This window comes from Lynx rufus, unplaced genomic scaffold (assembly GCF_022079265.1).
Source record: "Lynx rufus isolate CCGP_SWC_20201006 ecotype Redwood Valley unplaced genomic scaffold, mLynRuf1.p SCAF_3, whole genome shotgun sequence".
Lineage (NCBI taxonomy): Eukaryota > Metazoa > Chordata > Mammalia > Carnivora > Felidae > Lynx > Lynx rufus.
Window position 1 is genome coordinate 40,185,005 of NW_025814845.1, and position 72,089 is coordinate 40,257,093.

The window sequence follows — 72,089 nt, forward strand, 5'->3', positions numbered from 1 at the left end:
CAATCAGCCTCTGCTGTTTCAATTTACCATGGTGGGAGGAAGGGCAGTATTGCTCCCCGATTACAGAAACAAATGCACAGAATTATGACTCACAATATAAGCAATATTTAAGCTTCTCTTTTGTTACTACCTAAAAATCTCTGTAAAAGTACAGAACAAGATAAGCCTTAAAGACTAATCACCTTGAAATTTCAACTTAAATAAAAGGTATGTTCCTTAACATAACATAAAGTTGGCTATTATATCTAAAAGTATATTTAAGCACAACTATTATGGGATGATTAACAGTCTGGTTTAGGACTGGCCTTAGGGCGCCTGGGTAGCTCAGTCGGCTAAGCATCCGACTTGAGCTCAGGTCATGATCTCATCTTTCGAGAGTTCGAGCCCCGCATTGGGCTCTGTGCTAACAGCTCAGAGCCTGGAGCCTGTTTCGGATTCTAGATCTCCCTCTCTCTGCCCCTCCCCCACACCCGCTCTGTCTCTCAAAAGTAAACATTAAAAATATATATATATATTAAAAAAAAGGATTGGCCTTGAGCCTCTTCTTTCTAATACTCTATGAATAAATCAGCTTTCTTCAGGAATGGTGGTTTGAGAAGCCCCACTTGCAACCATCCTTGCAGAGTCTGGACTGATAGAGTCTGATGAAAAGGAAAATACCAATTGTACCACTGCAACAATGGGAAACTTAAGTCAGGAAATTTTTTAGATTCAAGTACCATCTTAGCAGAATTGAGAGAGTCAGCCATTAATCACTTAATGTGACTAACTCAATTGGCCTTCTAAACACCTAGCCAAGAACGCAAAAGAATTACCATTTGCACTGGGGAAGGAAGACAGAGGCACGGTGAACTCTGTCCATGGACATCTGGACATCAGAGGGCAGCAAAAGGACCCACGGTACTTCAGTAGGATAGGACAAGAGAAGGAAACAGGGTCCAGGACTAGATGCTGGAATTCAGTCAAAGACAGTTTTTTAAACAGGTTGTACTTCTGATTTAGTACTACTGACCAACAGCCGAGCCAAAGCAAATATTTACAGTGAAAATCAGGCATGCAGCTCAAGGTTGTAACTGTAAAGCAGAATACCATAAAAGTGGAAACAGTCTATGTACATAATGTTATGTAAGACTACTGTAGTTTGAACACATGCAACTGTGAATCCAGCTGTACCTGTCACTATTAATATCATTCTTTTATAACCAAAGATGGATATGGAATGTTGTCAAAGTTTTACACAGTTTGCCTGTGTCTACTAGTATAAAGAAGCAATCAGAAGTCGTCTGCAAATAACATTGAGAACACAATCATGGAGAAATTTGTAGTTCTTCCCGCTCTAAAACTGTTCAATTATAAAAGTACTTTTTCTAGTAAGAAAAGGGAATCATTGCTTACTATTAAAGGTTTGAACACTTCTTGATTTTTGGCCAAAATTGTATGTTTGAATTTCAAATGAATGGAACCTAGTCATTGAAGAGTCTTAATAAAGCATCTGATCACCATTTGCTATAGGTAAGGTGACCCTCTTGTGAGCGGGGCCAGTATCTACCTTAGAAGCTAACTGTGTCACTTGAGTTTTACTATAGTCATTAGGTTTTAGAGTATATGTTTTAACCCAGTTATATTGTAGTCATGTATTAAAATATAATAAGCTTTGCAAAGTAAATGTTTCTACACAAGAATGATGGACTACCTGTAAAATGCCAATCATACATAAACAAGGATCACAGTTATTCACTTAGCCTATGTAAAATCTACACATTAGATTTTCTGCCAATAATACCTTTTCTTGGCCAACTTAAAAAGTACCTATAGTTTATGTCTCAGGAACTTTAAGTCAGAAAATAGGAACCGAAGAACAATTACCATTTTAAATATTTCCTTTGGGCTAATGTTCACACAACATATGCATCTCTGACATTTCAGCTTCTAGTAACATGGGCCCTTAGATTCATGAATCAAGAAAAGATAAGCCAGAGGGCTCCGCGGGAGCTAATAACGAAAAGCCGAACAGGGAAATGGAACTGCTCAAGGTATAACTGGCTAATGGTGATGCCACATATTAATCATTCATCGTTCTTTTCTACACACACATTAAAAATATGAGAGTGCATATTTCCAGGGAACCTTAAAGCAACTGACATACTTCTCAAAATCAGAAAAGCTTGAAAAAATCCTATTCCTAAATATTGTCAACTATGAATATTATCTTACTGTTAAAATATTCTTATGGGAATAATTTTAAAATTATAATTTCCAGAAGACTAATAACAGGAGAAAAAAATTATGTCTAAATAGGTATAGTTCTTCCTATAAAGCTGATCAATATGGTACTCTACAAATTTACAAAATTTTTGATATGGAATACCTAAAATATGTAGACGTGTTGCAGTGTCTACATATGTATTTTTCTGTTCTTTCTGAATCCTGAGGCAGAGTCAGCCTTCTCCACTTAATACTTTTTCACACTGAAACCGTACAGGAATACTAGTTTTTGAGTAGCATTCCCTTTTAGTTCCACTACTTTAATGTGGTAGGACATGCCCTGGACATAAAGTCAATAAAGCGAGAAAGAAGTGTTTGAATCTTTGTACTCTGAACTCTTCGTAGGAAAAGTGTTTTGGGGGGCAATGGAAACACATCATTCTCAGACAAAAAACAAAACCAACACCCTAGTTTTTAAGATAGTTCCTAATGTCCAATATAGGATATAGGATATAAGATTCTAGACTCCAACTATTCAAATTTATATACAATTACAGTACTCTGGAGAAGTACAGAGAAATACTTTTAAAAAATACAGGTATATAAATTAAAGAAACTGGTATTTAAAAGATTTAATACAAGGAGAAAAGATACTGTATAGTGGTACCAATTCTTAATACAAATTAGTAAGCATAGTTTATATAATTTCAAAAGTTATTCACATTATTGCTAGATACCACAGTTGAATGGAACAAGTTCTTGACACACATTAAAACTTGTATAATTTCAGGTTTATAAAAACAAAAATTTACACATAGGCCATTCAGAAATTTAGAAAGTTTTAAAATGCATGGAGATATGTACAACCAAAAGGGGGGGATATGTATATTTGTATATATTTGGAAGAAATATGTTAATCTGATTCAAACTTACATGTCGCATTTTCAGTCAAAAAAGTATACATAACTGGACTGAAAGCAAACTAGTGGATAAAAACAGTACTAAATATGTCCTCCGTTTCTTAGCAATAGTAATCTGTTCTAAGTATCAATGGGGTATTGAAACACCAGCTTACTTTTAATTCTAGAACTTTTGCTTTCTTCCAAAAACTTTTCAGAAACATATATCCATTCTACAATTATGTTAGATTGGGAGAAGTATTTTCCTTAGAAATTTTTAAAAGGAGTATTTCCATACTTTTCTATAGAAGGTTTGATAAGCAATAAAAAATAACGCAAGTAAGGCCATTATTATCATCTTGATCAAAAATATACACAGATTGTAATGCTACTATATTTTGTGATCCTGAGCTCTAGTAACCATTAGGTGCATGCATACCATTCATTATTTGTCTATTCTATTAAAAATAATTTAATACTGCCTTACTACCTCTGAAGACAGAAACACTTTCAAAATTTGTTGATAGGTCTTCATAACGTAACAGATATTTCTGCTGTAAACAGAGCATTAGGAATTGTATGGAAAAAGATATGTTAGATTCCAAAAAGCTATTAAAGAAAACTTACTATTTTAAAATAATAACTATTTTAAATTTTAAAAGGAAGAAAAATAATACAAAGAGTGTGCTTGGAATAGATAAGTAGAGGCTTACAAAAGTGTTCTTCTATATTATGGAATTAATAAATAGAGGACTGTGTGTGTACCTTGGTGATAAAATAAAAAAGGCTGGCCACTTTTTATGCTAAGTTCAAATGTATTTTTTCGATAATACAAAAAAGTAATCCTTGAAAATCAGAATACATAACAGAAAAGAGCACAATAACTTAAGTATTAAACATCTGTATGAAATAACTGTTGCAAAGTTTGACAAAAATGCACACTTAGAACATGCGGTTATTTAAAAAAACAAAAACAGAAGAAAAAAAAAAAACACCACACGATTCTGTAGAACCAATGTTATGTCACCACCAGGAGAGCACCAAGCAAGGCACCATTGGAAAGACAACATACTTGGAAAGTCTCTATAAATAAAGTGAATGCTAATCTGGTCGAAAAATCGGTGTCTTTGGTAAAAATTCTATGAGGATGACCTGTAGAGGGAGAGAAAAAAGTTTTAAAAAGATTTAAGTACATTTTTATCTCAAAAACTTTCAATTCTAGTCCGTCGCTCACAGCAATTTTGCTGCCTCTGAAGGAGAATGCATGCATGCGTGACAAGAAAAGGGAGCCAGAGCTAGCAGTCATGGGATGAGAACTGGACTACATACCAAGTGTTTCATACTCTACCCATCTATTTAATCCCAACAACTTTTCTACGAGGCAAGTATTAGCATCCTCATTTTACAGATGAGGACAGCGATGATCCACGAAGTATAACATCATGGACTGTGGAGTCAATACTTGAACAAAGGGCTATCTTAACTCCTAAGCCTTGCCCTTTCTACTGCACCACGTGGTTGCAGCCAACCCAATATTTATTTCTTCAGGCTTCCTCTTTTGTACCTAACCCAGTTCCATGGGTCTTTAGGTTCTAGATTTGCTCTCACTTTACTGCACCAGGATATGTGGATCTCTTGATAAAGGATCTCTTAATTTTTTTAGAAGCCCTTTTCTTCCTAGGTTAGCAAAATTAAAGGTTAAATTTGTTCCAAAAGACCTTTTACTAGGAAAACCAATAAAAACAAAAACACAGTAACACAGAAAAACACAAGTTGACTAGAGCTAATTTTTATTCCAATCTTGAGCTGCTTTAAATTACAATCAATTCTTTCCCTTGTTCCAACTCTGTATGAAATAGATGCTAAACAAAACATTACTTGAACAGCTTCCAAGTTTGGTCAACTCCTCATTTTTTCTTTCACAAACTTATCCTGATGTAACCTCCAGGTTTGGACACTCTTGTACATTTAGCCAAATAGGCCAGAAACATTCATTTTCACTATTCATTTCTCTTGACTTTTGATCTGCCTCAATAAAGAAGGCTCTTCCACATACAGCTCAAAAATATTCCTCCGCTACTTTGGTTATCTCATACTAATAAGCCTTAGGTGCCACTCTCTGACCTGTTATTTGCTGACAAAATGTCCACTAGCTTCCTGTCTAGCTTTCTTATTTGAGCTACATTCCCCTGTTTCTCAGTTTCCTCATATTAAATAAAGGGACTGGACTAGATGACAAAATTCTGTGCAGCTCTAAAATCTGATGATTAAACTACCTGATTTGAGGTTTAACAACTTATGAGTCAACATTCAATAAATACTTCTATATTTCAAACATGTCCTCATCAAGCAGTTTTTATAATTTCAGGTCTTAGGTGTAGGCATTACATTACATACTACAACTACGTAATACAAAATAAAAGCTATCTTTGACTACATGTCAATTATTATTGGTTTTCAAAAAATATATCCTAGAAACTCTTTTCCTTCAGAGTCACACACAGAAACTGGCCACTTGTCTTATTTCTTCTATTGCATCTGGATAAAAGTTGGTATCAAGTTTATTTTTTTCCAGATTGTCCCCAGTATTCAAAATATAACCGAGGAGAATTCTTTTCTTTTAACTAACAAATTAAATTTCTGTAAGTTAAAGAAAAGTTAAGGTCAAAGAGAAAGCTGTGGTAAAAAGGCCCAATTCATTAGAAAAACAAAGCACTCTCTTCTTACTAATTATTGTGCTATCTTAACTTTTTAAAATTATTTCTTAGGGAGTTTTTGAAATTATGTTATTCCACCATGCGACTATCACAAATGACACGTACTCTGAGAAAATTTAGAAAAAAATACATTTTGTAGCAATTTTTCTGTATTTTTCCTTGTTTAAAAACAAAATTTGTATTTTTAAGTAATCTCTATACCCAACATGGGGCCTGAACCCACAACCCCGAGATCAAGAGTCCTATATGATCTACTGACTGAGCCAGCCAGACAGACATCCCTGTTTTTTTTTTCCTTTTTACTACTCTTCTGGGTATCTTCTATGATGGTGTAAGAATAATATGGCTTTAGAGGAAAAGTGTTTATCTAAAAATTCGTAATAAATTAAACTATTTTACAAACAAAGCACATAGTTCAGAATGTTTTGGAAGGTTAGTAAATTATTTTTAGTTAATAAAATATGTCATAAAAATAAGCATGAATATAATGAGTACATTTTATGAATGAATGACTTTCTTATAGCTCTATCTGGAAATAACAGCATTGGGAATAACTTTTATGTTTTACTTTTGAAAGTCAATTTAGAAATTCACTACTATTTGGGTTTATAAATATAGCAAGTATTTTTTCACAAAAGCCTTTAAATCTACATATTCATCCCTCCTCACAAAACACATAAACTCTCTTACCATCATGAGAGCACAAGACCAACATTTTCACAGGTCACTCTCAAAACGAGTTATTGGAATGTACTTTTTTTAATAAAAAAGTATCAAGTGACTTTCACATCATCATAAATTAACATGTCTGATATACTAAATAATGATAAAATCTACATTTTTGATTCACTGAAAAGACATTTTTAAGATGTCTTTTCTGTTCAAGGTTAGAAATGGGATTTGACTGTATGATAATGAGAGAAAGGGAAAACGCCACAGAGAAAAATGATTTTATGATAATTTGCAACTATTTAAGCACTGTTTTAATCAATCTCTTATCCATACACACACTCTCTCACACATGCACACACAAATCTATACTATCTATGATGGCTGTACTGTTTCAAAGAATAGAAAAAATTTGTCAGAAATGTGCCTGGTACTTCACAAAGACTAGGACTTTAATTTTCAACAGTTAACCCTTCACAAATCTTTTTCTTTCAGTATAATAACCTTTCCATATTTAAAATAAAGCACTCAAGCTCAAGGGAGAGTAAATAAAAATTCATGATTTTCTACAGTATTTTCAACTTTGTACAAGGAAAATCGCTCAAGTAAAATCAAGGAGTAAGTTAAATCCCATACTGAATAAATTTTCAAATTCATTGTATACATGCACCACTTAGATGTCTTTTAAAGAATACAGGATGAGCAACATCTCACCTCCTGCTTTCCCTCTAAGATAATTTTTACAAAACAATATTCTAATAACATTTTTAAAGATTCCTTAAAGGCCACTGAGGTATGGGCAGTTAAAATCTATAAAGGCTAAAGGTTTCTTAAGCTCCAACGGCTTGGTTGAAAGGTTTTCTTCCATACTTGGAAACTTGATTAGCATTATATAAAAAAGCCATATCTGACTTGCTGCGTAACCAAAGTTGTGGTTATTCTTTATACAGCATCTAAAATTTCACACTCCATCAACACATGTTCAGGCTATTTTATCTTGGCAATTAATTTATTATTTTTCAGAACACAGTGAAGCCTTGTTCTCAAGTCATTCATAACTTTATAAATCAGTCCTGCACATGAAACCACGCATCTGTGAACCGTAGAAAATCCTTGCACTCAGGAGATTAAGCTCCTGACACCTTTGCTGATTAATAATCATGGAAAGAATAAGATCAGAAGCAAAATAAATGATCATTTAATAGAGAAACTCACAAAACAGCCCTTTAACTTACATATTCCATCATGTTATTCGTTTCACATTTCCTTTTGCTCAGTCTCCAGTGCAAGCACAGCTAGACAAGTGGGAGAGTAAAAGAAGAAAAATGAGCTCTGTTTTATTGCAGCGCACAGACTAACCCATTTGTCCACCTTTCATATTTTTAGTTCAACAAAAGCATCTGTTTCCATACTGTGCAATTCAGACCCCAACAGTACGAAGCTGCTCCCTGCGGTACTCACCTTGTGGTATAACCTATTGTTTTCCCATTCTAATAACTTCTCAATCGATCTTCGTGTCTGGAAGACAAATGAGAAAAAAGTTTACTCTTGACTGGTTTTAGAAAAACTTTGTTTTGCAGCTGTTTTTTGTGTGAAAAGGAGAGAGGTAAGAAGACAGTGAATGAGTACATGGTAGTCTAGAACACTTTCAGCATTTTCGTACTGCATAGTAACATGACCAGAAGTAGTACTCTATTTTAATAAAGATATGGCTTTATTCTCTAGCACTGTATCTTTTTTTAACCGTTTCAAAATTACTAGCTTCTGGTTTAAAACTGTCAACGTCTAAAAAGCTAATGTAATCTACCAAGTGATATACATTTTAATCCCCGTTTCTTTCAAAAATATTTTTGTGGTATTTAGTGATAAAAGTTCCTTCATATCGATTTTAAAACAAGTTATCTAAATATCAGTTAACAAAATACAAAAGACTTTAGGGTAAAATCAAAAAGAAAATAATTAAAAATTAATAAAAAATCAATCAGCTATCAAAACAAACTTTTACATCACACTTAAAAATAATATCCAAATTTAAAAGCTAGTTTATTAATTATTCCACAAAGATTTTCAAGCAGAGGCAAAACTGTATATAAACCAACAAAAGTGATTATTAAAATCAAAATTTTAAATCAATACTACTAGCTGCTCAAGGAATCAACTGAAAAATTTATGTTTAAGTTCACTTGATTTTTGCAATATACACCATGCAGCATGAAACGTGTCTTGCCTGGACGTGTGAATAAAGGAGAGGATAATTCATGATGCCAGGTGTTAGGATGAGACTGACACAGCTGCAGGTGCAAAAGGGACGGTGCTGCCACCAGAAGCAACTGCAACTTGGTGCAGCTGCAGCTTCCTTGCAAGGGAAGGAAAAAAAGCATCCAGCGCTATTAATGTGCACAACTAAATGACTACTAAGAATCAAATATGAAAATCTGCATGTCAAGCAAGGATGAGCAAGGTGAAAAATTGTTAGGATCAAGCTGGTTTTCAATAGTTTGTCACAGAATAAATGGTTAATATTTAAAGTATATACAGTAACCTAAATTACCACATTACCTTTTAGCATGTTGTACATACTAACGTTACACTAGTCACATAGGTGCCAATTATAATTCATAGCTACCAATGAGTTACCCACTATTACTATTTTCTCCAAGCTTATGTCCTAAGAATCAGAAAATCACCTAACTCTGAGCAATAATACGCCAATGACTAATTTATTACATTACTTTTTTTTTTAACAGTTGTGTGGGTTTTTTTTTTTTTTTTTTTTGGCAAGAATTTTAAAGGAAAAAAAGTGCCCTTGTTAACAATGATCAGCAGACCTCACTTGTTTCTTTGTAAAGATAGCCTTTTAGAGGCAGCTCTCCTTTTAAATGAAAATAGGGCAGCAGTTATGGTCACACTTTTTGTTAATTTAGTTGCCAGTCAGCCCCAAATCAAAAGAAAATAAGGCTGCAGAGTGTAATTAACATTCAGTTCAGTCGTTTTGTCCCTTGTCTAGCCCCCAAGCTTTGTTAAAATTGCCATCTGAATGCTGAAGGCTGTAGGGAAATCGATTTGATTCTAATCGCACCATGAAAAGAACATGATCTAACTGCTTTCAGCCCTCCGTAAATCTGTACTAGGTCTTTAGCACAATGCAACTTCCAATTTAAAAAGCACTGAATGTCTCGTCAATGACTTTGTGAAGAAAAAAGAACAAGGAGCAGACATAAAAATTCCAATAGTTGTTTAAGCATTAAAGTTCATTTGCATCACAGCGAACCTGAAAAGGGCTGACCTCTCAAACCGCCTCTCAGGTCTATGAAGTTGTAGCCTTGACAAGCTCACATTGACAGAGCTCATTGACTCTGAAAGGCTACTCTATCAATGGTGAAAAATGGCAATAGGTTCTACTCTGAGCAGGCATCTGCCTGCCCACCCGCTGCTAAACCAATGGCAAAACCGATTCAAGACCTGAATCTACCTTGTAATCTTCCTTTCTAGGACTTTTTAATAATAGATTAAGATTACTATACAATTTGAGGTTTTACTTTTACTGATGTTTAAAACAGGGGGAGGAGAATGAAATAACTAGGGAGGAGAGAACAAGCTTTCCGAGTCCGTTGTTTTCTATCAATGTATAAAAAGTAAAAGCTTAACATTACATTCAGTAAATATTCATTGCGCAAAAAAAAAAAGTGTAGATACCATCAACATCATTTCATCACAAATTTAAACCTATGCTGTACTATAGCGAGAATGGATCTCATTAGGAATGAATCTCATGGTGTATATGATGCACACAAAATTAATTTAGAAACTTGAAAGTAGTTACTTTAAATAACTGACATCAACTAGCAGTTTTTGGATAAAAGGTAAATTACAAAGTATGAGCCTGAAATTCCAAAATATTTATGTAGGAATTCTGAATTGACTCTTTGCCTCTAATTAGGAGTTTAATGATAGGGTTTGGTATAATAATTGTATCTTACGACATTTAAGAATTCTAAAGCAAACAAACCCTGGTATGCCGTATTCTGAATAAGCATCTAAATATAAAATATTTCTACATACTTAGACAATCTGGAGAAAAAACTGTGAATTAGCAACATCTAATCTTGCGATAAGACTTCTTTCCTGCTTGACAGGTGAAAAAAAGCACTTGCACGTGCAGCTTAATTAATCACTGCACTTGACATCTCAATGATTTACAGTGAGGAGCAGGTGAGAACATACAAAACCAGAAAGGAACCCTTGATCTAAGTGGAACATTTCTAGGACACTAAGGTGACAAGTATATAGATTCTTAGCAGTCATTTAAAAAAGGAGAAAGAAAGAAAGAAAGAAAGAAAGAAAGAAAGAAAGAAAGAAAGAAAGAAAGGAGGGAAGGAAGGAAGGAAGGAAAAAGGGAGCAAGAAACTGTGCCACAAATGATTTGTTAGTAACAACAAAAGCTCAAATTAAATGGAAAAATAAAGCTTTAACTACCAAGAATGTTTAATATTCTGTACTTATTTTAGCTAACAAAATCAAAATATATTTTCAAGATCAAATACAACATCAATTTAGCAAATATTGAAAAAATATACATCTCAGCATTTGTAAAAGCTATTTAAAAGTCTTTAAACAGGAAGAGAAAGCACCTCATAATTGCAGTCACCTAGAAATCAAAGTTAAGAGTTTATGTCCACAGTGTTGTTAGATAGCTATTTCTAAAGAAATATAAGATTTAACACTGCCAAACTCTATAATTACTACTAGACAAGCAAACCTAGCCATATAAAAATTTGTTCTTGATTTTTTAAAAGTTTGTATCAATCACCAAATTCAATAATTAAAGCAAACTAATGTGCATCGAAAAAAATTAGTATGTACAGGATCTGTCAACACAAAATACCAAAAAAAAAAAATCCTTTTTCAGTATTCTAGCCCACTGGATTTCTAAAAATAAGTCATCTTATTAAAAGAATTTGGTGCTTATGAAAAGCACCAGATTGATATTCATGGGAACCAAAAATCTTCTTCTATTTAACTGAAAAGAACAGGGGAGAGGGCAGTGCAGGCTTCAGTGCAAGCTTCCCTACAGTGGGCCTTAATCCTTTTCAGCGTTCACACCCTGGGGGTGAGAGGACAGGTTAGTGGTTCTTTACCAATGAATCCTCAGTCCGGCAGCATAAGATGATCAACAAAAATCTAATTTTATCATGGATTCTTAACGAAAAGGACCAAGACCACCAACTCACACCATGCAAGCAAAACAAGTTTTTAAGGGAATAATGGCATGCCACTAACCTGGTCTGTAAGGGGACAGCTCCAAGAACCTGGACTCCCACCTATCTTCCTTATCACAAAGCTCACTTTAACTCTTTTTTCACACATTTCTTCAACACCTTGCTAATTCTATTTCTGTCACAGGTGAACTACGTCTAATATAGCCATATGGCAGTGTTAAAGTAAAAAATAATAGATTCAAAAACATTGCAATTCTAAATAAACTTATTTAATAAACAGACTTTTAAGTAACAAGTAGTAATAACAGAAGGATAGAAATTTTGGCTTCTATTTCTATTACCTTTGAGACCACTTTTTTGAGAATTGTGAAAATAAGTGAAAACGTGAAAATCTTAAGAGAAGCAAAATGGCCTGGACAATTCACAAAATGGCTAACTAAATAATGATTAATAAAAAAATTTACAATAGGTATGACATGTTCCTATCAATTTCCAAAGAGGCATCTAAATAAAGTAAGCTTACAATAGTAAAATACCTATGAGGCACCTAGAAATAGTAAGTTAGCACAATTGAAAATTAGGGTTTCCTGAAAATTCAAATTGGACTCATTATGAAGCATTTTTGTCATTTTTTTCTAAATATCATTACTTCCTAAGGAATAAATTACTACTCCCTATAAGCAAATTATGTGCCAGTAGATCTAAATAAGTCATTTAGGGCAGCAAGAAATCCTTTAGAAAACCTTGAGCATGTTACTCCTCTACTTTGCTACAAGTATTACTTAATAGCATACTCAATTACCAACGATTCATTGATCACAATCAATTGTTTAAAAAGTGGTTTTTCAAAAAGTGGTTTTCTAAAAGTTGCTAATACAATCAATGGAAATCTCATGAATTTTAAAGTACTTTAAAGCCAAAGAAAAAAATGCTAAATGTAGAAGCTGTAACAAAATTTCTCTGAAATTTTCCCAAAGAAATGGCATTCTTACCAGTCTTTAAAACATAAAGATGCTAAGATATGTTAATAAGATGTATAAATAAAATATCTCATGAATAACTATTTATAAAAGTTCAGCTATTGAAACTTCAAATTTATTTGAATAAGATTAATTTATAACATCACAATATCAATTCTTATTTAAATTCAATTTCTTATTTAAAACAAGTTTTAATTTTAAACTCCTAAATTTATAATGCATTAAGCTTTAACTAGAACAATGCTTGAATATATGCAAAATCTTATTTTTTTAAGTATTTTTCAAGAACTATACTTTCTTTTAACATCTGTGCAAATTCAAATTGCTAAAATAAGTGACACAAAAATGTTTTTAGCTGTAATTCATTAGAAACCATATAAAATTTTAAATGAATTATTTGAACAAGAGAAAATTACATGATACACCTCTATTCGGAATTAATATAAGTCTTATATTGTACTGGTGTGCAGAAAATTAAGTGGCATATCTTATTGTGACACACGAAAAATCTAGATTCAGCAAAAAGACAAACTAGAACACGATCAAATTCCTCAGAAGGATGTTTAAGCAAATTCCCTCCCTATACTTAAAGGCTCCTTTTGAAAATTTTATGTGGACATTAACTTTTTAATAACTTAAAAAATTTTAAAAATTTTTAAATGTTTACTTATTTTTCAGAAAGAGAGAGAGAGAGAGCGAGCGAGAGAGAGCGCATGTGTAGGGGAGGGGCAGAAAGAGAGAGGGAGACACAGAATCCAAAGCCAGCTCCAGGCTCTGAGCTGTCAGCACAGAGCCCGATGCTGGGCTCGAACTCATAAACCATGAGATCATGACCTGAAACAAAACTGAACACTTAGCTGACTGAGCCCCACCCAGGCTCCCCAGTAATGATCTTACTTTAAGTTTCTTTCAAACCTTTAAAATCCCCCTACTTCTAGGTATAAAATCAAATTATAATCAGTAATTTTTTTTATTTTTAAAAATTTTTTTTTTCAACGTTTATTTATTTTTGGGACAGAGAGAGACAGAGCATGAACGGGGGAGGGGCAGAGAGAGAGGGAGACACAGAATCGGAAACAGGCTCCAGGCTCTGAGCCATCAGCCCAGAGCCCGACGCGGGGCTCGAACTCACGGACCGCGAGATCGTGACCTGGCTGAAGTCGGACGCTTAACCAACTGTGCCACCCAGGCGCCCCATAATCAGTAATTTTTAAAAGCTTAATTTTGTATCCTTATCAGAGAATGGAAAAAAAAAAAAAAAGCCATGAGATCTGGAGCAGTAAGGCTGGGATTCTAGCCGTGGCTTAGCCTTAAGACTGTGGGGCTTCAAATAGATTACTTAACTTCTCCAAACAGATTACTCAGTTTTCTCATCATTAAAGTAGGAATAACATGAACATCTACTCATGAAATCTGGGGAAAATTACATGACACACTGCAAGTAAAATGATTAAGCCAATCCCTGGCACACAGTATGCACTCAATAACTATTAGATATTGTAATATTTACCACATAGGACTGGTATACAAATTTTATATGGGTTTCAACAATGTATGTATATATCAAATCATCATGTTGTACACCTTAAATTTACACATGTCAATTGTATCTCAAAGCTGGATAAAAAAGACAATGTATGGAATAGATCTTACAAGTTAAATACTCTATCATACACACAAATACACACAAAAGAGGGAGGGAAGGAGGAAATTATCAGAAGTGATGGTCATGGTCATGGTATTATGGTGACAGTTTCACAGGTGTATACTTAGCCACAATTCATCAAGGTGTATACATTAATATGTACAGTTTTTATGTACACCAATCATACTTTAGTAAAAAGGGAGACAGAAAATCCAAAAAGAATGCATATAAAATGCTTTGCTAATAGCAGGTGTACAAGACAGGTTTCCCCCACTATCCAAAAGAGTGTTCTTAACAAAAACTTGTCCATAAACCGGAACAGTATAAAGAAGCAATTACCATTAATTTATATGGAAATTTTTTTGAGATTTCTCAGACCCAAAAAATAACCTCTTAGGTTCTTCTGATACATCAGGACACATCTTGCTAACAAATGTACAAAATAAAAGGAGATAAGGTACCGATGCTCACAGACACAGTTCAAAGCTATGGTGGCTGGATGCTGAGATGTAGTTCCCCGGGGAGGCAGCTTGGTGGGATCCTTCCTGCTGCCCCGGGTGCCCGCTGTCTCTATGACGGCTGGCTGCAAAACAAACGCTAAGCACTATTTTCACTTTTTGTCTTTTTTCCTAAAAGCCAAAATCCTCTTCAGATTTCATTCAGTGAGTTACCAAAAACAGGTACGAATACAGAACTTTTGTAAAACTGAAGTATTCACAATGTGAACTTTCAAAAAGCAGGGGCTATCTATAATGATCTTTCTCTTCATTTGTTCCTTGGAGTCTATTATTCCATTACATATCACTACAGAGTTTATATCTTATAGCAAAATATTTTCAGTTATCAGGAATTTAGCAATTTGGAGTGACTTACGTTATAAACCAAATGTTAATATGGTAAATTACATTAAAGAAGGTATAAAGGTCAGATAGCCAATATGAAAGGTTTTCTTAAATATAACATTAATACATTTCTACGTTAATACATAATGTGAGTTATACCCAAATGTATAATTCAAGTTTGTTTCTCCTGGTTTACAGGATAGAAATTTCTATAAATCATATTTTATAATACTAAGTGTATCACTGTACATTAAAAGAGGCATTAAACCTTCCTTCGCGACAAAGATCAGATTCCTGAAAAACCTCTGTAAGAAGGACGTATAAAGTCAAGAAAAAAAAGACATTGAAGACAAAAAGCATTACTGACCACATGAAAGCCCTTATAAATATCCATTATACTTATAGAAACAAAGCAAACTGGATAGCATTCTAAAAAAGAAAAAAAGTTAGCACTGATTTTCTACATCTTCAATTAATAATAATGACTATTATAAGAACACATTTCTTTCATCATCCCTTGTTTATTAGAAACTTTTCAGGATTCCCCTTCACTAAAATTTCATTAAGATGTTTTTAAATTTGGGGGTGCCTGCCTGGCTCAGTTAGAAAAGCAGGTGACTCTTGACCCATCAGGGTCATAAGTGCAAGCCCTACACTGAATGTAGAGATTACTAAAACATAAATAGATACACTTTTAAAAGAGAGAGAGAGAGATGCTTTTAAGTTTGTTTTGCTTCATTTCATTATCTGCAATATGGTAGAGGCATTTTTGTTTATCTAATTCTTCACCCAAATGTTCAATGCCATTCTCATTTTATGATTCAGTTACTGACTACAAATTCTCACCATCTAAACACAGAGTAACTTAGAGTTCTGAAAACTCTGGTAACTTTTAATACTATAGTATAACTGAGTAAGTATATTTCAAATTTCTCCCATATACAAATATTTGTAGCTTCCTAATTATGATTCCCCCAGGTTGACTTTCCCTTGAATTTCTTCAGGTCTTACAAGACTATATTCTCACTCAAAAACTCTACTCCTGACCTCCCCCGTTTGGATTTTCAACTCCAACTACATCCCAAGGAAAGTAATTCATAATTATTAGTTAACTAAACTGGGGCTGAGAGAAAAAGATATCCAGAAGTAAATCTAAGCATACCACAATTTAAAGAGAAATTCAGTTAGACTGTATACAGGCCCTTTTCATCAGTTTCAAAACCTAAACAGCAATTACCTTTTAAAACAAACAAACAAACAAACAAACAAACAAACAAACTTGAGGAACCTGGCTGGCTCAGTCCGTGCATGGAGCCTGTGACTCAGGGTTGTGAGTTCAAGCTCCTCGTTGAGTATAGAGATGACTTGAAAATAAAATCTTAAAAAAACAAACAAACAAACTCAGAGAAGCCAAAATTAAAAAAAAAAAACCTATATGAAAAGTTTTGCTGAAATGTTCATTCTTTACATTTGAAATTAAAATCAACATTGAAAACTTCTTTACTTAAAGCTCAGAAATACAAACATTTCTGCAGACTGACACAGATCAATTTTTAAAGGATTACAGATTTTCAGAGCTGGAAAGAACCTGAGAGGTCAGTTAGGCTTCCTTTTTTTTTCAGATTAAAAGAAAAAGAGGAGTAGGGGATAGAAAAACTTCAGGCTCACAGAGGTGTTAAGTGATTCCCTCAAGGTCACCCAGTTTCAAACGGTGATTTACTATTACACTATTACACTGCAGGAAAAAATGCCTGTCACTTACTCTAAAAGACAAAATGCTTTTATTTACGTAGGAATCTTGTTTTGAATACTAAGAACTGTATCTTCTGAAATCTTATGATCTTACTACTCAAGGATTTCAAAAGCCAAAGGGTACATTCATTCAACACATATTTATTGAACACAAAGTAGATGTGAGGCACTGTGAGAGGCACTGGGACATAGCAGTTAGCAAGACAAATACCAGGAAGAACAATAATAAAATGATAATAATAGCAACTGCCATTAACTAAGCACCTACTATAGGCAAAATACTATACTAAGTATTCTACATGCACTTGCTCTAAGTCTTAAAACACTGCAAGTAAGAGATTAACACCATTCTATTTACGTAAAGACTGAAGTTTAGAGAGTGTAAACTGAGGAGTCACTCAGAGTAAGTGCCACTTTCCAAACCAGTTCTTTCTAGCACCAAACTACAGATCCCAGGTACCACATGGTGCAGCCTACTTCCCTATTCCTAAGCAAATGATTCCCTGATAGAGGACTAAGTAAAAATAAAATTAATAAATAAATAAAAATAAGTAAATAAAAGAGTATAAAGGGAATGGAAATATACACTATTTACAACAAATCCATATAGCATTTTTAGAAACCACATAATTCTGGTCATATGTAAGAGAGATAAGGCACGAAAAAGAGGAGGTAAATTTAAACTAACAAGTATAAGAAGTTGGTGTATGAACAGTCAACAACTTAGGGTTTTCAGCCAAAAAGGATAATGGCTAAGAGCATATACAGAGTCTATAAAGTTATTAAAGTTGGAATAGGATATAAATATGCACAAAGTCTCAGAAGACTGAAACTAATAGTTACTCCAATATGAAACACAATTCAAAACAAAAATACTGTAACACAACACACAGTAAAATTATGAAACCTGTTTCCTCAAAAAATCAGCCAAACCCAAATGAAAACACATACAAGTCAGAGTTCACTTACTTGGACATAAATTTTCTAAATTATAATACTACAATTAAGGCACAATCAGGGAGCAAAGTATAAACAAATGTGTAAGCAAAAATAAGCTTTTGCAAAGAAAATGCCATAAAATCTATTTAATGAAGCTAAAGCATTTTATTCACTTGGAAGCTCCTCAGGTGCTTACCAGAAAACCTAAGAGGCTGAAGTTTCCTGTTTTATTGTCTTCCAAGTTCTTATCAACTATCTGTAATCTCCTCATTGCTTTTTGTCTTTTAAGTTCACAAGAGGAAACACATAACCTCTAAATAGTACCTAAACAGCATCTAAAACAGTACACCAAGCCCTAATGAGGTTTCAGAAATATTAGCTGAATAAGTACTTTCCAGAGAATGGCACACTAGCAGCATAAAGAAATGGCAGTTGAAACCAGCATTTTCATAAGACAAATATGCTTTTTCCATACTATCAACTTAAGAATTAATTTTAGGGGTGCCTGGGTGGCTCAGTCAGTTAAGCGCCTGACTTCAGCTCAGGTCATGATCTCACGGTTCGTGGGTTTGAGCCCCGAGTCAGGCTCTGTGCTGACAGCTCGGAGCCTGGAGCCTCCTTTGGATTCTGTGTCTCCCTTTCTCTCTGCCCCTCCCCCATTCACACTCAGTATCTGTCTCTCAAAAATGAATAAACATTAAAAAAAATTTTTTTGAACAGAAGTAATTTTAAACATTTTCTATTAAAACAAATATATGTTATGCAATAGAATGAAAAATTCAAATGAGTATTTGAGATATAAGACAAGATTCAAATGCATTTTGTGATTGCAGGTGGCCACTTCATGTTCCTAGGCCCTAAGGACATATATTTATTGTCTTCTGTTATTAGAGCTACTTCATGAAAAACATTACAAGTAATTACAAACTTACACTATTTCTGCACTCACTCAGCCAACTGTCCAAAGAGACTACATACTCTCTAAGCATTAACATACATGTTTCTATCCCCAGCATCCAGTATAGTACTTATATGTCAAGGTCGGTTCTATAAAAAGAGAACGGACTTCCATTTTCAGCCAAGATACTACAAGAGGCACCATACTTACACTCTGGCCTGACACAACAAAGAAAAGTGGGGGCAAAACATATGAAATTGTTTCGAAGACAATGGACAACAGACAATGAAAAATACTGATTCCTGAGAGACCAGGAAAAAATGACACAGGTCCCATGCTTTCCCAAGCTTATTGATATAAGGCAGCTTCTGGGTCACAGCACATGGAGAGAGCCCAGACAAAGCCTGGGGCCTCCCTAAGTTAAGGCGACAAAACTGAGGGTCTGGGGAGACCAGGGCAGCTAAAAGCCACAGAACAGAACACCAAAGAGAGTGCTACACGCTGAACAAACCCCAAAGATATGCAGACAGTTCCTACTGAATTGCTAAGGTGAGTCCTGAGCAATGCTTGCAGGTAAAGAAACTACCAGAGGTGGAGCAAAGAGAACTACTAGAAAGAATTAGAGGTAACAATGTCCCTAATTCACAAAAATCTAGCAAACTGCCTCTTTCCATCAGCCATACTAGAAACTATAACAATTCACAGGCGGTTAAGAAAAGTATCCAGGATAGTCTTGCCTCACTGGTGGGAAATGACTAGCCCTAAACATAACACTGCTCTGGTTCCTCAAGAAATTAAACGTAAAATTACCTTATGATCCCACACTCTTAAGTATACACCCAAAGAACTGAAAATAAGTATCACATCCATGTACACCCATGTTCATAGCAGCACTAGCACCTTTTGGGTAAAAATAGGCTAAATGTCCACCAACGGATGAATGGATAAACAAAGTATGGTATATACACAAAATGAAATATTATTCAGCCATAAAAAAAGAATGAAGTATTGACACAGGCCATAACATAGATGAACCTCAAAAACATTATGCTAATTGAAAGAAGCCAGACACCAGAGGTCATACATTATACGATTCCATTTATACAAAACAGCCAGAATAGGTAAGTCCATAGAGACAAAACCCAGAATGATGGTTAGCAGGGCTGGGGGAAGAAGGTAATGAAGAGAAACTGCTTATTGGGTTAGGGATGTGGAGTGATGGAAAGGTTTTGGAACTAGAGAGAGGTGATAGTTGTACAACACTGTGAATGTATTAAACGCTACTGAATTGTTCACTTTATAATGGCTAATTTCTGGTATGTGAATTTCACCTCAATAAATTATATTAATCAGAGATTAATATATTATATTAATTCTCAATACATTAGAGAAATAAAAGGCCGGAAAATGAAAATGGAAACTAAACATTGATGTAGGAAAAAAGAAAACAAACAGTAAAATGAAATTTTAAATTTGGCCATGTCACTGGCCACAATAAGTGCAAATGGTCCAAAATCCCTAAAAGGCAGATTGCCAGACTGAATAAAAAAAAGCAAGATACAACACTGCCTGGAAGAAATGAACTTTATATATCTAACCACACTCTTAATTTTTAATTTACAAATTAAAAATCAGTAACAGAAAGATCTCTATGAAGTCCCCCAAATATCTGAAAGCTAAGTAAAATACTAAATAATGCACTAGTCATAGAAGAAATCAAAAGAGAAATACATGCAAAAGAATGAAACTGAACCACTTCCTTTCACCATACATAAAAATAAACTCATACTGGGGCGCCTGGGTGGCGCAGTCGGTTAAGCGTCCGACTTCAGCCAGGTCACGATCTCGCGGTCCATGAGTTCGAGCCCCGCGTCGGGCTCTGGGCTGATGGCTCAGAGCCTGGAGCCTGTTTCTGATTCTGTGTCTCCCTCTCTCTCTGCCCCTCCCCCGTTCATGCTCTGTCTCTCTCTGTCCCAAAAATAAATAAACGTTGAAAAAAAATTTTTTTAAAAAAATAAATAAATAAACTCATACTAAGGGGCACCTGGGTAGCTCAGTTGGTTAAGCATCCAACTTCAGCTCAGGTCTGATCTCACAGTCCATGAGTTCAAGTCCCGCACTGGGCTTTGTGCTGACAGCTCAGAGCCTGGAGCCCACTTTAGATTCTGTGTCTCCCGCTCTCTCTGACCATCCCCCACTCATACTCTGTCTCTCTCTCTCTCTCTCTCTTGAAAATAAATAAACACTAAAAAAAATTAAAAAAAAAAAAACCTCATAATGAATTAAACACCTAAATGTGAAACCTGAAGCCATAAACATTCTAGAAGAGAGAAAAGGCAGTAATTTTTCTGACATTGGCTGTAACATTTTTCTACATCGGTCTTCTATGGCAAGGGAAATAAAAGCAAAAATAAATTATTGAGACTACATCAACATAGAAAGCTTCTGCACAGTGAAGGAAACAATCAACAAAACTAATAGGCAACACACTGAAAGGGAGAAGATATTTGCAAAAGACATATCCAATAAAGGGTTAGTAACCAAAATATATACAAAAAGTACACAACCCAATACCCTGTAAACAAATAATCCAATTTAAAAATGGGCTTCAAGAAAAAGACTTGAACGGACATTTCTCCAAAGACATCCAGATGGTCAACAGAACATGAAAAGATGCTCAAAATCACTCATCATCAGGGAAATGCAAATCAGAACTGCAGTATCACCTCACACCTGTCAGAATGGCTAAAATCAAAAACTCAAGAAACAAGTGTTGGCAAGGATGTGGAGAAAAAGGAACCTTTGCGCACTGTTGGTGGGAATGTAAACCTGTGCAACCATGGTGGAAAAGAGTATGGGGATTCCTCAAAAAGTTAAAAATAGAACTACTCTATGATCCAGTAATCACACTACAGAGTACTTACCCACAAAAAATCCCAAAACACTAATTTGAAGGGATACACATACCCCTATGTTTATAGCAACATTATTTACAATAGCCAAATTATGGAAGCAGCCCAAATGTCATCGATAGATAAATAGATAAAGATGTGGTATAGGGACACCTGGATGGCTCAGTCAGTTGACTGTCCAACTTCGGCTCAGTTCATGATCTCATGGCTCATGGGTTGGAGTCCTGCATCGGGCTCTGTGCTGACAGCTCAGAACCTGGAGCCTACTTTCGATTCTGTCTCCCTCTCTCTCTGCCCCTACCCTGCTCACATTCTGTCTCTCTCCCTCTCTCTCTCTCAAAAATAAATAAACATTAAAAAAATAATAAAAAAAGATGTGGTATATACATACAATGGAATATTACTCAGCCATAAAAAAAGAATGAAACCTTGCCATTGGCAACAACATGGATGGAGTTTGAGAATATAATGCTAAGAGAAATAAGTCAGGTAAAGACAAATATATAATTTCATTTATACGTGGAATTTATGAAACAAAACAGAGGGGTAAAGGGGAAAAAAAGAGAAAGACAAACTAAAAAACACTCTTAACTATAAAAAAACAAACTGATGGGATGGGGCACCTGGGTGGCTCAGTCAGTTAAGTGTCCAACTTCGGCTCAGGTCATGATCTCACAGATCATGAGTTCGAGCCCCAAGTTGGGCTCTGTGCTGACAGCCCAGAGCCTGGAGCCTGCTTCTGATTCTGTGTCTCCCTCTCTCTCTCTGCCCCTATCCTGCTCCCTCTCTCTCTCTCAAAAATAAATAAACATTAAAAAAAAACAAAACAAAACCCTGATGGTTACCAGAGGGAGGTGTGTGTGTGTGTGTGTGTGTGTGTGTGTGTGTGTGAAATAGGTGATGAGGATTAAAGAGTACACTTAACAACATGAGTACTGAGTATGTACAGAATTGCTGAATCACTATACTGTATACCTGAAACTAACGTAACACTGTATGTTACACTATACACCATAGTAATGTACAGTAGTATACTATATACACTATAAAAAATCTTAATTAAAAATAAAAATATATATATATTATTCAAAATAGCATAAAAATAATACATACTTGAGAATAAACCTAAGGAAAGATATACAAGACATGTCCACTCAAAACATAAAACACTGCTCAGAAAAAATTTTAAAAGTAAATGGAGTGATATATTATTGTTCCATGGGTCAGAAGATTAAATATTTTTAAGACACCAATTTCTCCAAATTGATGCATAGATGCAACGCAATCCAAACTAAAATCCCAAAAGAATCTCCTTGGTAGAAACTGACAAGCTGATTGTAAAATCCATATGGAATACAAACAACGTAAAAAGCAAAACAACTTTGAAAAAGAAAAACAACTTGACAAAGTTGGAAAACACTACCCAATTATACGACATAATTATAAAGCTACAATACTCAGGACAATGTGGTATTGGCATCAAAATAAACAAACAGATCAAGAGAACAGAACAGAGCTAAGAAACAGATGCACATATATACTGACAACTAGTTTCCAACAAATGAATAAATGCAATTCAGTGAAGAAAGAATGGCCTTTATAACAAATATTACTGAAACACCTGGATACCTATATGCAAAGAAAAAATATTTTAACTTCAATCCATACACTACACCATATAAAAATTTTAACTCGAAATCAATCATAGACCTAAAAGTAAAACTTGAACCTATAAAAATTCTAGAAGAAACAGGAAAAAAATCTTTGCACCCAGGCTTAGGAAGAGTTATAAGATATAACACTAACAGCACAATCCATAAAAGAACAAAGGAATAAGTTAGATTTTATTAAAATTAGAAATTTCCACTTTTGAAAAGACTGTTAGGAGATGAAAAGTCAAACCACTAATTGGAAGAAATGTTTTTAAAGCATATACTTGTACCCATAATACATAAAGAATTCTCAAAACTCAACAGTAAGAAAACTCAATTTAAAAAAAAAAAAAACAGGCAAAAAGTTGGAATACTTCACCAAAGACACACAAATGTTAAATAAACATGAAAAGATGCTCAACATCATTTATTATTAAGGAAATGCAAATTAAAACTATAATGATGACATTACATACCTATTAGCATGACTAAAATTAAAAAGACTAACCATATTAAATGTGGACAAGAATAGAGCAGAAGAGACTCTCTTGCACACTGCTGGTGAAAATGTGAAAAAACAGCACCACTTGGGCACACAGTTTCTCCATTCCTTAAAAAGTTAAACACACATATACTATATGACCACACTACTCTGTTCTTAGAAATTTTTACTCAAGAGAAAAGAAAGCATATGTTTATAAAAAGACTTGAACAAAAATAGTAATAGCAGATTTATATAGACGAAAACTGGAAACACAAATGGCAATCAAATAAACAAATGTGATAGATCCACACAATAAAACATTATTCGGCATTAAAGGGAATAAACTACCTACCATCGACCCAACAACATGGATGAATCTCAAAATAATCATGAGTAAAAGAAACAAAAATGAGGGGCGCCAGGGTGGCCCAGGTGGTTAAGCATTCAGCTCTGGATTTCGGCCCAGGTTGTGATCTCACAGTTTGTGAGATCGAGGCCCATGTCAGGCTTCTGCTGCTGACAGTGTGGAGCCTGCTTAGGATTCTCTGTCTTCCTCTCTCTCTCTGCCCCTCCCCTGCTCACGTGCTATGCATGTGCATGCTTTTAAAATAAATAAACTTAAAAAAAAAATGAATACATACTGTATGGTTCCATTTATATAATACTCTAGAAAACACAAACTAATATATACTACCAAAAAGCAGATTAGCAGCTGCCTGGAAGGGGTGGAGGAGGGGATTACAAAGAGACACAAGAAAACTTTTGGGGGTGATGAATATGTTCACTATTTTAATGTATACCTGTATAAAGGTGTTAATTTTATGACAAAATTCATCAAATGATACACTTAAAATATATGCAGTTTATTATATGTGAATTACATCTCAATAAGGCTGCTAAAATAAAAACAATTTTATCATTAACAAAATACACAATACTTGAGGCCCTAAAATAAAACTTAACACATTAAGAAAATGAAATTACACAAAGTATATTCCCTGATAACAGAATTAAACTAGAAATCAGTATCAGAAAGGTGTCTGGAAAATTCCTACATATTTGTAAGTTAAATAACACATTTCTTAATAATACATAAATCAAAGAGGAAGTTTCAGGGAAAATCATATTTTGAACTGAATGAAAGTAAAATATGGAATGCAAGCAAAGCAGTGCTTTAGAGAAAAATTTCAGCTTTATATGCTTATATCAGAAAAAAGGAAGTTCTCACATCAATGTCTTCTGCATCAATCTTAAGAAACTAAAAAAATTATAAATGAAATCCAAAGCAAGGAGACAAAATAATAAAAATAAGAGCAAAGGTCAATGAAATCGAAAACAGAAAAACAACAGAGAAACCAAGACTGAAGCAGAGTCCACTCTCATCACTCCTATTCAACATTTTACTGGAAGTCTTGCCCAGTGGGAAAAAAAGAGAGAAAAATAAATAAGAAGTATGCAGATTAGAAGCCAAGAAATAAAACTGTCACTATCCTCAGACAACATGGTTATTTTCTACATAGAAAATCCCCTGGAATCTAGAAAAACATTCCTGGAATTTAATAAGTGAGTTTGGCAAGGTCACAGAACACAGTGTTAATATACAAAAATCAATTGTAGTTGTTATGTACTAGCAATGAACAACTAGAAATAAAAATTTAAAAAATGATACCATTGGGGTGGCTGGATGGCTTAGTCAGTCTGGATTTCAGCTCAGGTCATGATTTCACAGTTCATGAGTTCAAGCCCTGCAACAGACTCCATGCTGACAGTGCAGAGCCTGCTTGGGATTCTCTTTCTTTCTTTCTCTTTCTTTCTCTTTCTCTCTCTCTCTCTCTCTCTCTCTCTCTCTCTCTCTCTCTCCCCCCCCCCACCCCACCCCCGCCTCCTCCCCCCATGCAAGCTCTCACTCTCTCAAAAATAAACTTAAGGGGCGCCTGGGTGGCTCAGTCGGTTGGGCGTCCGACTTCAGCTCAGGTCACGATCTCGCGGTCCGTGAGTTCGAGCCCCGCGTCAGGCTCTGGGCTGACGGCTCAGAGCCTGGAGCCTGCTTCTGATTCTGTGTCTCCCTCTCTCTCTGCCCCTTCCCCGTTCATGCTCTGTCTCTCTCTGTCTCAAAAATAAATAAAACGTTAAAAAATAAAAATTAAAAAAATAATAAAAAATAAACTTAAAAAACTACCATTAACAATAACACTATGCACAAAGAAATACATATAAAGCTAACAAAATGTGTGTATGATCTGTATGCAATGCAAAAAACTACAAAATACTAATGAAAAAAATCAAAGAAGATCCAAATAATTGAAGAGTTATGCCATGTTCATGCTGTAGAAGACTTGTTGTCGATTTTCCCGAAAACTGATCTACAGATTTAATCCCAATCAAAACAAATTTCAGACACAGTATTGGCAAGCTGAGTTTAAATTTACATGGAAAAGTAAAGACATCAGAATAGCCAAAATAATCCTGAAAAATAAGAACAAGTTTGGAAGCCACCCTATCTAATTTCAAGACTTACTATAAAGCTATAGTAAAAATCATGTGGTATTAAAATTAAGATAGACACACGAAGATCTAAAGATCAGAGTCTAAAAATAGATCCATGTAAATAGGGTCGACTGACTTTTGTCAATGTGTAATGGCAATTTAATGAGGAAAACATAGTCTTTTCAAAAAATGGTACTGGAAAACCTGCAGTTATACACAAAAAAAAAAATGAACTCAGACCTGTACCTCACACTTACACAAACACTGACTCAAAATGGGTCATAGATCTAAAAGTAAAATACAGGGGTGCCTGGGTGGCTCAGTAGGTTAAGCGTCCGACTTCAGCTCAGGTCACGATCTCGCGGTCCGTGAGTTCGAGCCCCGCGTCGGGCTCTGTGCTGACAGCTCAGAGCCTGGAGCCTGTTTCGGATTCTGTGTCTCCCTCTCTCTGACCCTCCCCCGTTCATGCTCTGTCTCTCTGTGTCTCAAAAATAAATAAACGTTAAAAGTAAAATACAGAAGAGATCTATAGGAGAAAAAGTTTGTGACCTTGGTTTAGGCAAGGAATTCTTAGATAGAACACCAAACACACAACCCATTTTTTTTAAATATTGATAAATTAGACTTCATCAAACTCAAAAACTTTTGCTCTGCCAAAGGCATTAAGAGAATGAAAATACAAGCCACAGACTGGAAAAATATATTTGGGGGGCACCTGGGTAGCTCAGTCGATTGAGCCTCCAACTTTGGCTCCAGTCATGATCTTGCAATTTGTGAGTTTGAGCCCCACATCAGGCCCGCTGCTGTGAGCCTGACAGTGCAGAGCCTGCTTCGGACCCTCTGTCCCCCGTTCTCTCCTCCTCCCCCACTTGCGCTCTCCCAAAAAGAAAAGAAAAGAAAAAAAGAAAAACCATTTAAAAGAATTTTTTCAATGTTTATTTTTTGAGAGAAAGAGAGACAGTGTGTGTGGGCGAGGGAGGGGCAGAGAGAGGGAGACATAGAATCCGAAGCAGGCTCCAGGCTGAGCTGTCATCATAAAGCCCCACAAGGGGCTCAACTCATGGACCATGAGATCATGACCTGAGCCATGAGTTGGGACACTTAACAGACTGAGCCACAGAGACACTCCTCTTTTAACTTTTTTTTAATATTTAGAAAAAGCATTTAAAAATATGTATGGCTACATACCTAACAAGGGACTTATACTCCAAACATATAAAAAATTCTCAAAACTCAACAATAAAAAATATTTTTGAGAGAGAGAGAAAGTGAGCAAGGAACAGAGAGAGAAAAAGAATCCCATGAAAGGCATCAAGAGAGAGAAGTGGGGCTCACCCTAAGTGGGGCTCGTGCTCACCAGAAGCAGGGCACGAGGTCACCTGATGAGGGACTCGAACTAATGAACTCACGAACTGTGATCATGACCTGAGCTGAAGTCAGATGCTTAATTGACTGAGCCACCCAGGAATCCTAAAAAATAATGATTTAAAAACGGGCAAAATATTTGGGGGTGCCTGGGTGGCTCATTCGGTTAAGCATCCAACTCTTGATTTTGGCTCAGGGCATGATCTCACAGTCATGAGATCGAGCCCTGCGTTGGGCTCCACGCCACGCAGTGCAGCCTGCTTAAGATTCTCTCTCTCTAACCTTCTGCCCCTCTCCCCCACTCTTGCTCACTCGCTCTCTCTTTCAAACACAAAACCAACAACAAAATGGGAAAATATTGGAATAAACACTTTAACAAAGAGGTACAAATGGCAAATAAGCACATTAAAACATGTTTAATACCATTAGCCACAAGGGTAATAGGAAGTAAAACCAGAACGAGATGCACTACATCTATGAGAACGACTAAAATTTCTAAAACTAACAATACTAAGTCCTGGTAAAGATGCCGAGCAACCGGAACTCTCATATACCGTTGGCTGGTATGTAAGATGGTACAGCCACTTAGGAAAACAATTTGGAAGTTTCCTATACAATCAAGCATGCACTTACTGTAGGATCCAGCCACCCAACTCCTAAAAATAAAAACTTATGTTCACAGAAAAATATGCATGTGATCATTTACAGTTAAGTTTATTCAAAATCACCAAAAACTGGATTGTGGAAACCAGTTACACGATCCACACTGGATTGTGTAAACCACACAATGTCCCTTCAGCTGGTGAGTGGATAAACAAATTGTGACACATCCATACAATGGAATGCTACTCAGCAAAAATAAATAAACTATTGATACATGCAACAAAACAGATGAATCTCAAATGCACTAGCTAAAGGAAACAGCCACACTCAAAAGGCTACATATACTGCATAATTCCATTTATATAACATGCTTGAAAAGGCAAAACTGTAGGGATAGCACACAGATCAGTGGCTGTCAGGGTTGAAGAGCTGAAAAGGGTATGACTACAAAGGAACAGCGCAAGGAAGTTTTCTGGAGAACCGTAATGTATCTTGGTTGTGGTGGTAGCATACTACTCTATGCATTTGTCAAAAATCATTGATCTCCATCAAAAAAGAGTAAATTCTGCTGTATATTAAATAATTTTCAAAGATAGGTTATGGCGGTTTGTTTTTAAAAGGAAAGGCAATTTGGAAGGAATAATAATAATAATGCAGATTGAAAACAAGGTCTCCAGAGGAAGGTCAACTGATACAAAGGGATACTTAGTTGGAGATGGATTTAAAAAGCAATGCAGAAATCTTAAGGAATCTACTCCTGAAATCATTGTTGCACTATATGCTAACTAAATTGGATGTAAATTAAAAAAATAATAATAATAGAAAAAGAAAAAAATAAAATAAAAAAATACAAAGCAATGCAGATATCTAATTATCCAAATTATTGAATAATGTCATGAAGGTGGAAACACTGAGCTGCATAGAAAGTATGCCTTTGGTCCTGATTCGACTTAAGAGTCGGAGACAATTCTAATTTTTTTTTTTAATGTTTATTTATTTTTTGACAGAGAGAGACACAGAGCGTGTGCAGGGCAGGGGCAGAGAGAGAGAGGGAGACACAGAATCTGAAAGCAGGCTCCGGGCTCTGAGCTGTCAGCACAGAGCCTGACACAGGGCTTGAACTCACAGACTGTGAGATCAAGACCTGAGCCGAAGTTGGACGTTTAACCGACTGAGCCACCCAGGCGCCCCAAGACAATTCTAACCAATACCACCTCACAAATGAAGACAAAGGAAAGGTTTAGTGGCTAACAATCAGGCAGGGTTTTAGCCTTTATTTATACTAGTATTTCAATCAAGGGTTCTTAACATGAAATACCTAGATAGAATTCTAGGACTCCATGAAAAGTGGATGAAACAAAGATTCGTCTTCATTTTCACTAACCTCTAACTGAAATGTGGTATAGTTTCCTTAGGTCATGAATGTATGCAACTATCTGTGGTAGACTAAACAGGACTTGTACTTCCATCACTCACAGATATCATAGGTTTTTCCTATCACATAGTATTACCATAGATCCTCTGCTATCTTATTTTGTATTTGCATTAATAATTATTTGCATTAATATTAATATTAATAATTTGCATTAATAATTAATAATTTGCATTAATATTTATAAGTAATATATTTGAGGGATTTTAGCACTTCAATAACAAAAGTTATAAGGAAACTTTATAACTTGTGTATTTCATTTCCTACATTTAAAATACATTAAATATTTCATTTCATACATTTAAATACATTAAATCTTTTAAAATACAAATAAAACATTCTAAGAGAGGGTTCATAGGCTTCCCCGGAACACAAAAAGAATCCACGACAAATAAAAGTCAAAAATCCCTGCTCTAAATTATCCTGCTCCCATTGTACAAAGCACCTTCATACATGCATGAAGTGTCACTCTCTCCCTGGGTATGCAATACTTTACATCAGAGACAAGGAAATGCACGGCTTTTTTAAAAGCAGTAATCGTATTTGTTTGCACTCACTAGATAGTAAAGTCCATATAAAATTAAATTATATACATACAGAGACCTTGGACTGAATACATTGTTGAACAAAATGTACTTTCTGAAACTACAGATGAGAATAACCTAAAAAAATCAATCTATCTTATGTCTCAAATAAGAATTTAATGAAAGCATCTAAGAAATGATTTATGTTGGGGTGCCTGGGTGGCTCAGTCGTTGAGTGTCTGACTTCAGCTCAGGTTGTGGTCTCTCAGTTCGAGAGTTCAAGCCCCGTGTCAGGCTCTGTGCTAACAAACAGATCAGAGCCTGAAGCCTGCTTCGGATTCTGTATTTCCCTCCCTCTCTCCCCCTCCCCTGCTCATGCTCTGCCTCTCTCTGTCTCTCAAAAATAAATAAATGTTTTTAACAAAATGATTTATGTTGCTAAAAACACATGGAAAAGAGTAGGAAGTTTAGTTTTGTTTTCTAAATCCTACACTGTACACACATTGCAATGTCTTGTTTTCTCGTTTAAAAGGTAAAAAACAAAGGATCTCAAAACCTCAAAAACCAAAGAAACTAGATTTTAAATACCTAGATTTCTAAAATAAGAAAATTCTTATGATTCCCTGAGTTAAACAGCAGTAAATTGCCAACCAAATGAGATACAGCAGTCATTTAAATAATGAAAACATCCCAAACAGGAGGCAGAAGTAAGAGGATCTAAACTCCAAGGGCTGCGAATTTGATCATGGATCAAGGGACAACCAAAGATCAAAAACAAACAAAACAAAACCAAAAAAAAACAAAACCAAAAACCATTCTGTGGTCTGAAGATGATCTGGTCAGAAATACAGGAAGGAAAAGAATATTCTTGGAGAAAAAATGAGTATTACAGATATTACAGTAAATATTACAAAATTCTAACACAAAGGCATTATCTCCTTCCTATCAGTAAAATGTACTAGCTAAAATTCTTTCTCATTAGGAATATACTGCTTATTTTTATAACAGAAATCAAGGGACAAACTGAATTTGCTTTTCCATATTCCCTATCATTATTTGATGACAAAATGAAATGCAGCCACATATAACCACTCATTCAATTTCAACTTAACAGTATTTCATTTTTATACATATAGTTACCATACTTTTTAAAAACTTTAACAAAAATGTAATGCATTCCATCCTTAACAATTTGCCATATCTCTATCCATATCTTAGTCAAAATTATGACTCTTTAGATCATTTTTTCCTGATTACAGAATCACTATGTACTCATCTCAGGAAACTTGTAAAATACAAAAGAAAAAAAAAGCCACAAAATTTCTTCAAAAGAAAACAGAATTCCCCATAATCTGACCAACGAGAAACAAACATTGTAACCATGTTACTTCATCTGTTGGTACTATCTTACATTTTAGTAATCACGCCATTAGTCAATGTTTATTAGACGCTTTGAGCTACTTAGTTAATAGCTTTCCATATACTATTTCACTTTATACTTGCCACAATCCTATTCAAGTAGTTGGGTGAATACCGTCATTTTGTACATAAGATAACTAGATTTTAAAAAGGTTAGGAAATGTGCCTAGGGTCACAGAGATTAGTGGTAGACCTGCACCCAGCATTCTCAATCACTATGCTATACCACCATTAATGTATACGTAGAGAGAGAATGCTGTATTCTACTCTACTCTTAGGTAATTTCCTAGATCATAAAAATTACAGACATAACATATAACTAAATTTAGTATAACATTATGGACATACCATAATGTACTTAATCATTCTACTGGATCAGATTATTTTTGTTGTCGTATTCAACATGGTGTGATTCGTTCAATACAAAAATAAAAAGTAGGTAAATGAAAGATTTGCTTATCTACTTCTAAATTTAAATTAAAATATATTAATTCAACTTACTCTTTTACTGAGGCAAATAACTGGCCACATACTGCAACCTAATGTGCAGCAGCAACAAAGGCAGCCACAAAGTAGCCAACGTACATTAACAGGAAGGTTCTTCTTAAGACAACTGTTAACTCTGTTGATGCTGGCTTTAAATTCTTCAGGAGCTACCTAAAGAAAAATTTTAAGAAATAACAACACTGCAATATTAATGTCAAGAAACATGTCTCATTGGCATAATTATTTTTTCTAATTTGTTACGAAAAGACTCTACTTTTGAGGTATATAAATAGTACCTAAGTAAACGATAGACACTCACTTTTCCAGTTAACGAAGAAGGGAATTCTGATTCAAATTTGTTGCTCAGTCCAAATCTAGTTTTTAAAAAAAGAAGAGAAATATGTTATTATATGTCATTGTTGAAAAAAACCAGACCATTTAACTTAATCAAAGGTCAAGTAAATAGATGCAACTTGATATACAGAGTAACAGTGGAAGTTTGAGACACAAAAACATTGTAATCAGCAAAAATTTATGAAATGCAACAAGCAATTTTAGCAGCTGAATCAAAACTTTTGTATAAGAGGCTAAAAATACAGAAAGAAATGACTTCTTTGGGGCTCTCTTTGTAAGTCAAATATTAATGTAATGAGAAACAACACAACTGTCCAATTTTGCCAAAATTACTGAGATTCTCCCAACTAAGTAATAGAAAGCCACAACCTCTGCTATTAGTTATTTTTTAGGTCAAGAGCACTTGTCAGCACTCAATAAAGCAGAAACATGTCTAAGAATGCAAGTTGATCCGTTAGCATTTTCTGAGATCACATCACCACTGCCATTACAACCAGAGAATGCTAAAAACACCTGGACAATGTGACAGCTGCCCTGGCTAATTAAACTTTCAAGTACGAGGACACCTGCTATACGCATATACCCCCAAAGAAATAGAACTGAGGTAGTACATTTCAATATCTTTAAACTCTTAAATGTTTGCAAAAATCATGAGATTGGACTGGGCACTTGACTATTTCTTTGTATGAGTCATTAGGAAAGAATAAAATACTCATGGACACATTGGTAATAGGAGATTGCACCTGGAAATAAAAAGTGAGATACTTAAAAATGGTAACTTGGATCCTGAAGCCAAAATGTTTTCCACTTTTATTGATATAATTGACATATTAACACTGTTAGTTTAAGGTGTGCAACATGACTTGATACATGTATATATGGTGAAATGATTACCACAGTAAGTTTGGTTAACATCTATCACCTTACATAGTTACAATTATTTTCTTCCTGTGATGAGAACCCGTAAGATTCGCTGTCTTAACGACCCTTATAAATACACAATACTGCACTTCAGGTAGCTGGCACTAGTAAGAAGGATCCCCTAGGATAGTCTGTGTGAAACAGCTGGCCAGATGAGACTTCTAACTTAACCATCAGTAGAGCCAAACAGGAAAATCAAATAAGGTGAGCCATGCGAAAGCAGTAAGGAGTGGTGGAGACTGGCCAAGAGGAGGGTATACAGAACGTGTGTGTGTATGGTGTCATGGGACAGATCCAGCTGATTATGGTCCTACTAGAATGCAGGTCTGAAAAATTGTATGATTTGTCTTTCTTTAAGAAGAGTTGGAAAACTAGATTTCTATGTCAAATTTCCCATCTTTAAAGTACCGTGCAAGGCAAACAAAACACTTCTGTGGGTCAGGTTGTGTGGTCTGCATCATCATCTAGATTTCCCTACGTGCGAATGGTGGCCTCGGAGACCATTTTATCATTATCATAAGTAATTCATACATTATTTTATAGAAGCATTGAAATGATATCAATCTGTCTTTATAAATAACGGATACTGTTTACAAAAGAGATTACAACCCAACTACCTAAGTCCAAGCCAAAGTTCTTTTCGTACTAAACATAAACTGGCAACTATCGGTATTGTACATAATCCTGGCATTAATGCCATTCTAAGACTGAAAGACTCTGAGTTAAATCTATTTTCTGTCTATGCAGGGCCCTCAGAGCAATGTGGTTTTACTTGAAAAAGCCCCAACAGATAACTCACTTCCAACCTCAAAAGTCCTGGCATGAGGAAGAAGTCACTGTGAAGTGTTCAATGATAGCTCTCAGTGAGGCGTCTACATAATGTACTTCCTTTTCATCTATTTCCCTCAGGGAAGAGGACATTCAACAAATGTTCAGTGAGTATAAATTATAAATTTCCATCTCTTGAAGTATTATCTCCCTTGGTCTGACGGTTCTTGCTTTCAATCAGTAGCTCCCATTTCAACCATGTTTATTATTGCAATTAACCATCTCCTTCCAGTTGGTCTTTGAAAATTTTTTAGAGAAGCAACCACCAGATAACTCCAAGTCCCCTAAATAGAAAAGCCTCCCCCTTTCATCCCAATCATTGAACATTTAACACAGATTCAATTATTTTAGTGAATATCTACACTTTACTGCCAGGTAATATGCTAAATTAAAGGGAACAGTCCAGCATGAGTTTAAACCCCAGTTTCCTTTCTTTCTAGAGCCTGAGTATTTCCTTATTGGCTAAGTGGCTGAGTATTGATGCTTTGCCCAGGGAGCACAACCAGCTAATAAATTGTCCTGTTGTTCCTGCAGGTCAGGGCTCCTTTTAAGTCAGGCTTGTTATTCTTCCAGTAAGGACTGGTAGCTCCAAGGATATTCACTCAGTTCCTCTTCAGTCATACTTTCTGTTAGGTTTTATCTTAGGAACAGATCGTAAACCTGCCTCTTCCTTCATCTCACCCCCAAAAGAATGTCCCAAAAAAAGATTACCCAGTGACATGATTAACACTATAAGGGAGTGCTTAGTTTTTCTACCAGCCATTAACTTGGTGCTGATGATTTTTCCATTCCTCTTTGCTCGCATTTCCCATCCACAGAACAACAATACCTGGAAGGAAGGTAAAGAAAATCGTGTGCTTGAAGCCCCTGAAGTCTCCCCAGCCCAACAGGAATGAACCCCAACTGTGCTTTCTCTTTTAAAGTCTCTAAACAAGTCATTTAATATTCAAATCCAGTACTCATGATTACCAGGAGAATGAGCCATGATAATCAAGCACCCCTTCTTCATCTTCATTTGGAAATTAGTTCTCTGCTACAGGGGAATTCAAAGGTTTGGTCAGGACCTCTTCGCTCTCTTAAATCCTTGAGGACCTCAAAAAGCTTAAGTTTATGTGGTTTATATTTACCAGTATTTTGGATTAGGCATTAGAACTGAGCCTTCAAAACATTTTTAAAACTTATTCACAAAAGAACCTAGTATATGCTAACAAATATAACATTTTAATGAGACACAACTTTTTCAAAAAAAATTTTAGAGAGAAAAGTATTGTTTTACATTTTTACATCTCCTTAATATCTGACAACGGAAGACAGGTGGAGTCTCACATTTCTTTGTGCATTCAAACTGTTATGATATGCTCTTTTGGTTGATATTTAAAAGGAAACTTAGGCTTCACCAGATAGGCATTTGGAAATCTGTATATATCATTCTTTGATTATATACAAAAAACTCAACACGTGGTAGTTTCTTAACTGTTTTTTTGCAAGAAGGAAATTGAAACCATATCGATAAACTTTCAATACTTTGTTACATAAAATTCCGTTGATATATTTTGCCTTTTGAAGGCTTTACTTACACCTGATTTTATAACTTCATGCATTTGTCCCTTGGAAATGGAAATATTACTAAGTTGAGTTATGCAGATACTCCAAATGTTGACACACTTCATTGTATGATGTTAGAATCATCACACTCATTAATAGAACCACTGATCTCATCAGAAAGGTCTTTTAAGTATTGGGAAGCTGTCAAGTTCACAGTGACAGATACAAGTTTTCCAAAGTTCTAATTTTCATACTGAAAGCTAGAATTTTATTACTGACAACAAATGCTATCAGTTGTTTTGAAGTGACAGTCTTGCTTTATTTAAAAAAAAAATTTTTTTTAATGTTTATTTATTCTTGAGAGAGAGAGACTGAGCATGAGTGGGGCAGGGGCAGAGAGAGAGGGAGGGAGACACAGAATCTAAAGCAGGCTCCCGGCTCTGAACTGTCAGCACAGAACCCAACGTGGGGCCTGAACTCGCGAACCTCAAGATCATGACCTGAGCCACAGTTGGACACTTAACCAACTGAGCCACCTAGGCACCCCCGGTCCTGCTTTATTTTAAAAAAATATTGGGGCGCCTGGGTGGCGCAGTCGGTTAAGCGTCCGACTTCAGCCAGGTCACGATCTCACGGTCTGTGAGTTCGAGCCCCGCGTCAGGCTCTGGGCTGATGGCTCGGAGCCTGGAGCCTGTTTCCGATTCTGTGTCTCCCTCTCTCTCTGCCCCTCCCCCGTTCATGCTCTGTCTCTGTCTGTCCCAAAAATAAATAAAAACGTTGAAAAAAAAATTTTAAAAAAAAATATTAACAAGAGGGGCACTTGTGTGGCTAATTCAGCTGAGCATCCGACTCTTGATTTTGGCTCAGGTCATGATCTCACAGTTTTGTGACTCTGAGCCCCACGTTGGGCTCTGTGCTGACAGTGCAGAGCCTGCTTGGGATTCTGTCTCTCTCTCTCTCGGCCCCATTCCCCTGCTCACTTTCTCTCAAACAAAAAAATTATAAGAGGCTGAAAGTTAACTAACCAGCATTACGTAAACAAAGAAAAAAATGATTCATTTAAAAATATTTGCACTACCATCTATACCTTAAAAACTAACAGCATATTATTTTAATAGTTGTTTTTCTAGCTTTGAATGTTACTGGTAGAGATACACAATGGTTGTTAATTTTAACAGGTCTCCTGGCAATAAAAGCAGGAGAGAGGAAAATGTAAGGAAAAGTGGGGAGGGGAAAGTAGAAGGAAAGAGGAAGAGATGACATAAAAAAGAAAGTAAGCATTAACAAAGTGCTACCAACAACTGCCTCATTTACCCCTCAATACTTATTGTCAGTCCACCAGATGGAATTAAAGAAAATGTAGACGTGCTATATCGACATCTATCCCTATTACCTAAAAGACCTTTTCCTCAATTATGGTTAAAATACTCACGGCTTCAGAACTGATAAAATATTTAAAATTTTTTCAAAGAATGGCAAATATAACAAGATAAAATATATTAAACTTAGCCTACTTTACAAGTTTACCATTACAAGTTTACAGGTCTCCAAGTCTCCAAGTACAGTTGGAGAAAAGACAATTCACTCAAATCACAACCACCGAAAACCTTCTATGTAATACTTCAAGAAAACAAGGTCCTACAACAGAAGACACAGTTTTTTTAAAAATTTCAAAAAGCAAGCATGTACAAGGCTGATTTTTACTTTTATGTAATTTGAGGTAATTTTGAAAGTTCATGTAATATACTTAGTGAAGCTTTGGAGAGACAGCAACTTTACACCTAAATCTATTTAGTTCATTTGTTTGTTTATTTAAGCAATCTCTGCACCTCATGACCTCGACATCAAGAGTTGCACGCTCTTCCAACTAAGCCAGCCAGGTGATCCCAACACTTAAATCTAAATGAAATCTTCAAATAGGTTTGTTTTCCTCCTATCCCTTCTTCAATTTCACTGTCCCCTCATTCTTACAATTCTTTTTTTGTTCCGTTTTTCATTCTTACAATTCTATAGCCATAATTCAGAGTGTGAGCCATTCTAATCTGTTACCCTGCACTGTCATGTTTACCCAATTCAGAATCTCCCTTTCCTGATAGACCACTCCTCTTCCAAACTCCTTTTAATATTTAACTCTGGTACCCCTAACCTGGATACCTTCTTCTATCTTCTCTTTAAAAATTTTTTTTTCTTCTTGAGTATAACCAAAAATCCTGTTGCAATGACACTCTTTCCTAGAAATTCTCAATTATAGCTTATTTCCTCAAAGTCCACCTTTCAGACTCCCCATCTTCCAGGTTCCAGTAATACTTGACTACATTCTCTCCTGTACAGTCCTTACCGTACCTTATTATAATTATGTTTACAAGCCTAACTCCCTACTCTGATAAATAATGAGTTGTTTATAGGTAAGTATGGTTTCTTAATTATACCCCAATGCCTGGTGGTCAATAAATACTTGCTGAATAAATTAATTAATTTCCAAAACAAAAGCTGAATCTACATTCCACTAACTCTTTGTTGCAAATTTCCATACCATTCTTCTCTCTTCCTCTGATGCCCATGACTTCTGTTTCTGCCACACTGTTCTAAGTCTCAACCATCATTTTCAGCCTTCCAGGTCACCCCCTTTGTTGGAGGTCCACAAAACTACCCTCAGGTTTGATGATTTACTAGGATGACTCACATGACTCAGTACATAGTTGTACTCAAAGCAAAGGATAAGAAGCAAAATCAGCACAGGGAAAAGGCACATAGGGCAAAGTCCAGAGGAAACCAGTAACAAGCTTGCAAGAGTCTCTTCTCAGTGAAGACACAAGGATGTGTTTAATTCCTCCAGCAACTAGTTTTGACAACATGTATACAATACTGTCTACCAGGAAAGTGCATTACAGATTCACTGCCCAAGGCTTTTATCAGGAACTGATAGAATGTACCCTCTGCTTAGCATATACCAGAATTCCAGATTCCCAGAAGGAAAGCAGGTGTTCAGCATAAACCACACTGCTTGTTCAAATAGTTTAGGCTCAGTGAACCATGCCTATCAATTTTGGGAACACTGGGAACTTTCCAAAAGTTCAAGTTCCCAGACACCAGCCAAGAGCCGACAGGATAGGCAAGTATTTCTAAGGACAGCAATCTCAAGCCTACTATGTTAAATCTTTTCTGTAACACCTTCCTACTCTCTAAGGACACACATCCTAACTCTCTACGGATGAAGACTGTTGTCTTTATCCCAATCACATTTACCTATGTCTTCAGTATCTACCATCTGTCTCAACGCAGGCAAGCTTCCCAAAAGCTAAACCATCTGCTCCTGGTTGCATCTCCCCCAGTCTCCTCTGTAATCCGCTCTATTGTTCCCTCTCGTTTGGCTCCTTACACATATCCTACAAACCTGCCTATGTCTACCCAGCCTGAGAATCTGAATCCCTATTTTCTTCTCCCTCAGTGAATGACGGCATCCACCTCTTTTCTTTCCTCATCCAATGTCTTGAAAGAGTCCTTATATTCACTATCTTTATCTCACCTTCCATCCACTATTCAAACTACTACGATCCAGACTTTACATTTCTTTACTGATGAGACCACTCAACAGACTAGTTGAAAACAAGTCTTTTCAGCAAGTCCTCCTTCACAGAGCATGCTTTCTCCCAGCAAAAAGCTTCAGTATTACGTTGGCAAATGTCTTTTTTCCTTTAAGTTTATTTATTTTGAGAGAGCGCGAATGGGGGAGGGGCAAGGGGGTGAGAGAGAATCACAAGCAGGCTCCTCAAAGTCAGCACGGAGCCCAGGGCGGGGCTTAAACTCACAAACTGTGAGATTATGACCGGAACCAAAATCAAGAGCCAATGCTTAACCAACCGAGCCACCCTAGAGTGGGCAATGTCCTATTTGGCACAGGCTACAGCAAATAACTCCTTAGCAATGTCTTTGAGTTCTGCTTTGATTTTTGTTTGTTTGTTTCTTTAATTCTAGGCCAACCAAAGCAATACCGTCAGATAAAGTTTTAAGAAAATCATCTTATTTTATTAAGTAAGAAAAGTCACACTTCATGTGTGTTAATATAACTGCAAAGTATCTTAAATGGTTTTGATGTGACCTAGATCACTTAATTTTGATGTTACCTTAGTTCCAGTCTCAGGGGGTTTTAGGTTTGCCAGGAAGTGGGGTCTGTTAGCAATGAAAATGAGTTATATGTTTCAGCTTAACTTGACCACATTATAAATTACTGCTTTTATTATAAATTACTTACTTTTATCCATTATGTTCCTCCAAGTTTAAAGTCTTTAAATATGGCAAAATATAATTTCCTTTATTCTAAATCAAAGGACAATTGGCTCTGGACAGCACTGAAAAGGCCAAATTTCGTCTTCTACAATGCCAATTTGATATGCTTGAAAAAAGAGCAATGGGTAGGAAGCTGAACTGCCTTCAAGCCTAATAACCTAACATTGTATTGATCCAAAAAAGCTGCAAGTAACAATAATTTCAAAAGATATGATTCAGGGTGGGTGGCATCTTAATTCAGTTATCTACAAAGACTAATATATAAATACAACAAAAAAATATTTGTCAAGAGGTCTTAAGATAGAAAATACCATGTACTGCTAATGAAACTTTAAGTCATTACAACCAGGGGCACCTGCCTGGCTCCTGTAGAGCATGCAACTCCTGATCTTGGGGTTGTGAGTTTGAGCCCAACACTGGGTATAGAGATTACTTACAAATAAACTCTTTAAAAAAGTAAATAGGGGTGCCTGGGTGGCTGAGTCGGTTAAGCATCCAACTTCGGCTCAGGTTATGATCTCATGGTTCATGGGTTCGAGCCCCATGTCAGGCTCTGTGCGGACAGATCAGAGCCTGGAGCTTGCTTCGGATTCTGAGTGTGTGGGTCTCTCTCTCTCTCTCTCTCTCTGCCCCTCCCCACCCCACACGCTCTTTCTCAAAAGTAAATAAATAAATAAAATTAATTAATTAATTATAACCATTCTAGAAATCAATTTGGCATTACAAACATTTAAACCTTTGTCCCAGTAATTTCTTTTTCAGTACTCTAACCTAAAATATAATCTGAGGGGTGACTGGGTGGCTCAGTCGGTTGAGCATCTGACTCTTAATTTCGGTTCAGGTCATGATTCCAGGGTACTGGGATCAAGCTAACCTAAACGTGGAGCCTGCTTGGGATTCTCTCTCCCCCTGCACTTCTCTCCAGCTCACATGCTTGCTTGCTCTCTCTATAAAATAAAAAAATAAATAATTTAAAAAGAAAGAAAAATAATCTAATGTGGATAAAATAACAGGCATAAACAAGTTCCCTGAAACTTTATTCACAATAGAGAAAAATAAACATAATAACATTACGGGAATGTTAAGTAACTTTTAGTATCTCAATATAACAGAATATTAGACAACTATTAAAAATGAAGTTTGCAAACAACATAGGAGATACATATACAATACTATTAAGTAAAAAAATACAAAGCTGCACATACACTATGATTTTAATTGTAAAGAAAAAAAACTTACAAAATAACAGAAACCTTCAGAGTACAATTTGATTGTAAGAGTCAAAAACATACACATACCTTTTAACCCAGTAATTCTCCCTCTAGAAATGTATCAGAAGAAAATAATTACAGTTGGCACAAATATGTTAATAATCAAGTCTTCTAGAGCATTATTTTGGTATGAGTATTAAATGTTTTATTTGTTGTTTCTTAAAATAAGATCCAATTTTCAGATGTACTATAGTTGCTAAATAAATACTTTAAAAGCGTTTAATAATATACAATACCATTATAATTTTTTTCTATATGAATCTATTTGGTATTAACTAGGTAACTTATCATAAGTAAACATAAAAAAAACATAAAAAAAAGTTTGGGTTCACTAATCAACAGTTTTTCTGAATGCATTTCAACCTTTTCTATAGTTCAAGCCTATATAATATCCAGTCTTGGGACACCTGGCTGGCTCAGAGAATGCAACCCTTGATCTTAGGGTTGTTAGTTAGAGCCCCATACTGGGTGTAAAGATTACTTAAAAATAAAATCTTAAAAAATATATATCCGTGGCACCTGGATGGCTCAGTCAGTTAAGCATCCGACTCTTGATCTCAGCTGAGGTCTTGATCTCAGGGTCTTGAGTTCAAGCCCCATGATGGGCTCTGCGCTGGGCATGGAACCCACTTCAAAAAAAAAAAAAAAATCCAGTCCTTTTTGCCTCCATTTTTAATTCTTCCATGTTCCTTGTATCTTCTCACATTAATGTCTCTTATAATTCACTAATGCACTGTTATTTTGAGTTGAATCATGTTTTGATCTCATGACGAATTTTGTTTTTGAAATACAGAACTGCAAGAATCTGACTGCTTCATCTTGTTTTGTATTTATTTTCCTTGCTTCTCAGTTGCAGTGCTATTTTTGACAGTGAAAATTCTCAAATACTAGAAATGTCCTACAATTACATTAACGATAATATATCCATCTGAAAAGACACTGTGTAGCTCAAAACCACGTATACTAAAGAGAAGTCTGTTACTCTGAGTGCCTGACCAGGAGTTCCCTATGCTCTGGTGAATTAGACCACAAATGGGCATCTGATTTTAGAACCGCTAATCCCTGGGCTAGCTAGCAGCATGTGGGACGGAGGCCCAACAAACCCGCCCAACTTAGACAACATTCACTAATTCAGTCTGATCCTCTTTCTCGAGGTGTCTATCTACACAGGAGACAATAGTTGGTAACATGAAGCTTCAACTGAAGCCAAGATACAGTAAAGCCATGAATAAGTAGAAGTAAGGAATAAGCTGAGGCCAACAGTAAGCAGATACAACAAGAGAGGGGAAAAGCTCTCTGCCAGTTCACACTGCAACACCACAAGCTCCAACTGAAAGTAAGTAAGTCATTGTGATAGACCATTAGACCAGGGAGCAAAGGACACATGCTATTGAGAAAAATAACAGAATAACCTCATAGCCAGACTGCACTGTATCCAAAAATATTAATATTCCAGTCTCCTTGAAGCTTGGCTGTACAGTGACAAATGCCTCCTGTCTTCCTTAGTGTCCATGCATTCTTACAATAAGTTTCCACTGCCTACGGTCCTCTGAATGATTCTGTTCTCTGAAATCTAATAGAGTCTCATATTTTATACTTTAAGAACCCATAGTGACATTGGCATATTTTTCTAATGTCAAATGAAAAATGTAGAATACAAAAGACTTTTAAGTATGGTCTCAATTTTTTTAATAAAAATATTTACATACACAGAGAAAAATTTTAAAAGATAAGCCATCGAAATATTAATAGCGGTTAATCATAGGCAATTACCTTATAGGTGATAGTTCACTTCTAATATTTTCAAGTTTTCTAAAATTTCTATAACATATATTGCTATTTTAAACTAAAAAAGAGATTCCTAGAAAGAAAAATTTAATAAGGACTAGAAACAAATACACCAAAATATTAAATGACCTTGGTCTCTTGCTGATTATAGACAGTTTATTTTCTGCTTCACTGAGAAGTATTACTTTCCAATTTTTAACTAATCTTTGTTTTTCACTATAATTAGAAAAGAGTAAAAAAAAAAAAACAAAAAACAGAAGGGACGCCTGGATGGCTCAGTCAGTTAAGCGTCCAGCTTCAGCTCAGGACATGATCTCACGGTTCATGAGTTCCAGCCCCACATCGGGCTCTCTGCTGTTAGCACAGAACCCATTTTGGATCCTCTGTCCACCCACCCACCCCTGCTTCTCTCCTGCTCACGCTGTCTCTTTCTCAAAGATAATAAAGTAAACATAAAAAAAAATCTGTAGCATAATGCTCCATTTAAAATCAATCAATCAAAGGATCACTATGTCAGATGTACTAAGAAGACTGTATAGGTTGAGAGGAAAAGGAAGCAGGGAGGGGGAAAAATTTAAGTGTACAGCAGAAGAGAGACGATGACAACTCACACCAGTAGTGGAGATGATAAAAATGGTCCAATTTTGAATATGTTTTTTTTTTTTGTTTTTGTTTTTTTTTTAAATTTTTTTTTTTTCAACGTTTATTTATTTTTGGGACAGAGAGAGACAGAGCATGAACGGGGGAGGGGCAGAGAGAGAGGGAGACACAGAATCGGAAGGAGGCTCCAGGCTCTGAGCCATCAGCCCAGAGCCTGATGCGGGGCTCGAACTCACGGACCGCGAGATCGTGACCTGGCTGAAGTCGGACGCTTAACCGACTGCGCCACCCAGGCGCCCCTTGAATATGTTTTGAAGACAGAGCCAATGAATGATTTCTTGACAGCCTGGATGCAAGGAAAGAGAAAGAGGGACTTTAAGGATGTATCAAAGATGTTTTTAATCTAAACAAATAGGATGCCAGATCTGCCATCAACTGAGAATCAAAAGACTGCAGTTGAAATTAATTTGGGGAAAAGATTATGAAATCAGTTTTGGCTATTCTGGATCTTGAGACACTCAACCTGTACAAAACTAGACTCACAGAATTTTATTTTCCTATTGATATGACAAGCTCTATGAACATATGAACTAGAACTTTCAAACTGAACACAGGGGGAGTTATGAGGATGGCAAGTGAAGACAACATTTATTTCCTAATGTTGAACTCTGAGTTCAACGGAATCAGTTTTTTAGCTATTTTGGAAGATTAAGTCATAACTATAGAGAAAATTAACAGTTTAATGCATAAAAGCCACACTTTAAATTCATCTGGCTGTCTCGATAGACATCAGAATATCAATGTGGCTCAAGGAGGAAGGGACAGAACTGAAAGTGCAGTGTTTATTTACCCAGAAGATATAGAATCCCTGGTGTTGGGAGACATATACACATGCATCTCAGAACACATCTAAAAATTTTAACTGTGTGACCAAATTCTGAATATCTGGGGTTCATCCAACTCTGTAAAAGTACAATCTTTTTTTTTTAAATGTTTATTTATTTTGAGAGAGAGAGAGTGTGCATGCTGGGGAGGGGAAGAAAGAGGGAGAGAGAATCCCAAGCAGGCTCTATGCTGCCAGTGCAGAGCCCAATGTGGGGCTTGAACTCATGAAGTGCAAGATCATGACCTGAGCTGAAATCAAGAGTCAGATGCTTAACCGACTGAGTCACCCAGGCACCCCCGTGAAAGTACAATTTTACTAATAAACTTGTGAAATCAAAGACTTAATTAAATCATTTATTAATTCACTCATCACTATATAGTTCCATAATATTCTAGCATTAGAATTTTACTAATTTTCAATTATTAAGATTATATTTTCTAGTATTTATAGATGTTTACATATGTTGTTAAACAATGGCAGTTATGTAATATATATTGATTAAACTTAATGGTATTGACTTCTGATGATACAGGAATTCAATTAATCTAACTCAACTATCTAATTTATACATATGTTAGAATATTCTTCATGCTTACATAAATTGTATGAGCAACACAATAATGATAAATTATGGGGGCGCCTGGGTGGCTCAGTGTGTTAAGCATCTGGCTCTTGATTCCAGCTCAGGTCATGGTCTCATGGTTAGTGAGACTGAGCCCCCTGTAGGGCTCTGCACCGACAGCACAGAGCCTGCTTAGGATTCTCTCTCTCCATCTCTCTCTGCCCCTCCCCCACTCTTGCACAAGCATGCTTGCTCTCTCTCTCTCTCAAAATAAACATTTCAAAAATAATGATAAATTATGTTCATTTAAGAATATGTGGTTGAACTGGATTATAGTATAAACTACCAAAAGTATCAATTTCAAGTGACATTTACAATTGAATAGTTTAGAAAGAGCAGAAAAAGAAGGTTAGTATACAGGAATTCCTTTACTAGACTTAACCAAGGACTCCACTGTAACTACAACACAAATTCAAAGAGAAAAAAAAAAAGGAGCTCTTGCAGGAAGCATACACACACACACACACACACACACACACACACTAAAAAACAACAACAGGGGTAGCTTACCCCAAAGTCCAACCAACTCTAACCTAAATAAGTTTAGGTTTACTTAGATGGTAGGACCCTATGTAAATGAGAGGCTGGAGAAGAGCTTAAGGAGAAAACGAATCATCAGCCCAGGCCTTTGTGAGAAAATTTCATCCACTGTGTACTCAATTTCACTTTAAGTGTCAAGACTTTAAAAGCACAGTCTTTTCTTCCAGTCTAATAGACAGATCATTGTCAAACACCACACGTCTTGTCGTTGAAGGGTAAGACCTGACAAAGTTCCTCGCTTCCAAATCTATGATCTTGTGGGAAAGCCCCTCTCCACTTCCGACACAGGCTGTCCTCTTGGCACGTGAGCTGCCCTGTGGCAGCAGAACAGGAAATGCAGGTATGTCATCAAGACAGTCGCGTCTACAGTCAGGGAAGCCACAGGTCTCCGACCTCACTCTTTACAAAGCAAAACAAAAAACACAAAGCAAAATAGAAAATGAGATGGGAACGAGACAGCCAAAGCAGTTACTGCTATTTTTTCCGGCTCTCACAGGAAAGTTGCGAAATTTGATGACCTCTAGACAGAACCGTAACACCTCCTTTATCAAAAGACTATCACCACCATCATATCTCATCTACACCATTCAAAAGCCTTCTGAATGCGGTTTCAGTCTAATCCCTCTACCATCCTTTCCTGCCCCTACGGACCTCACCGACCTCATTTCAAGGCACCGTCCCCTTAAACTCCCTACATTCACCGCAGTTCACAAGTAGCTTTTCAGCATCTCAGGCCAGCCAGACTTATTTTACTGTTCTCCACACCCGGGATGCTCTTCACAGAACTCTTTTGCCCTTCCTAAATGTTACTCTTCAGGGAGCTTCTCCCTAACCACGTTATTTTCAGTCACAGCACCCTACCGGGCTGCTTCACAGCAATGTGCTCCGACATAATTTGTCTCTTAACCGTAAGCTCCAGGAGGACAGAGGAACTATGTGTTTTATTCATAACTATGTACCTAGAGTCTCGCATAACACCTTAACACAAAATCTGATAAATGTTTGTTAAACTACTTATCAGGAAACTTTAGTAAGACAGCTGAGAATGGGGGCGCCTGGGTGGCTCAGTTGACTGAGCGTTTGACTTTGGCTCAAGTGACGATCTCACTTTCCATGGGTTCGAGCCCTGCGTTGGGCTCTGTGCTGACACTCAGAGCCTGGAACCAGTGTCAGATTCTGTGTCTCCCTCTCTCTCTGCCCCTCCCTGGCTCACGCTCTGTGTCTCTCTCACACACTCTCTCAATAATAAACAAACATTAAAAAAAAAAAAAAAAAGACAGCTGAAAATGAAGGATTAAGCAAAAAATTCTCTGATTAAACAAATATCTTAAAACTCAAGGATCTAAATCCAGCACCCAGAACCAACTACTCTTACTTTATTCATAGTTCTAATAATGTTGGTTGTCTCATTCTCAATCTACAGTTCATCCATTAGATAAAGAAGGTATATAGAAAAGAAAAGCCCACACATATGGAATTTAAAATAAAGTGCCATTTAGAGAAGATCCTCAGGATGCCTCAGTGGCTCATTTGGTTAAGCATCCGACTTCGGCTCAGGTCAGATCTTGCGGTTCCTGAGTTCGAGCCCAGCCTCGGGCTCTGTGCTGACAGCTCAGAGCCTGGAGCCCCCTTCGGATTCTACCTCTCCCTCTCTCTCTGCCCCTCCCCCGCTCACACTCTGTTTCTTTCTCTCTCTCTCTCTCTCTCTCAAAAACAAACATTTGAAAACCTTTTTATAAAAGAGAAGATTCTCAAACTCCAAAATAACTCAAGAACCCCTAAGACTATGACTGTGTACCAACCTGATAATATCTGCTTTTGATTAAATGTTTCCTCCACACAATGAGATAATTCTGATTTATGGTCAGGATCTTGTTTTACTTTTATTTTTTTAATTTCTTTTATATTTATTTTTTTTTTGAGAGAGAGACAGAGTGCGAGCAGAGGAGGGGCAGAGAGAGAGGGAGACACAGAATCCAAAGCAGGCTCCAGGCTGAGCTGTCAGCACAGAGCCCGATGCAGGGCTCAAACTCATGAGCCTTCGAACCATGAGATCATGACCTGAGCCGAAGTCGGCTGCTTAACTGACTGAGCCACCAGGATCTTGTTTTAAAGTAGGAAAGCATATGTTACCTTTTATATGGATTTCCAGGAAAATGGTAAATATTAGCCAAAAATGTGCACAAAAGCATAAATATCAAAATATGTAATAAGTAATAATTTGCTGTATTTCTACTGTGGGCACATGACATTAGATAAATTATTTCTGACTCTCACACCTAATCTTTGAGGTAGACCTTACTTATCCCTTTTGCAGATGAGGAAACTAAAGTTCAAAAATGTTAACGGTTACAGTTAGGTTACAGTTAGGACGTATCTGAGAATTAAAACTAATCTGCTTAACATCAAAGACCATACTCTTTCCGCATATCATCAATTGCTTCTAAATGTGTCTGGTATGAGAATTACCTAAGCTCTTATTAAAAATAAAAATTCCCGGGGACACCTGGGTGGCTCAGTTGGTTAAGTGCCCAACTCTTGATTTCGGCTCAGGTTGTGATCTCACAGTTTGTGGGGCTGAGCCCCGAATCAGGCTCCACGCTGACAGCACAGAGCCTACTTAGAATGGATTCTCTCCCGTCTCTCTGCCCCTCCCCAGCTTGTGTGCAATCTCTCTCTCAAAATAAGTAAATAAACGTTAAAAAGAAAATAAAAATTCCTAGACTCTTCTCCTTAAAGATTCCGACTGGTGGAGAACCTAAAATGTGTATTTTTCAAAATGCTCTTGAGTGCCTGGGTGGCTCAGTCAGTTTAGCGTCCAACTCTTGGTTTCGGCTCAGGTCATGATCTCACGGTCTGTGAATTCAAATCCTCCATCAGGCTCTGTGCTGGCAGCCTACATGGAGCCCGCTTGGGATTCTCTCTCTCTCCCTCTCTCTACCCCTCCCCCCACCCCCAAATGAATTAATAAACCTTAAAATAAAAAATAAAATAAAATACTCTCAGTGATTCTGATAATCAGGCAAGTTGAAGAAATCCTGCATTGGGCAGGGGCACCTGGGTGGCTCAGTCAGTTAGGCGTTAGACTTTAGCTCAAGTCGTGATCTCCCAGTCTGTGAGTTCGAGCCCCATGTCAGCCTCTGTGCCGACAGCTCTGAGCCTGGAGCCTGCTTTGGATCTTGTGTCTCCCTCTCTCTCTCTGCCGATCCCCCACTTGAACTGTCTATGTTTCTCTCTCTCTCTCTCTCTCTCTCAAATAAAAAAAAAAACAAGAAGGAAATCTGCATTGGGACTAAGCTAGACTACATGAATGGTGAAAGTCTGGCTTAAGATTTGATTTTATAAAGGGATTCTGAAACAAATTATGAAAAGTCACAAAAAAAAATGTTAAACAGAAGATACTAAAGTAAGGATACTTAAAAGTATCTGTTGCTAAATGTTATATTCAAAGCCTAATTTTATTGAGAATAAAATCTTAAGTAGCTTTATAGTTTAGAAAGCTAAACCAGGCATAGATACTACAGGGAGTAAAAGATCCTGGGCCTTTAACCTATTCCTAATAAGGACTATAAACTCAGGCTGCCTGGATGGCTCATTCGGTTGAGCACCCAACTCCTGATTTCATCTCAGGTCATGATCCTAGGGTTGTGGGATCAAGCTTCGTATTAGGTTCCATGCTGAGCATGAAGCCTGCTTAACATTTTCTCTCCCTCTGCCCCTCTCCCCCCACTCCCACACTCTCATGATGGCACTCTCTAAAATAAATAGAAGGAATATAAACTCAATCTGGAGTTTAGGAGTAGCTCTCAAAGTAAAAATATTACTCTTTAGAGAAATATTATTATTCAAGGTAATGTTATCTAGAATAGTATTTAAGTAATTATAATTTCATAGAACTAATTTTCACCATTTAGTCCCTGTATTGCACTTAGCTAGTCACATAAAATTTTAAGCATTAGTCAATTTCACATCTGTTAATAGGCAGAAATCCGACACTAAACTGTTTACACTGAAACACCATGTAAATTTCAAATTCAAACACAGTAAAATTTTGAAACTTCAGCTTACGGCCATAATCCTCATTTCTTCAAGAAAGTTTACCCACTGAGAAGTTTTGGTAGCTGATCCAATTAAAGTGTTTAGCATTCTTTTTCTTTGTGTTAGTTACCAAAGATATGTTCAACTCTATATTCTAAATCAAACTAATTTCCTTTGAAATAATGAGTAAGAAAAATTTCTGAGGAAAAAATATCTTACCTTAATTTTACAATTTCCTTATAATTATCAATTTAAAAAAAAAAAGGAAGCCAGTTATCATTTGAATATGATTTTATAAGAGTTCTATTGTAAAACACTGTTTGCCTTCATCAGGAGGTTCAGGAAAGAAAACAGTTACTCCTTTGGCAATTCTGACAAGATCCAAAGATGTATGCAATTATCTCATTTATTTAGCAAACATTTTAGGACCCATAAATTCCAGACACTAGATTAAATAGTGGAGAAATACAAACTAATAACCACAATTCCTGCCTTCAAACAACTTCACAGCCTTATGGAGAAAGATCAATAATGTCTTAAAAAAAAAAATCTCAGAACAAAAGTTTAATCTTTAAAAATGGAATACACCTGCGGCACCTGGGTGGCTCAGTCGGTTAAGCATCCGACTTTGGCTCAGGTCATATCTCCCGGTTTGTGGGTTCAAGCCCCATGTCGGGCTCTGTGCTAACAGCTCAGAGCCTGGAGCGTTTTGGATTCTGTGTCTCCTCCTCTCTATGCCCCTCCCCTGCTCATGCTCTATCTCTCTCTGTCTCTCAATATTAAATAAACATTAAAAAATATTTTTTAATAAATAAAATAAAATAAAATAAAATAAAATAAAATAAAATAAAATAAAATAAAATAAAAATGGAATACACCTTACATATCATGCTGGGTGGGGGAGAAAAGGTGAAAGCTATGAAGTTAAAAAACTTGTTTAACTGAAGTGATTCTATTATTTGGGAAAATCACATTCAGATCTCCTGTTGCTAACTACAGCATCTGGTAGCAGTCTTGGAATACTGATACATTTCAAGATAGACCATTTTTTATTAACTCTACCATTTGAAATGTCAACGTGTTCTTGTGATGTCTCCTATGCAAAGATTTTATTGCACCCCAAAGTAGTTTCCAAGTGTTTTCATTTCAAGCCCCATTCTATATCTTTCAATTTTCCACAGCATACCTGACATGAAGACAAGCAAAGAGAGTGAGTTCCACAGCCATTGGTAAAAACTGGTACTGAAGAATGAGGAATTATTTGTGGAGATGGTAGGAAGATTATACCTCAGAGGAGAGTACATGAAGATACAATAATTTAGTGAAATTAAAAGAGAATAACATTATTAGAAACAAACCTTAGCAAAATAACTTGCCTCTTTGACAGGACTTAAGTTAGAAGTCAAAGATTATATATGCCCTAGGAAAGCCCCAAGTGTGATTCTGATATGGGAGGGCATTAAATGAGACAGAAGCAAATAATGTTGGTTATAATGATAGATCAGCTAGAAAATACTGGTCTAAAAACTATTTTTAAATTCTAAGTTTTAGATTAAATGCTTTAACACTGTCATCATTGTGAAAAATCAAAGTCTTCAACAATGATCACTATATTTTGACAAATCTACTGAAGAGTAAAAAACTTTATAATTTAAGAATATTAACCAATCTCGCCTATACCCCCTAATGAGATAATCACTTTCCCCTCATTTTCATTACATAATAAAATGAGAAAACTCTCTCTCTCTCTCTCTCACACACACACACACAGGAAATGTACTTTTAATTGAAGTGTGAACTCAAGTCTTAAATTCCATGCACATAAATGTTATGCAATAATAGGAACTTATCTCCCTCTTCCTTCAAATACCACCTTTCCTCAAAATATGCTTCTGTATAAGATTTCTCCCTGTTGGAGCTGCCACTCTGTTCCATATTGTTACATGCAAATCTAGCAATGAAGAAAATTATTAAACTTATCCAGAAGAATGTCAAAAAAGAATACTGATCATGATGGAAGTACAAAGTATAAGTCTGATTTGCAATCGATGTAAAAATATTTGTGTTAAAAAACACATTAAAACAGACTTTGTTTACACAAATTGTTTTACATCCTTATATCCCAAAAATCTGATTACACAATTATACCCCCAAAATAACCACGACCTGCCTACGTAGGAGAAAATGGAAGGTATCTTACTTTTTCACATCACTATACTGACATGCCAGATCATGTCACATGAGAATACAGTAATTTCTAAAATAAAGTAAGAGTAATACTGTAAAATGATTATTATGGTAGGGAGGAAAAAAGAGTGGAAATATTCAGGTATAAAGGTCTACTCAAAAGTGAAATCTATGAAAAACAAATATGGATGAATCGGTATGTTTTGAGATTGATCAGGATTACAGACGATTCAGGTGGCACTATCATTTACTTCCAAACCTGTAAGAGAAGACTGCTCTGAAGAGCTCCTTAGTTTAAAAAAAACAGGTAGGGTGGGAGCAGCAGCAGCTTTACTACAACTGTTTTAACAACTCTTATTTATATTTAAAGGTAAGAAAAACTGAACATGCTCAACAGTTATAGTAACCCATAAGAACCAATTTCAGGGGTGCCTGGGTAGCTCAGTCGGGTAAGCGTCCAACTTTGGTCAGGTCACGATCTCACAGCTTGTGGGTTCAAGCCCTGCATGGGGCTCTGTGCTGACAGCTCAGAGCCTGGAGCCTGCTTTGGATTCTCTTTCTCCATCTTTCTCTGCCCCCTCCCAGCTCGTGCTCGCTCTCTCTTCGCTCTCTCTCTCTCAAAAATAAATAAACTTTAAAAAAAATTTTTTTAAAAAAGAGCCAATTTCAAAAACCTTATAGGCACTAAGTGGGCTACCCACAGGCATAGTATGCCAGTGAATTATGTATGACAGAGTCATGTAAAAAGTTTTGTATTACTATTACTATACTTATCTATGTCATTACAAAACAGGTTTAGGTTTTCAATGAAGATTCTCACTAATTTTCATGCAAATACTTCACATAGTAATTTAACCTCATATACATTGTTTAGAAATGGAAAAATAGGACTAAAGTCAATCACTGTTAGGTTTGAAAATGGCAGTTTGGATTTCTTAGTACTGTGCTTTACACTTATGTTTCTTCAAAGTGGAACACTTTTAAATATAGAGGGTAACTAATGAAGGTTAGTATTTATTGGGCACAGTATCACACAATGTGATGATTTCCTGGCGTATACTGTCTCATTTAATCCTTAATAACCTTAAAAATTAAGGACTATAACGATCCCCATCGTAACTGAAGAGGCATAAATAATTTACCCAAGTGGCAGAGAGTAGATTTGAACCCAGAGCCTAGAACCAAGGTAATGGGGAAAAGAGGGAAAGTGACTGAGACAGATCACAGAAACATGAACTCCAGTGCAGAAAGGCATACTGCTTACTGGGGGCATGTAGTCCCTCCTCATACTCTAGATGAGAGGTTTTCAACTCTGCCTGTACATTAGAATCACCTGTAGGACTTTCTAAACCAACATCCAGGCCTGGGACCTCACTCAGATACTAGGCCTTCAACTGGCCTGGCCCTGGGGAAAACGCAGCTTTTCTTGTTGTTGTTCTTTTGTTTAATTTCCACAGGTAATTTTAATGGGCAGTGAGATTGAAAACCACTAATAATCATTTCCCACCCCATTAACCTCTCTGAGTAGCCAACTACAATCAAATTTACTAATCACCTATTTAGTTCTGAGCACTTTATCTATTATATTTTCTATTTACCCAACAAAGTGCTTAGTTTTTCTTTTCCTTAAACAGAGGAAACATTATAACTCTAGCAGCGCCTTTTTAAATAGCAAAAAATTGCCTGCTTTTCTTTAACAAGAGGAATTTAGGGGGGAAAGGCAGGGAGATAGCATCAAAGAGTTTGAAAAAAAAATCCCTTCTTTGTGCACACATACACTCATTAGGTTTAAAACAATGTAAAAAGAAAATAAATAAATAAATGTATGTATGTATGAATGTATGTATGTATGTAAAAAGGTCCTGAGTGTCAAACTAAAAAATTAAATGGCAGGCTATGAGACTAAAAAAGTTCTGTAATACATGTTAAAGAAAGATTTAATATCCATGAAACTTCTTAATTCTGCTGGAGATGACAGTTAAAATACTAAGGAACTGTTATTGTGGTGATAAATCCCATTGTCTTCCCATGGCACTGTGACAATGATTATGCAGTGTTTTTACCCTATTAAGTCACCTGAATACAGACTAACAGGTGCTAAAGAAATCAAAGCATTACATAAGCACACCCAAACAACAATATGGCTGGTCATATCACGTAGTGAGAAATACAAGGATTTTGCTGAAAATCTTCTATAAGGAGTCTTACCTTTTCACTAAAAGTTATTCACTGCACATCCCACTCACCCCACACCAAAAACGCAACGAAAACTGTTCCAGACGGTCTCGGATCTGCTGGCCCTTTTATTTTACTAGAAGGGTGTAGTGGGGAGATTTCTGACAAGCATACAAGTTTGATCTAGGATTTGAACAAGAGATCTAAAATGAAGAATATAAATACTTCAAGTTGTACACAACTCTGGACTTCTCAGACAAACATTACAAAACTTCCTGCTTCCGGACAGCTCATTATTTAGTTCAAGTCTTCACATTCCTTTATTAGTCATGACCTTTTTACAAAGCTCTCATTCCTTATTGTTTGAATAACATCGGACTTTTAAATGTTGCAAATCAGACTTACAGGAAGGAACCCTTATCAAATGAAGAAGCCATCCCAGAGTTCATGCCCAAAGGAGGCTCTGATTACAGAGAGAACTCAGTAACCCCAGCAGAGTGTGTCCAGCACGTAGATTTCTTTTTAAAAACTGGTAGTAAACACATATATCGTTCTGCAGATCTTAAATATAGGCTCATCCACACATTTTTATCATATACAATCACAGGAACCTGCATTTCCGCAGAAATTGACTCTGCAAGAAACTGGGAAGACCTGTGAGTATGTGTGAAAGGCACAGACACAACGGTGAACCACTCATTACCAATTGTCACTGGGGTCTCACATGGCCCAGATCTGGCCTCTGAGCCATATGTCACTAGGCTCAAAGGCACAGATGAGAGGAGAGAACCACAGGGTAACTGGAAGAGAAAACAAGGGGGAGGAACCTCATAAATACGTGTACTTCCACCCCGAAGCTGAAGAGGTGGCCCAAAGGGCAGACTCAAGAAAAACCTTCGCTCCTGGGATCCGTCACATCGCCCAGGCCTGTAGGGCCTGCTAAAGGGGGCGTGTGGGGGAGGAAGGGCAGTGTCTGTCCCCACTCCGGAGATCGAAACAAACGAAATTAAAGCAAGTTCTCACTTCCTGGTCGCCTACTCTTCCCGAAGGCCCCGACACAAGACGGACACCGGGGAAAGAGGGCTCCCGAGGAGTAAAGGGGGGGGGGCCCACCCCCAGCCCTGCACCTTCCCGTCCTCGCCCTCCCCTCCTCCGGGCCTTACACGGTGACGTGACCGGAGCCGCGGACCACCACTGGGTCCGGCGAGTATTTGAGCAGCTGCTCCTCCAGGGCCCGCTCCTCGTCCTCCTCCTCCTCATAGATCTCGTCGAAATCCGCCATCCTGAGCCTCCGAGGCCCCCTGCCCAAAGGGGCCTGACTCCAGGGGCCGGGGCCGGGAAACGGGCAGGCGAGGCGGCGGAGGCTGAGGGGAGTCGCTGCCTCGGGCTCAGAGGCCGCGGAGTTCGCTCTTGGCTGCCTCGGCTCCGGCTACAGAGGAGATGGGGTCCCGGCCGTCGCCGCCGCCGCCGCCGCCATTACCATCAGCAATAACAACAACACAATGTCAACATCCGCCCAAGGGCCGACACCTCCACCAGTACCGCCGCTGCCGCCGCCGCCGCAGCAGCAGCAACTCAGGCAACCACAGCAACAGCCAGAGCCACCCGCAGCGGGAGCAGCCGGCTACGGCATCGCGAGACTTCCCGGGAGTGCGGTCGGGCGCGTGGGCGCGCGGGCGCGCGCGAACGTGTGGCCTCGCGCGCTCCCAGGGCGCCTTCCTTCCTTCCTCCGCTCCCACCCGCCGACGACGCTTCGGCAGCGCGCCCCCGCCGGCGCGGTCCCGCCCTCCAGCAAGTGAGTCCTGCAAAGGGCGGCTCCGAGGGCCCGGGGCGTTGGTCCCGCCTGGAGGAATGGAGCCCGGAGTGTCTGTCCAATGGAGCACTTAATCACCCAAAGTAACCTCTACCCCAAACTACTAAAAACAAAAACCCTGGTTGGAATACAAAATTTATAGTGCGCGTTTGCCAGTTTATCTAATAGCTGAATCTCGCTTTTTGTCAGTGTTTTTAGTCTTGATGGAAGCCAGAGTCTGCACTTTCCCAATTTGAGGAGCCCAACAGAAACATTGCAAATGTTTTTGTCCACTTTGATAAAAGAATTTTCAAAACATGTCCAAACTGAAACATCATGTCCCATCATCCCCTTAAATACAGGCCAATGATGCTATTTTTTTCTTACAAGAGAACTCACTGTAGTCATGACATGAAGCAAAAAAATTGCCACATTCTCTGGATTCCAGTTTGAAAGATGCAGTTTCCCTGCCCCAACTCCCTCATCAACCATAACCTGTTTTCTTCCCTTAAGACCTTACGGAATCCCTTTCCCTTCCTTACAGCCCCTTCTAGAATGGAAAGGGTAGAGGAGGGAGAGGAGGGGAGGGGAGGAAGAGTTTAATGGATTCTGCTTACCTGCCTAGACCACTAATGAAGGCCTAAGGGTCACTCTGGGTGCTTAGTTTCATAGTCAAGAACCTGTCCGGCCATACAAAAAGTTCAGGGGCAGGAGTGGACTCCTGAGGGAGTCCTAGATAATGAGTATATACCACAAAGACAGGAGAGGACAGTCATACTGGATCCAGGGCTGGTGTCAGACTATTCTGCAAGTACCGTGTTCACATTCTGACATTTCCCTTTAGATGGGTCATTGTTGAACTTGAGAAAAATGCAAAGGAGGGCCATAAGGACGGCAAGAAATACCAAACATTTTCTTACTGGAAATGGTTGAAGGAAATGAGCATAGGTAGCCAAGAAAAGATAAAGGAAAACCGTAGTAGTTGTATCAGACTTGCTGTATATCTCCCCGGGGGACATTTATTCATTTACTAATTCAACAAATATATACTGAGCTCTATGTGTCAGGCACTGTGTGCGTGTGTGTGTGTGTGTGAATGAAATACAGTCCCTGCCTTCTAGTAGTTTATTTATCACTAACGTAAGCAATTATAATTGTGTCAAGTGCTCCCAGAGGAGTATACAGAGGGTACTAATGAAGCACACAGAAGGCAGCTTAGTTTGGTGGTTAGCAGTGGGCTGTGAAGCGTGACTGCCTGCCTTTGAATCTCAGCTCTGTCACTTACTATGTGACCCTGAACAGGTCACTTAACCTCTCTGTTCCTCATGTGTCAAATAAGAATAATAGTACCCACCCCCCACCCCCACAATGGCCTCCTCCGCAGATGCATGAAATGCCTAGAAGAAGGTCTGGCACACAGCAAATAAGGGCTGTCTAAGGCCCCATCCCACTAATCAGCTCTATGAGGATCAGCACAATTGCTCGCATTATGTAATGCTTTACTGTTTATAAAGCACATACATATCATTGAATATTCCCCCAAGACTCCTATGAGGTAACCAAGGAGGATGTAATTTAGTCCTTCATCTCGGAGACGCTATGTGACTTCCTCATGGCCAAATAGCTATGTAATAGTCAAACCCACGGCTTCAACCTCAGTGCACTGGGTAGGCCAAGCTCCTGAGTTTCCTTCTTAGCAGGAACCAAGAGGCCAGTGGCTGCCCTCCGTTGAAGGAGCCGCTGCAAATGGGAGGGTGAGAAAAGGGAACAAGAGAAAGGAAGGTCAGCGTGTTCTAAGGGTGGCCCACACCCAGCGTGCCGTGACTGAGAATTCACCTTTCTGTGGAAACAGTGGCCGAGATAAGGGGCTGGGGCCCCAAAGTATCTAAACCATCACATAGCTGGAAACTTCCCAAGGGCAGAGGAAGTCACCCACAGCAACTCACAGCTCAGCCACAGCTCCTGCTTCAGAAAAGGAGCTGGATAAATGTTCTCTGAATGGACACATATTGCTACTAGTGCTAGTTCCAGAACAGCACGAGTTAACTAGGCTTCTGAGGACTGTGTGAATGTCACCCTTCATCTTAACACTGGTTCTGTGTGGGAGAAATGTTCTTAGTCTAAGATCTATTCAACAGAGAGATCTTTGTATCTCCCGCTGCCTCGTTGTAAGGTGGGGGGCTGTTTTATTTTTGTTCTTCCTATTTTGCTCTTTTTCCTGCTCTGAAAAAAACCTGTCAGAGCTAGCAAAGGGGTGTGGGACCTGGGAACGAGGCGGAGAGGATGAGAGAAGACGAGTCCAAAGTTTCCCTAATGATCGATGACATCACAATCCCAAACTCCACCCCCCAACCTTCCAGGGCCCAGTTTCCTGTCAAACTTCTTCCCCAGTTTCTCCCCGGGAACAAACTCCCCTTCTCAATATCTTTTCCCTCAGTGTTCAGTGTTCTCCAGCTCTCTACTGTACAGGCTCCTCTCCATTTGGCTCCCCTTTACATTCCTACCTCACACGCTGTCACGTTTACCTTCAGACTAAATGGCTCAAAACCAAATGAGATAATGCCTCAGAGGCCTCATGAGGCAACAGACGGACATTCAGTTGCTTTTAAGGCAGATATTCCTAGATTTGAAAACTTCCCAGTTCTATCACTACCTAGCCAGTGGCTTTGGGCAGATTCAACTTCCTAAGCCTCCTTTTCTTCATTCTGAAATGGAACTCATGCCACTGAGGTTGTCAAAGATCAAATGAGGTAATGCTGTGGACTGAATTGTATCCCCCCACCTAAAATGTATATGTAGGAATCCTAACCCTCCAATGTGATGGTATTGGGGAAGTCAGGCCTCTGGAGGTAATTAGGTTTAGGTGAGGTCCCGAGAGTAGGTCCTTAGGATTTAGTGCCTTTGTAAGAAGAGACCAAAGAGCTTGCTCTCCCCACCAATCTCCCCTTGGTGTGAGGACACAGAAAAAAAAGATTGCCGCTGGCCTCACAGGAAGCTCTCTCTCACCAGGAGCCAAATAAGCCAGCCCTTTGATCTTGGACTTCCAGTCTCCAGAACTGTGAGAAATAATCTTCGGTTGTTGAAGCCACCCAGTCTGTGGTATTTTGTCATGACAGCCCGAACTGACTATGACAGCATGTCAACCCTCCCTTTTTCACTCATTTATTCATTAAATAAATATGCATTGACTTATTCCCATGTGCCATATTCTGTGTCAGGAACGAGGGCTTAGTAATAAGATATGAAAACACAATCCGTGCCTCCATGTAGCATAAAGTACATTGGGGCACGAGGGAGGGCTGACGGGTAATTTCAAAAATGATTAACTATTAGAATTGTCGTCCGTCCTGTGGAGAAGTTCAGGGACCATGAGAACAGTTAATGGTTGTAACTCAGCTCTGAGAAATCAGCAAAAGTATAAGGATGGGAAACAGAACAGAAGAGAAAGTTCCAGGTAGTGGGACAAGCATGTTTGTAGCAACAGAGGCTGCTATAATGGAGTACCATAGACATATAAAAAACAGAAATTTATTTCTCCACCCTCGTGACCTATTCTTCTACCAAAGACCCCACCTCCCAACACCATCACATTGGGGGTTAAGACTTCAACCTATGCATTGTGGGGAAACACAAACATTCAGTCTATAGCAATGGTTAAAGACCCTGAAGCAGAAAAGAGCATGGCCTAAATCAGGTACAAACCAAAGCCACTGTGGTTGGACCATAAAAAGGAAGGCAGAGCCAAACTGAGATGGGTTCAAAGAGGTTGATAGAAACTTGAAGGCCTTGCTAAGGAGTCTGAACTTCATCCTGAAAGTAAAGGTGATACACTGAGGACGTGAAGCCAGGCAATGGGTCCAAGAAAGCCAGTGCATTTAAAAATTTTCAAGTGGGAGGGGCACCTGGATGGCTCAGTTGGTTAAACATCCAACTTCGGCTCAGGTCATGATCTTGCAGTTCGTGGGTTCGAGTCCCACGTCTGGCTCTGTGCTGACAGCTCAGAGCCTGGAGCCTGCTTCAGATTCTGTGTCTCTCTCTCTCTCTCTCTCTCTGCCTGTTCCCTGCTCACACTCTGTCTCTCTCTCTCAAAAATGAGTAAACTTAAAAAAGATTTTTTTTTAATTTTCAAGTGGGAGACCAGTAGTCCAACCTACCCAGAAGACATCTCCCACTTCTTCTGAAACCAGCATATCCCCAGATGATTTGCGGTAAATCATACCTCCCCCACTCTAAATACTTGTGATTGGGTTAAGCTGACCATATCATTAATTCCAAGAGTGGGCTCATGGCCTAAAGCTGGCAAATCAGAGGCCATGGAATACCTTGGGGCACAGTGATTGCTTTGAATGGACACATGATTCAGACAACACCAATGAGATTCAATACCAGGACTTTTAATAGAACTATGGGGAAGGAGGGAAAACTCCTTTTGTATGAAACAGGAGCTATGTCGCTCTTGCCATGGTAGAAAATGCTTAGAAATGTTGCCAACCCTGAGGAAAATAGGGTCAAGGGATGAAGCAAACATGACTTTGTCTTCATGATCATGTTTGAATCTCCTGCGCTCAGCCCAGGTTTATAGGAGAGGATAGTGGATTCAGTTTGTGGAATGGGAGACACCAAATGGAGATGCCCAGTAGAACATAGATAAAGACATTAGAAAGATAGATGGATAGATGTGTGCATGGGCGAATGGATAGACAGACAATGCAGGACAAAGGGAAGAAAGGGAAGGAGGAGATGCAAAACAGAATTCTTGGCAGGGAATGCAGTCTCTCCTATGCTGTCCTGTCCTCCACTCCCTTGTGGTGTATTCAATAAACTCCTGTCGCCTTAAAAAACTATTCTTGACAGGAAATACACTGGGATCCATCAGATCCCATAGATGGTAAAAGCAGCCATAGAAATGACCAAGATGGGGGTGCCTGGATGGCTCAGTTCGTTAAGCACCAACTTCGGATCAGGTCATGATCCCAAGGCTCCGTGAGTTCAAGCCCCGTGTCAGGCTCAGTGCTGACAGCTCAGAGCCTGAAGTCAGCTTCGGATTCTGCGTCTCTGTCTCACTGCCCCTCCCCCACATGTGTGGGTGTGTGTGTGTGGGGGGGGGGGTGCGTGTGTGTGCGCGCGCATAAACATTTAAAAAATTAAAAAAAAAAAAAAAGAAAGAAATAACTGAGATGGCTCAAGAGCCAAGAGGTGAGATGGCCTAGGGAGAGTGTAAGAAGATAAGAGGATCTAAGATAAAGGAATTTCAGTGATTAGCGATAGGGAGAGGAAGAGGGACCGATGAAGGAAATTGAGAGGAAAAAGCCAAACTGGTGAAAGGCAAACTGAGACAGTGTGGTGTTACGAATGGAAAAGGAAAGGAAGGGAAGGGAAGGGAAGGGAAGGGAAGGGAAGGGAAGGGAAGGGAAGGGAAGGGAAGGGAAAGGAAAGAATATGGAGATAGTAATTGTCCACATGAGATGCGGCAGAGATGATGTAAGATAGGAATCAAAGAATATCCGCTGTATTTAGGAGAAGAGCAAATCCTAGGGAAGGACTTAATTCTGTAACCAGCAATTGACAGAGCCAACCAGAACCCCTTGACTCTGCAAACACATAGGAATCCTAAATCAATATAATCATTAAAAAACAGTAACAAAAGGGGAGCAAAACTCCCCACTCCTTAAGTGGAGACTATGCAGAGACTTCCCTCCAAAGAGTGCAGCGTGGGGGCGCCTGGGTGGCTCAGTCAGTTAGGTGGCCGACTTCGGCTCAGGTCACGATCTCGCAGTCCGTGAGCTCGAGCCCCGCGTCGGGCTCTGTGCTGACAGCTCAGAGCCTGGAGCTTGTTTCAGATTCTGTGTCTCCATCTCTCTGACCCTCCCCCGTTCATGCTCTGTCTCTCTCTGTCTCAAAAATAAATAAACGTTAAAAAAAAAAATTCAAAGAGTGCAGCGTGGAAAGTAGAGATGACTAACTACAATGGCAACACCTCACAAATGCTACTGCAGCCAGGAAATCAAGGTCAATATCAACAGCTGTAAATCATGTTGATAACATGTACCTTTGTTATGATATGGTGAAAATGGCACCTAACCTTTCTGATCTTCCTCCTAAATACCCATAGCACCACCCTAACCATGAGAAAAACATTAGACAAATTCCAATAGTGAGGCATCCTGCAAAATACCTGGTAGCTGTATTCCTCACGGCTGTCAAGGTCATCAAAAACAAGAACAGTCTGAGAAACTGTCACAGCCAAGAGGAGCCTAAGGAGACATGATGACTAAACACAATGTGATATCCTGAATGGGATTCTGGAATAGATAAAGGAAACTAGGTAAAAACTAAGGAAATCTGAATAAACTGTGGACTTTAGTTGATAATAATGTATCACCCACAACTGTATGGTCAACTAATCTTTGACAAAGCAGGATTGAATATCCAATTAAAAAAAGAGGGGCGCCTGGGTGGCGCAGTCGGTTAAGCGTCCGACTTCAGCCAGGTCACGATCTCGCGGTCCGTGAGTTCGAGCCCCGCATCGGGCTCTGGGCTGATGGCTCAGAGCCTGGAGCCTGTTTCCGATTCTGTGTCTCCCTCTCTCTCTGCCCCTCCCCCGTTCATGCTCTGTCTCTCTCTGTCCCAAAAATAAATAAACGTTGAAAAAAAAAATTTAAAAAAAAAAAAAAGAGTCTTTCCAACAAATGGTGTTGGGAAATGGACAGCAACATGCAGAAGAATGAAACGGGACCACTTTCTTACACCATACACAACAATAAGTTTAAAATAAATGAAAGACCTAAATGTGAGATAGGAAACCATCAAAAATTCTAGAGGAGAACACAGACAACAACCTCTTTAACCTTGGCTGGGGCCACTTCTTACTAGACACATCTCTAGAGGTAAGGGAAACAAAAGCAAACATGAACTATTGGGACCTCATCAAAATAAGAAGCTTCTGCACAGTGAGGGAAACAATCAACAAAACCAAAACGCTACCCATGGAATGGGAGAAGATATTTGTGGAATGCTGGGGTGGCTTAGACAGTTAAGCGACCAACTCTTGATTTTGGCTTAGGTTATGACCTCACAGTCATGGGCATGGAGCCTGCTTGGGATTCTCTCTCTCTCTCTCTCTCTCTCTCTCTCTCTCTCTCTCTCTCTCGGCAGCCCCCTCAAAATAAATAAATAAACTTAAATTAAAAAAAATAAAAAAGAAGATATTTGCAAATGACATATATGATAAAGAGTTAGTATCCCAAATCTATAAAGAACTTATCAAACCCAACACCCAAAAAACAAATAATCTAGCCAAGAAATGCGCAGAAGGTATGAACAGACATTTTCCCAAAGACATCCAGATGGCTAACAGAAACATGAAAAGATGCTCAATATCATTCATCATCAGGGAAATACTTATCAAAACTATGATGAGATATGACCTCATGCCTGTAAGAATGGCTAAAATTAACAACACATAAAGACCACAGGTGTTGGTGAGAAGGCAGTGAAAGGGGAACACTTTCACTCTGTTGGTGGGAATGCAAACAGGTGCAGCCACCCTGGAGAACAGTATAGAGGTTCCTCAAAAAGTTAGTAAAACTACCCTATGATCCAGCAATTGCACTATGAGGTACTTACCCAAAGGATGCAAAAATACTGATTTGAAGGGATACATCCACCCCAATGTTTATAGCATCATTATCGACAATAGTCAAACTATAGAAAGAGCCCAAATGTCCACCGATTGATGAATAGATAAAAAAGATGTGGTGTATATATATATGCATATAATGCAATTTTACTCAGCCATCAAAAAGAATGAAATCGTGCCATTTGCTATGCTGTGGATAGAGCAGGAGTGTATTATGCTAAGTGAAATAAGTTAGTCAAAGAAAGACAAATGCCATATGATTTCACTTACATGTGGAATTTAAGAAACAAAACAGAGGCACCTGGGTGGCTCAGTCGGTTGAGCATTCGACTCTTGGTTTTGGCTCAGGTCATGATCTCACGGTTTTGTTCAAGCCCTGCGTCGGGCTTTGTGCTGGCAGCACAGAGCCTGTTTGGGATCCTCTCTCTCTCTTCCTCTCTCTGCCCCTCCCCACTTGTGCTGTCTCTGTCTCTCTCAAAATAAATAAATAAACTTAAAAAAAAAAAGAAACAAAACAGATGAACATATGGGACGGGGGGGGGGGAAAAGAGAGGTAAGCAAACTCTAAGAGACTTGTTTAAAAATATTTTTTGGGTTTAAAAAATGTCTAAATTGGGGTGTCTGGGTGGCTCAGTCAGTTATTTGTTTTTTGGGTGTTGAGTTTGATAAGTTCTTTATAGATTTGGGATACTAACTCTTTATCATATATGTCATTTGCAAATATTTTTTTACTTTTTTATTAAAAAAATTAAGTTTATTTATTTATTTTGAGGGGGCTGCCAAGAGAGAGGGAGAGAGAGAATCCCAAGCAGGCTCCATGCCATGACTGTGAGATCATAACCTAAGCCAAAAGCATCTGGTTAAGCATCTGTGCTGATAGCTCAGAGCCTGGAGCCTGCTTCAGATTCTGTGTCTCCCTCTCTCAATCTCTGCCCCTCTCCTGCTTGCTCTCTGTCTCACTCTCTCTTGAAAATAAATAAATATTTTAAAAATTTTTTTAAAAAGAAATAAGAATTTTTTTTAAAAAGGCTCAATATACACCAAACTTGTGATATAGGAATGGCCAACCTAAGAAATTAGTTGGAGAAAGGATCATATCAAGTATATGATTCCTGAAAAGGACAAATGAGATAGAATCTAGAATAAAGTGCCTGGAACCTGGTAATCACAGAGAATATGTCAGCTATTTTTCCTCTTATTATTTTATCGCTATTAAAACATGACAAGAGGGGCGCCTGGGTGGCGCAGTCGGTTAAGCGTCCGACTTCAGCCAGGTCACGATCTCGCGGTCCGTGAGTTCAAGCCCCGCGTCGGGCTCTGGGCTGATGGCTCGGAGCCTGGAGCCTGTTTCTGATTCTGTGTCTCCCTCTCTCTCTGCCCCTCCCCCGTTCATGCTCTGTCTCTCTCTGTCCCAAAAATAAATAAACGTTGAAAAAAAAATTAAAACAAACAAACAAAAAAAAACCATGACAAGAGTGAACAAGAGTAATAGGAACGATTGTACTGAGATTAACATATGCTTTTCTTTAATGTTCCTGAACTTATTTATTTGCATGAAGTAGATATGATATTAGGATACCTGGCAACAGGAGTAGAAATGTGTAGTGCCAGCCATGAGCACTATGTTCCAGCCCTAAGCACCATCTTCCTAGGGGCGAGGAAGAATTTTAAAATACATCAAGAGGGTTTTATATTGTTTTGAGAAACTCAAACTTCTTGGTTCTCTGGGAAGACAAACAAAATGTCTTACTTAGTCTTTACTCACAGGTATGGTTCCAAAAACAGAAATTGATCATCTCAACCCTCACCGATCATTTTAAAAGATCTTTTTCAACGTAAAATTTGGGTGATGGGTGCCACCCTTAGAGTTTGTGGTCCCCAGAGCATAAGTAATGTAAAATAGCACTGCTTAACTCCAGTGGATGAAGGAAAGGTTGCTTGCCATACGACTATGTCAAAAGCTCTGAGGAAGCAACAGATACCCTCTGCTGCTTCCATAGTCATCTCAACAATTGTGCTCCTGAGGGAGAGGGAAAAAAGATGATATAAACGGACTGGGAGCCTCCTGAAAGCAGAATCTATTTTGTTTGGGAACAGAAACAAACACTTATGAAGCAGACATGCCATCAGGCACTGTTCTAAACCCTTTGCCCACAGCAACTTCACCTAGCCTCACAAACATCCTTACAATGTAAGATGTTCATCCCTACCTCACATGTGTGCAAACTGAGGCAAAAGGAAATTAGGTAACTTGGCCCAAGGTCACACACCTAGGAAGTGGTAGAACCAGGACTGGAGCCTAAACAGTGAGTTTCCTCTTCCCATGATCTTTCCGCTTTGTTTTTAAACTCCAGCAAGAGAACTATTCAGATTACTTCCCTCTACCTTCCCAATAACTACAACAGTGCTTAGCACATGTTTGGTGCCTTTAAAATATTAGATACATGAAATCATCCCGTTTCTTTTTTTCCTTGATTTCACACTGTATATACATATTTACTGTGTCTTCCCCCAGATATTTTTATAAAGAACGGTAAAATAGGGGCGCCTGGGTGGCTCAGTCGGTTGAGCGTCGTACTTCGGCTCAGGTCATGATCTCGCGGTTCGGGAGTTCGAGCCCCGCATCGGGCTTTGTGCTGACAGCTCAGAGCCTGGAACCTGCTTCGGATTCTGTGCCTCCCTCTCTCTCAGCCCCTCCCCTGCTCATGCTCTGTCTCTCCCTGTGTCTCAATAATAAATAAACATTAAAAAAAACTTTTTTAATAAAAATAAAAAAGATCGGTAAAATATATGGATTTTCTTAGATTACCCTAGAATATCTGTGGCTGCTTACCTGATTTAAACCAACACTGTAAATATGACATACAAGTTGTACTGGCTTTTCTTCTCTGCCATCTTTTAAATTCACAAATGTCTGGACACTACCCCTAAAATTATAGGCTCACAGAAACAGAATGGTGCCCAGAAGTCATCTTGTCCACACTGGCTCCAGAACTTTGCTTCAGTCTAAACCATGTGTTGCTTCCTTCTTTATTGAGCATCTCAATAATTACATTAAATAGCTATAGCATATTGAGCATAAGCAAAAATATGATGTTCTTCCACAGTTTTTAAAGACTATATTCTTTAAGGTCTAAGATTATGTCTTGGCTTTTTTTTTCCTTCTTTTTTTTCTCCAAGCCCTTGAATATAGCCTGGAATCCAAGAGTCATTCGATACAACCTCATCCATTAATTCTCATTCCAATCTCTGGGGGCACAAGTTAACTCTTTCTTCTATGTGACAGTCCTTCGAATAAGTGAAGATATCCCCACCTAAAATCATTTTTCTTTGAGCCAAACCTGCCCATTTACTTCAACCAATTTTTCTTCAAGAAGGTAGATGCAAGTTCCTGACTCTTTGCAGAGGCTGTATCCGACTCCCACACCTTTTTTATTATTTGGGGATCAGAACCAGATATAGTGTGATTTGACCAAGGTGAGAGCCAGCCTCCAAGAAGATCCCTCCTGAGCCTCATCATCCGGTATTCATGCCCTTCTGTAGTCCCCTCCCACACTGAATAGAGCTGACTGGTGCGACCAATAGGATTTGTGAACATGACAGCATGTGATTTCTGAAGCTAGGCTATGAAAGACATGGCGGCAACTATATTATTCTCTTAAATCACCCACTCTGGGGGAATGCCAGCTGAAATGTCACGAGGACACTCAAACTCCACCATAAGTAGGCTCAGATGGAGAGGAACTGAGGTTTCCTGTCACTCATGCGAATTAAGCCATCTTAAAAGCAGATTCTCCAGCCCTAATCAAGCCTTCAGATGACTGCAGCCCCAACTACCATGATGACTGCAATATTATGAGACACCCTGTTCCAGACCACCCAGCTAAGCCACTTACCAATTCCGAACACACAGAAACTGCCGGAAATAACAAACATTTATTCTTCCTTAAGCCACAAGGTTTTGAGGTACTCAGTTACGTAATAAGAGATGATTATTCCAACCAAGTCAGAAGACAAAAGGATTAGCTCTTCCTTCTTGACCCTGGATATCATAAGAAATGGCAGAAAGGCCATTTGAAAGAAAGACCATTGAAAGGAATCTTTCAATCAATAGACTGATCAAACCATTAATTTTTAAGATTTGGGGGAGATGTGTGTGTGTGTCCATGTGTAAAAATTTCTCTGGTATCTTTTTTAGGTAAGTTGTGTGTGTGTGTGTGTGTGTGTGTGTGTGTGTGTGTGTATTTTAAGTTTATTAAGTAATCTCTACACCCAACACAGGGCTTGAACTCACAGCCCAAGATCAAGACTCACATGCTCCTTGCACTGAGCCAAACAGGTGCCTCAGTTAAGCTGTTTTATTTTATGCCTCTGCAGCATTGCCATAAGGCCATACTTACATAGACACTCAGCACGTAACTTTTTAAATATTGTGCTTCACCTTTAAGGCTTGAGAAGCACAACCAATTTTTGCTCATGAATGGGTGAGATGAAAATCTATTCTGCACCCTTTTGGAACTCTCACTGGGAGCCAGTGGTCCTCTTGTCCACCAATGTTAAGATTTTTCTACACCTCTTTGAGCGTGGTACAGGGAAGAGTTGGATTTAATAGTCAGGCTGGACTTCTCACATGATTCAGTTTAGACAACGCCTAGCTTCGAACAGGAACTTAGAAGACAGTCTGCCTCTGTGTCCTTGTCTCACTTCTCACCCCACCCCCCACACTTAGGCACTAGCCTTGCTATGGTGTTTTCACTCACATCTAGTTTGTTCTTACAATATTTTCTCATAGCATTTTCTTTCTGAATGTCTGCTTCTTACATTTATGCTTTGAAGTTTCTTTCTTTTCTACTACCATTGGGTAGTATGTCCCAACCTCTTCTGCAAACATGAGTTACTTTTATATAGAACTTAATTTATTTTTTTATATATTGAACTACATTTTTTTAAGTTTATTCATTTAAAAAAAATTTTTTTAATGTGTATTTATTTTTGAGAAACAGAGAGAGACAGACAGAGTGCGAGTGGGAGAGGTGCAGAGAGAGAGAGGGAGACACAAAATTGGAAGCAGGCTCCAGGCTCTGAGCTGTCAGCACAGAGCCCGACGTGGGGCTCGAACTCACAGACTGCGTGATCATAACCTGAGCCAGTCGGACACTTAGCCGACTGAGCCCGGCAGGGGCAGAAAGAGAGAGAGAATCCAAGCGGGCTCTGCACTGTCAGCCCGGAGCCCCACGCAGGGTTCGAAACTAAGATCATGACTAAGATCATCACTGGCTCCCATGAGCCAAAATCAAGAAATGAAGAATCGGATGCTTAACCAACTGAGCCTACCAGGTACCCTGATATAGAACTAAATTTCAAAGATAAAATTCTCTCAAGTTAACTTTAGGCCTTCAATATTCAAGGTATTATATTGCTCCTAATGGCATTAAGCACTTAAGAAGATGCGTGAACAATTTTAGGCTTTGGGAGATCCACTGATAGCTCTGTGCTTGATATATTTAAAGATACTAGTGTGTCCTTAGAAGATATAATGAACTTTGAGGTACTCGGGGGTTCAGAAAAATAAATGCACCTTACTACCATGAGAATAACTTAAACATGGAGGAACAAAATAGTTCTAAGTGAACTTCAGAAATCTTGCTATTATTATTTTTTTTAATTTGTTAACGTTATTTTTAAGAAAGAGAGAGAAGGAGAGTGAATGGGGGAGGGTCAGAGAGAGAGGGAGTCACAGAATCCGAAGCAGGCTCCAGGCTCTGAGCTGTCAGCACAGAGCTCGACGTGGGCCTGGAACCCTCGAACCGTGAGATCATGACCTGAGCCAAAGTCAGACGCTTAACTGACTGAGCCACTCAGGTGCAACCCCTCTTTTTAAAAAAAAAAAAAATTTTAATGTTTATTTGTGAGAGAGAGAGAGACAGAGCATGAAATCTTGCTATTATTTTTATTGTTGTAGTTAATTGCACCACAGGAAGACATTTGGATTGAACATGTAAAAGAATGCACTCTTTGTTCAGAAAAATAAGGGGGAAATGAGGCAAAGAAAAAAGACCATCTACGTTAAAAATAATATTTATATCAGTGTTTATACACAGTGCAAAACATTTTACAAAACATTTCACTTATGTCTCATCTCACCCTCACAACAATCCAATGAACTAAACAGTGGGATGTTATTCCCATTCTATACATTTCAGAGGAAACAGGTTAAATGACTTACTCAAGCTCAAATGGCTCCTGAAAGGCTGAGATGTAGTGAAGACCAAAGACTCCTTTTGTTTCTGTGGGTAAATTTCCACTACCAGGAAGGGAAGATAAATAAGAAGAAAAAAAAAATACAAACTTAATGGGAAAATGCGGCTAACCGTTTTTTACACAGTATAACGAGGCACTGCTGAGTGGTTATAAAAAAGCTCATTTACCTCCCCAAACACTTAACATTCCCAGGATGATATTTAAGAAACAGGAAGCTGGGTTGACTCAATACTTGTTATCCTCAGTTGTGCGGCGAAGCTAATTATAGTATACATTGCGTGGAGTTGTTGGGAGGATTAAATAAGATAATATATTTAAAGAATGGTAAGTATTCAATAAGTGTTAGTTGTTATTATTGATGACTGTGTTATTTCAATCAGGGTGGATGGAATACTAGAATAAGGAGCAGTAGATATGCATTTTCATGCCGCATTGTAATCAGCCTACCCTGAATTATCTTCCTTCAGTTCTCTTATCTACAGAATGAAGACAATGTTCCTTTCTAGCTGCCTCCTTCACAGAAACAATTCATCATGCTGGATCGTGTTCTGAGCATTGAAAAGCTGTATAGAAATACAAGAAAATACCGCAACTATTTCTCTCCCCGTTTTTGTCTCTCCTTGCCCTCCTGAGCAAAGCCATACAACAGGGCAATGGAAGGGGTTTATGAGTAGTCATCCATTCAGACCTACGCAGTTGCCCGACAGCTTAAAAATTCAATGGCTGAACTGGAAAGAACAGTCAACTTGACTTCATTGTTTTCTGAGATTCAGACGAATAGCTCTTACCATCTGTAAGAGGTTCATGTACCATCTAAGGAATGGACAGATTATTTTGCCATGGATTAGCATAGTGATCAGCCCATGAGAGGTTTGTGCACAAGGAGATACTTCCTCCAAATGTCCTTGCAAGGCTGTTGTGGCTGCTGTTTACCTTAGAAGTGATCCCACTTTGGGGGTGCCTAGCTGGCTCAGTCAGTTGAGCATCCAGCTTCAGCTCAGGTCATGATCTCGTGGTTCTTGAGTTCGAGCACGGGTCAGGCTCTGTGCTGACAGTGCGGATCCTGGAGCCCGCTTTGGATTCTGTGTCTCCCTCTCTCTCTGACCCTTTCCCACTCGCTCTCTCTCTCTCTCAAAAATAAATAAGCATTTTAAAAAATAAAAAAAAAAAAAGAAGTCTTTCTCTGTATGACTTACTTAACAGAAGACCATGGGGGAGGGGAAGGGGAAAAAAAAAAGAGAGGGAGGGAGGCAAACCATAAGAGACTCTTAAAAACTGAGAATAAACTGAGGGTTGATGGGGGGTGGGAGGGAGGGGAAAGTGGGTGATGGGCATTGAGGAAGGCACCTGCTGGGATGAGCACTGGGTGTTGTATGGAAACCGGCTTGACAATAAATTTCATATTAAAAAAAATAATAATAAAATAAAAAATTTAAATAAAAAAAAAGTGATCTCACTTTGGTTCAGAGATCTCACTCTGTTAGATCCCTGTAACTTCATTCCAACAGCATTCCTCGTGCCACCCCACTGCCAACTACTGGGAATGGATGTTTAAGGGCTTATCACATGAGTAAGTGATCATTCTTGTCAGTATCACAGAGCAGCTGATCATTCATGATCAGATCATGATTGTTGACTAAGTCAGGGTCATTCGGACCCAACTACACGCTGTGGTAATAGCATGCGATTCTACACTGTCCTGCTTGATTTGAGATGTTTCAGGAATGATGTAACTTGGCAAATGAATCTAGAATCAAAAGCTCTTTAGATGATAATCTTAGGTCAACTGCGAGCGATGCCAATCAACCCATGAATGTAATGTTTCTCACATGTTGATTTTAAAATTAGTGCCCACTAATACGGGCTATTTCAGGTTAGTGAAATGAGCTTATAAATTTTAGATAGTTCAGGTCCCCTATCATCACATACGTGTCAAACGTCATTTGATAAATGCCATTGCCAAAGGCTTAGGTATTACTTTCCGTTCTCATTCCTGAGATGATCAAAAACAACATTATGATGGTCATGTTGAACAGAACAGTTCAGTCAGATTTAATTGAGTCAGATTAGGCTCAAATCATTAGGGAACATTCTTACAATCCTTTTTAATACCCCTTTTGTCTCGGATCATAATTAAAATAATATAGAAACAACTTTATTAATATAGTTGCAACTATATTCATCTATATTGAGCCTGTCTTTCAGTTTTCTGTCCACTCAAACTTA

The 72,089-nt window shown here is 38.0% G+C and overlaps 1 protein-coding gene across 3 annotated transcripts; it reads right to left on the bottom strand.

The window, feature by feature from the left end:
* Positions 1 to 2,822: 2,822 nt before the first annotated feature.
* On the bottom strand, positions 2,823 to 55,737 carry CHIC2 (cysteine rich hydrophobic domain 2). 3 transcript variants are annotated; one of them, XM_047091011.1, is made up of 8 exons: positions 55,335 to 55,737; positions 44,032 to 44,069; positions 43,735 to 43,775; positions 32,449 to 32,503; positions 32,145 to 32,300; positions 7,952 to 8,008; positions 7,726 to 7,785; positions 2,823 to 4,256 (listed from the first exon to the last, which is right to left on the bottom strand). In XM_047091011.1, exons 1-8 carry the CDS (start codon positions 55,429 to 55,431, stop codon positions 4,206 to 4,208), a joined length of 555 nt encoding a protein of 184 aa, XP_046946967.1. In that variant the 5' UTR covers positions 55,432 to 55,737; the 3' UTR covers positions 2,823 to 4,205. The 3 variants fall into 3 exon arrangements, with proteins under 3 accessions (XP_046946967.1, XP_046946968.1, XP_046946969.1); XM_047091012.1 differs by lacking the exons at positions 43,735 to 43,775; positions 44,032 to 44,069 and having other exon boundaries at positions 55,335 to 55,708; XM_047091013.1 differs by lacking the exons at positions 43,735 to 43,775; positions 44,032 to 44,069; positions 55,335 to 55,737 and adding an exon at positions 50,996 to 52,452.
* Positions 55,738 to 72,089: the final 16,352 nt, after the last annotated feature.

What these genes read in the sequence shown, in the direction of transcription:
- CHIC2 (XM_047091011.1), bottom strand. Translation starts at nt 55,431, where the DNA reads ATGAGGAGGAGGAGGACGAGGAGCGGGCCCTGGAGGAGCAGCTGCTCA. An exon ending in GGCTCCGGTCACGTCACCGT is followed by an intron (nt 44,070 to 55,334) that starts GTAAGGCCCGGA and finishes CCTTGCATCCAG; the next exon opens with GCTGTCAAGAAATCATTCAT. An exon ending in TTATCATCTCCACTACTGGT is followed by an intron (nt 32,504 to 43,734) that starts GTGAGTTGTCAT and finishes TTTAAAAACTAG; the next exon opens with ATTTGGACTGAGCAACAAAT.